This window comes from Petromyzon marinus, chromosome 9, assembly GCF_048934315.1.
Source record: "Petromyzon marinus isolate PM22_M1 ecotype Great Lakes invasive population chromosome 9, UKy_Petmar_22M1.pri1.0, whole genome shotgun sequence".
NCBI classification, from domain to species: domain Eukaryota; kingdom Metazoa; phylum Chordata; class Hyperoartia; order Petromyzontiformes; family Petromyzontidae; genus Petromyzon; species Petromyzon marinus.
This window is the reverse complement of record NC_133675.1, coordinates 816633-888721: the sequence shown is the minus strand read 5'-3', so window position 1 is coordinate 888721 and position 72089 is coordinate 816633. Positions and strand designations below refer to the sequence as shown.

Sequence of the window (72089 nt, the reverse complement as noted above, 5' to 3'; positions counted from 1 at the left end):
CCCACACACTCGTTCAGCCAAACCCTCACCATCCAAATCACTCGTTCACCCTTCCACACCGTCCCACTCAGTCGTTCATTCTCCCACTCACGTTCCCACTCACCCTCTTACTCACTCGTTCACCCACCCATTCATCATCCCACTCACTCGTTCGCCCTTCCACTCACCCTTCCATCCATTCGCTCCTCCACCCACTCACTCGTCCACCCACCCACTCACTCGTTCACCCTCCCACTCACCTTCCCACTCACCCTCCCACTCACACGTTCACCCACCCACTCACCCTCCCCTTCACTCTTTCACCTTCGCACACACTCGTTCCCCCAAACACTCACCCTTCAAATATCTCGTTCTCACTCCCACTCACCCTTGCACTCATTCGTTCACCCTCCCACTCACCCTCCTACTCACTCGTCCACCCACCCACTCACTCGTTCACCCTCCGAATCAAGCTCCCACTCACAGGTTCACCCTCCCACTCATCCTCCCACTCACTCGTTCACCCTCCCATTCACGCTCCCACTCACCCTTCCATCCATTCGTTCCCCAACCCACTCACTCGTTCACCCTCCCACTCACCCTCTTACTCACTCGTCCACTCAGCCTCCAACGCACTCGTCCACCCACCCACCCACTCACCCTCCCTCTCCCTCGTTCACCCACCCATTCACCCTCCCACTCACTCGTTCACCATCCGACTCGTGCTCCCACTCACTCTTCCATCCATTCGTTCCTCCACCCACTCACTCGTTCACCTACCCACTCACCCTCCTACTCACTCGTTCACCCTCCCACACACTCGTTCACCCTCCCATTTACTCACTCGTACACCATCCAACTCACTCGTTCACGAATCCACTCACTCATCCTCCCGCTCTCGTTCACCCTCGCACACACTCGTTCACCCTCGCACACACTCGTTCACCCTCGTACACACTCGTTCACCAATACACTCACCCTTCAAATAACTCGTTCAATATCCCACTCACCCTCCCACTCACTCGTTCACCCTCCCACTCGCCCTCCTACTCACTCGTCCACCCACCCACTAACTCGTTCACCCTCCCACTCACTCGTTCACCCAAGCATACACTCGTTCACCCAAACACTCACCATACAAATAACTCGTTCACCCACCCACTCACCCTCCCACACACTCGTTCACCCTCCCAATCCCACCTACTCACTCGTACACCATCTAACTCACTCGTTCAAGAATCCACTCCCTCACCCACCCACTCACTCGTTCACTCTCTCACTCACCCTTCCATCCATTAGTTCCAGAACCCACTCACTCGTTCACCAATCCACTCACCCTCCTACTCACTTGTACACCATCCAACTCACTCGTTCACGAATCCACTCACTCTTCCTCCCACTAACTCGTTCACCCTCCCACACACTCGTTCACCCAAACACTCACCCTCCTCTCACACGTTCACCTCCCACTCACCCTCCCACTCACCCTCCCACTCACTCGTTCACCCTCCCACTCACCCTTCCACTCACCTTCCCACTCACTCGTTCACCCACCCACTCACTCGTTCACCCTCCCACTCACCCTTCCACTCACCTTCCCACTCATTCGTTCACCTACCCACTCACCCTCCCAATCACTTGTTCACCCTCCCATTCACTCCTCCACCCAACGACTTACTCGTTCACCCTCCCACTCACCCTCCCACTCACCCTTCCATCCATTCATTCCCCAGCCCACTCACTCGTTCACCCTCCCACTCAACCTCCTACTCACTCGTCCACCCCTCCACCCACCCACTCGCTCGTTCAAGAATCCACTCACTCACCCTCCCACTCACTCATTCACCCTTCCACTCACTCGTTCACCCTCCCACACCGTCCCACTCACTCGTTCACCCACCCACTTACTAGTTCACCCACCCACTCACCCTCCCACGCACTCGTTTACCCTCCCTCACACTCGTTCAGCCAAAAACGCACCCTCCCACTCACACGTTCACCCACACACTCACTCGTTCACTCTCCCACTCAACCTTCCATCCATTAGTTCCCCAACCCACTCACTCGTTCACCCATCCACTCACCCTCCTACTCACTTGTACACCATCCAACTCACTCGTTCACGAATCCACTCACTCTTCCTCCCACTAACTCGTTCACCCTCCCACACACTCGTTCACCCAAACACTCACCCTCCTCTCACACGTTCACCTCCCACTCACCCTCCCACTCACCCTCCCACTCACTCGTTCACCCTCCCACTCACCCTTCCACTCACCTTCCCACTCACTCGTTCACCCACCCACTCACTCGTTCACCCTCCCACTCACCCTTCCACTCACCTTCCCACTCACTCGTTCACCCACCCACTCACCCTCCCAATCACTTGTTCACCCTCCCATTCACTCCTCCACCCAACGACTCACTCGTTCACCCTCCCACTCACCCTCCCACTCACCCTTCCATCCATTCGTTCCTCCACCCACTCACTCGTTCACCTACCCACTCACCCTCCTACTCACTCGTTCACCCTCCCACACACTCGTTCACCCTCCCATTTACTCACTCGTACACCATCCAACTCACTCGTTCACGAATCCACTCACTCACCCTCCCACTCTCGTTCACCCTCGCACACACTCGTCCACCCTCGCACACACTCGTTCACCAATACACTCACCCTTCAAATAACTCGTTCACCATCCCACTCACCCTCCCACTCACTCGTTCACCCTCCCACTCGCCCTCCTACTCACTCGTCCACCCACCCACTCACTCGTTCACCCTAGCATACACTCGTTCACCCAAACACTCACCATTCAAATAACTCGTTCACCCACCAACTCACCCTCCCACACACTCGTTCACCCTCCCAATCCTACCTACTCACTCGTACACCATCTAACTCACTCGTTCAAGAATCCACTCCCTCACCCACCCACTCACTCGTTCACTCTCCCACTCACCCTTCCATCCATTAGTTCCCCAACCCAATCACTCGTTCACCCATCAACTCACCCTCCTACTCAATTGTACACCATCCAACTCACTCGTTCACGAATCCACTCACTCTTCCTCCCACTAACTCGTTCACCCTCCCACACACTCGTTCACCCAAACACTCACCCTCCTCTCACACGTTCACCTCCCACTCACCCTTCCACTCACCTTCCCACTCACTCGTTCACCCACCCACTCACTCGTTCACCCTCCCACTCACCCTTCCACTCACCTTCCCACTCACTCGTTCACCTACCCACTCACCCTCCCAATCACTTGTTCACCCTCCCATTCACTCCTCCACCCAACGACTTACTCGTTCACCCTCCCACTCACCCTCCCACTCACCCTTCCATCCATTCATTCCCCAACCCACTCACTCGTTCACCCTCCCACTCACCCTCCTACTCACTCGTCCACCCCTCCACCCACCCACTCGCTCGTTCAAGAATCCACTCACTCACCCTCCCACTCACTCATTCACCCTTCCACTCACTCGTTCACCCTCCCACACCGTCCCACTCACTCGTTCACCCACCCACTTACTAGTTCACCCACCCACTCACCCTCCCACGCACTCGTTTACCCTCCCACACACTCGTTCAGCCAAAAACGCACCCTCCCACTCACACGTTCACCCACACACTCACTCGTTCACCCTCCCACTCACGCTCCCACTCACTCGTTCACTCACCCTCCTACTCACTCTTCCATCCACCCTTCCACTCACTCGTTCACCCTCGCACACACTCGTTCACCCTCCCATTTACTCACTCGTACACCATCCAACTCTCTCATTCACGAATCCACTCACTCACCCTCCCACTCACTCGTTCACCATCCCACACACTCGTTCAGCCAAACCCTCACCATCCAAATCACTCGTTCACCCGTCCACACCGTCCCACTCACCCTCCCACTCACTCGTTCACCCTCCCACTCACCCTTCCACTCACCTTCCCACTCACTCGTTCACCCACCCACTCACCCTCCCAATCACTTGTTCACCCTCCCATTCACTCCTCCACCCAACGACTTACTCGTTCACCCTCCCACTCACCCTCCCACTCACCCTTCCATCCATTCATTCCCCAACCCACTCACGTGTTCACCCTCCCACTCACCCTCCTACTCACTCGTCCACCCTCCACCCACCCACTCGCTCGTTCACGAATCCACTCACTCACCCTCCCACTCACTCATTCGCCCTTACACACACTCGTTCACCCTCCCACACCGTCCCACTCACTTGTTCACCCACCCACTTACTAGTTCACTCACCCACTCACCCTCCCACTCACTCGTTTACCCTCCCACACACTCGTTCAGCCAAACACGCACCCTCCCACTCACACGTTCACCCACACACTCACTCGTTCACCCTCCCACTCACGCTCCCACTCACTCGTTCACTCACCCTCCTACTCACTCTTCCATCCACCCTCCCACTCACTCGGTCACCCTCGCACACACCCGTTCACCCTCCCATTTACTCACTCGTACACCATCCAACTCACTCATTCACGAATCCACTCACTCACACTCCCACTCACTCGTTCACCATCCCACACACTCGTTCAGCCAAACCCTCACCATCCAAATCACTCGTTCACCCTTCCACACCGTCCCACTCAGTCGTTCATTCTCCCACTCACGCTCCCACTCACCCTCTTACTCACTCGTTCACCCACCCATTCATCATCCCACTCACTCGTTCGCCCTTCCACTCACCCTTCCATCCATTCGCTCCTCCACCCACTCACTCGTCCACCCACCCACTCACTCGTTCACCCTCCCACTCACCTTCCCACTCACCCTCCCACTCACACGTTCACCCACCCACTCACCCTCCCCTTCACTCTTTCACCTTCGCACACACTCGTTCCCCCAAACACTCACCCTTCAAATATCTCGTTCTCACTCCCACTCACCCTTGCACTCATTCGTTCACCCTCCCACTCACCCTCCTACTCACTCGTCCACCCACCCACTCACTCGTTCACCCTCCGAATCAAGCTCCCACTCACAGGTTCACCCTCCCACTCACCCTCCCACTCACTCGTTCACCCTCCCATTCACGCTCCCACTCACCCTTCCATCCATTCGTTCCCCAACCCACTCACTCGTTCACCCTCCCACTCACCCTCTTACTCACTCGTCCACTCAGCCTCCAACGCACTCGTCCACCCACCCACCCACTCACCCTCCCTCTCCCTCGTTCACCCACCCATTCACCCTCCCACTCACTCGTTCACCATCCGACTCGTGCTCCCACTCACTCTTCCATCCATTCGTTCCTCCACCCACTCACTCGTTCACCTACCCACTCACCCTCCTACTCACTCGTTCACCCTCCCACACACTCGTTCACCCTCCCATTTACTCACTCGTACACCATCCAACTCACTCGTTCACGAATCCACTCACTCATCCTCCCGCTCTCGTTCACCCTCGCACACACTCGTTCACCCTCGCACACACTCGTTCACCCTCGTACACACTCGTTCACCAATACACTCACCCTTCAAATAACTCGTTCAATATCCCACTCACCCTCCCACTCACTCGTTCACCCTCCCACTCGCCCTCCTACTCACTCGTCCACCCACCCACTAACTCGTTCACCCTCCCACTCACTCGTTCACCCAAGCATACACTCGTTCACCCAAACACTCACCATACAAATAACTCGTTCACCCACCCACTCACCCTCCCACACACTCGTTCACCCTCCCAATCCCACCTACTCACTCGTACACCATCTAACTCACTCGTTCAAGAATCCACTCCCTCACCCACCCACTCACTCGTTCACTCTCTCACTCACCCTTCCATCCATTAGTTCCAGAACCCACTCACTCGTTCACCAATCCACTCACCCTCCTACTCACTTGTACACCATCCAACTCACTCGTTCACGAATCCACTCACTCTTCCTCCCACTAACTCGTTCACCCTCCCACACACTCGTTCACCCAAACACTCACCCTCCTCTCACACGTTCACCTCCCACTCACCCTCCCACTCACCCTCCCACTCACTCGTTCACCCTCCCACTCACCCTTCCACTCACCTTCCCACTCACTCGTTCACCCACCCACTCACTCGTTCACCCTCCCACTCACCCTTCCACTCACCTTCCCACTCATTCGTTCACCTACCCACTCACCCTCCCAATCACTTGTTCACCCTCCCATTCACTCCTCCACCCAACGACTTACTCGTTCACCCTCCCACTCACCCTCCCACTCACCCTTCCATCCATTCATTCCCCAGCCCACTCACTCGTTCACCCTCCCACTCAACCTCCTACTCACTCGTCCACCCCTCCACCCACCCACTCGCTCGTTCAAGAATCCACTCACTCACCCTCCCACTCACTCATTCACCCTTCCACTCACTCGTTCACCCTCCCACACCGTCCCACTCACTCGTTCACCCACCCACTTACTAGTTCACCCACCCACTCACCCTCCCACGCACTCGTTTACCCTCCCTCACACTCGTTCAGCCAAAAACGCACCCTCCCACTCACACGTTCACCCACACACTCACTCGTTCACTCTCCCACTCAACCTTCCATCCATTAGTTCCCCAACCCACTCACTCGTTCACCCATCCACTCACCCTCCTACTCACTTGTACACCATCCAACTCACTCGTTCACGAATCCACTCACTCTTCCTCCCACTAACTCGTTCACCCTCCCACACACTCGTTCACCCAAACACTCACCCTCCTCTCACACGTTCACCTCCCACTCACCCTCCCACTCACCCTCCCACTCACTCGTTCACCCTCCCACTCACCCTTCCACTCACCTTCCCACTCACTCGTTCACCCACCCACTCACTCGTTCACCCTCCCACTCACCCTTCCACTCACCTTCCCACTCACTCGTTCACCCACCCACTCACCCTCCCAATCACTTGTTCACCCTCCCATTCACTCCTCCACCCAACGACTCACTCGTTCACCCTCCCACTCACCCTCCCACTCACCCTTCCATCCATTCGTTCCTCCACCCACTCACTCGTTCACCTACCCACTCACCCTCCTACTCACTCGTTCACCCTCCCACACACTCGTTCACCCTCCCATTTACTCACTCGTACACCATCCAACTCACTCGTTCACGAATCCACTCACTCACCCTCCCACTCTCGTTCACCCTCGCACACACTCGTCCACCCCTCGCACACACTCGTTCACCAATACACTCACCCTTCAAATAACTCGTTCACCATCCCACTCACCCTCCCACTCACTCGTTCACCCTCCCACTCGCCCTCCTACTCACTCGTCCACCCACCCACTCACTCGTTCACCCTAGCATACACTCGTTCACCCAAACACTCACCATTCAAATAACTCGTTCACCCACCAACTCACCCTCCCACACACTCGTTCACCCTCCCAATCCTACCTACTCACTCGTACACCATCTAACTCACTCGTTCAAGAATCCACTCCCTCACCCACCCACTCACTCGTTCACTCTCCCACTCACCCTTCCATCCATTAGTTCCCCAACCCAATCACTCGTTCACCCATCAACTCACCCTCCTACTCAATTGTACACCATCCAACTCACTCGTTCACGAATCCACTCACTCTTCCTCCCACTAACTCGTTCACCCTCCCACACACTCGTTCACCCAAACACTCACCCTCCTCTCACACGTTCACCTCCCACTCACCCTTCCACTCACCTTCCCACTCACTCGTTCACCCACCCACTCACTCGTTCACCCTCCCACTCACCCTTCCACTCACCTTCCCACTCACTCGTTCACCTACCCACTCACCCTCCCAATCACTTGTTCACCCTCCCATTCACTCCTCCACCCAACGACTTACTCGTTCACCCTCCCACTCACCCTCCCACTCACCCTTCCATCCATTCATTCCCCAACCCACTCACTCGTTCACCCTCCCACTCACCCTCCTACTCACTCGTCCACCCCTCCACCCACCCACTCGCTCGTTCAAGAATCCACTCACTCACCCTCCCACTCACTCATTCACCCTTCCACTCACTCGTTCACCCTCCCACACCGTCCCACTCACTCGTTCACCCACCCACTTACTAGTTCACCCACCCACTCACCCTCCCACGCACTCGTTTACCCTCCCACACACTCGTTCAGCCAAAAACGCACCCTCCCACTCACACGTTCACCCACACACTCACTCGTTCACCCTCCCACTCACGCTCCCACTCACTCGTTCACTCACCCTCCTACTCACTCTTCCATCCACCCTTCCACTCACTCGTTCACCCTCGCACACACTCGTTCACCCTCCCATTTACTCACTCGTACACCATCCAACTCTCTCATTCACGAATCCACTCACTCACCCTCCCACTCACTCGTTCACCATCCCACACACTCGTTCAGCCAAACCCTCACCATCCAAATCACTCGTTCACCCGTCCACACCGTCCCACTCACCCTCCCACTCACTCGTTCACCCTCCCACTCACCCTTCCACTCACCTTCCCACTCACTCGTTCACCCACCCACTCACCCTCCCAATCACTTGTTCACCCTCCCATTCACTCCTCCACCCAACGACTTACTCGTTCACCCTCCCACTCACCCTCCCACTCACCCTTCCATCCATTCATTCCCCAACCCACTCACGTGTTCACCCTCCCACTCACCCTCCTACTCACTCGTCCACCCCTCCACCCACCCACTCGCTCGTTCACGAATCCACTCACTCACCCTCCCACTCACTCATTCGCCCTTACACACACTCGTTCACCCTCCCACACCGTCCCACTCACTTGTTCACCCACCCGCTTACTAGTTCACTCACCCACTCACCCTCCCACTCACTCGTTTACCCTCCCACACACTCGTTCAGCCAAACACGCACCCTCCCACTCACACGTTCACCCACACACTCACTCGTTCACCCTCCCACTCACGCTCCCACTCACTCGTTCACTCACCCTCCTACTCACTCTTCCATCCACCCTCCCACTCACTCGGTCACCCTCGCACACACCCGTTCACCCTCCCATTTACTCACTCGTACACCATCCAACTCACTCATTCACGAATCCACTCACTCACACTCCCACTCACTCGTTCACCATCCCACACACTCGTTCAGCCAAACCCTCACCATCCAAATCACTCGTTCACCCTTCCACACCGTCCCACTCAGTCGTTCATTCTCCCACTCACGCTCCCACTCACCCTCTTACTCACTCGTTCACCCACCCATTCATCATCCCACTCACTCGTTCGCCCTTCCACTCACCCTTCCATCCATTCGCTCCTCCACCCACTCACTCGTCCACCCACCCACTCACTCGTTCACCCTCCCACTCACCTTCCCACTCACCCTCCCACTCACACGTTCACCCACCCACTCACCCTCCCCTTCACTCTTTCACCTTCGCACACACTCGTTCCCCCAAACACTCACCCTTCAAATATCTCGTTCTCACTCCCACTCACCCTTGCACTCATTCGTTCACCCTCCCACTCACCCTCCTACTCACTCGTCCACCCACCCACTCACTCGTTCACCCTCCCAATCAAGCTCCCACTCACAGGTTCACCCTCCCACTCACCCTCCCACTCACTCGTTCACCCTCCCATTCACGCTCCCACTCACCCTTCCATCCATTCGTTCCCCAACCCACTCACTCGTTCACCCTCCCACTCACCCTCTTACTCACTCGTCCACTCAGCCTCCAACGCACTCGTCCACCCACCCACCCACTCACCCTCCCTCTCCCTCGTTCACCCACCCATTCACCCTCCCACTCACTTGTTCACCATCCGACTCGTGCTCCCACTCACTCTTCCATCCATTCGTTCCTCCACCCACTCACTCGTTCACCTACCCACTCACCCTCCTACTCACTCGTTCACCCTCCCACACACTCGTTCACCCTCCCATTTACTCACTCGTACACCATCCAACTCACTCGTTCACGAATCCACTCACTCATCCTCCCGCTCTCGTTCACCCTCGCACACACTCGTTCACCCTCGCACACACTCGTTCACCCTCGTACACACTCGTTCACCAATACACTCACCCTTCAAATAACTCGTTCAATATCCCACTCACCCTCCCACTCACTCGTTCACCCTCCCACTCGCCCTCCTACTCACTCGTCCACCCACCCACTAACTCGTTCACCCTCCCACTCACTCGTTCACCCAAGCATACACTCGTTCACCCAAACACTCACCATACAAATAACTCGTTCACCCACCCACTCACCCTCCCACACACTCGTTCACCCTCCCAATCCCACCTACTCACTCGTACACCATCTAACTCACTCGTTCAAGAATCCACTCCCTCACCCACCCACTCACTCGTTCACTCTCTCACTCACCCTTCCATCCATTAGTTCCAGAACCCACTCACTCGTTCACCAATCCACTCACCCTCCTACTCACTTGTACACCATCCAACTCACTCGTTCACGAATCCACTCACTCTTCCTCCCACTAACTCGTTCACCCTCCCACACACTCGTTCACCCAAACACTCACCCTCCTCTCACACGTTCACCTCCCACTCACCCTCCCACTCACCCTCCCACTCACTCGTTCACCCTCCCACTCACCCTTCCACCCTCCCACTCACCCTTCCACTCACCTTCCCACTCACTCGTTCACCCACCCACTCACTCGTTCACCCTCCCACTCACCCTTCCACTCACCTTCCCACTCATTCGTTCACCTACCCACTCACCCTCCCAATCACTTGTTCACCCTCCCATTCACTCCTCCACCCAACGACTTACTCGTTCACCCTCCCACTCACCCTCCCACTCACCCTTCCATCCATTCATTCCCCAGCCCACTCACTCGTTCACCCTCCCACTCAACCTCCTACTCACTCGTCCACCCCTCCACCCACCCACTCGCTCGTTCAAGAATCCACTCACTCACCCTCCCACTCACTCATTCACCCTTCCACTCACTCGTTCACCCTCCCACACCGTCCCACTCACTCGTTCACCCACCCACTTACTAGTTCACCCACCCACTCACCCTCCCACGCACTCGTTTACCCTCCCTCACACTCGTTCAGCCAAAAACGCACCCTCCCACTCACACGTTCACCCACACACTCACTCGTTCACCCTCCCACTCACGCTCCCACTCACTCGTTCACTCACCCTCCTACTCACTCTTCCATCCACCCTTCCACTCACTCGTTCACCCTCGCACACACTCGTTCACCCTCCCATTTACTCACTCGTACACCATCCAACTCTCTCATTCACGAATCCACTCACTCACCCTCCCACTCACTCGTTCACCATCCCACACACTCGTTCAGCCAAACCCTCACCATCCAAATCACTCGTTCACCCGTCCACACCGTCCCACTCACCCTCCCACTCACTCGTTCACCCTCCCACTCACCCTTCCACTCACCTTCCCACTCACTCGTTCACCCACCCACTCACCCTCCCAATCACTTGTTCACCCTCCCATTCACTCCTCCACCCAACGACTTACTCGTTCACCCTCCCACTCACCCTCCCACTCACCCTTCCATCCATTCATTCCCCAACCCACTCACGTGTTCACCCTCCCACTCACCCTCCTACTCACTCGTCCACCCCTCCACCCACCCACTCGCTCGTTCACGAATCCACTCACTCACCGTCCCACTCACTCATTCGCCCTTACACACACTCGTTCACCCTCCCACACCGTCCCACTCACTTGTTCACCCACCCACTTACTAGTTCACTCACCCACTCACCCTCCCACTCACTCGTTTACCCTCCCACACACTCGTTCAGCCAAACACGCACCCTCCCACTCACACGTTCACCCACACACTCACTCGTTCACCCTCCCACTCACGCTCCCACTCACTCGTTCACTCACCCTCCTACTCACTCTTCCATCCACCCTCCCACTCACTCGGTCACCCTCGCACACACCCGTTCACCCTCCCATTTACTCACTCGTACACCATCCAACTCACTCATTCACGAATCCACTCACTCACACTCCCACTCACTCGTTCACCATCCCACACACTCGTTCAGCCAAACCCTCACCATCCAAATCACTCGTTCACCCTTCCACACCGTCCCACTCAGTCGTTCATTCTCCCACTCACGCTCCCACTCACCCTCTTACTCACTCGTTCACCCACCCATTCATCATCCCACTCACTCGTTCGCCCTTCCACTCACCCTTCCATCCATTCGCTCCTCCACCCACTCACTCGTCCACCCACCCACTCATTCGTTCACCCTCCCACTCACCTTCCCACTCACCCTCCCACTCACACGTTCACCCACCCACTCACCCTCCCCTTCACTCTTTCACCTTCGCACACACTCGTTCCCCCAAACACTCACCCTTCAAATATCTCGTTCTCACTCCCACTCACCCTTGCACTCATTCGTTCACCCTCCCACTCACCCTCCTACTCACTCGTCCACCCACCCACTCACTCGTTCACCCTCCCAATCAAGCTCCCACTCACAGGTTCACCCTCCCACTCACCCTCCCACTCACTCGTTCACCCTCCCATTCACGCTCCCACTCACCCTTCCATCCATTCGTTCCCCAACCCACTCACTCGTTCACCCTCCCACTCACCCTCTTACTCACTCGTCCACTCAGCCTCCAACGCACTCGTCCACCCACCCACCCACTCACCCTCCCTCTCCCTCGTTCACCCACCCATTCACCCTCCCACTCACTCGTTCACCATCCGACTCGTGCTCCCACTCACTCTTCCATCCATTCGTTCCTCCACCCACTCACTCGTTCACCTACCCACTCACCCTCCTACTCACTCGTTCACCCTCCCACACACTCGTTCACCCTCCCATTTACTCACTCGTACACCATCCAACTCACTCGTTCACGAATCCACTCACTCATCCTCCCGCTCTCGTTCACCCTCGCACACACTCGTTCACCCTCGCACACACTCGTTCACCCTCGTACACACTCGTTCACCAATACACTCACCCTTCAAATAACTCGTTCAATATCCCACTCACCCTCCCACTCACTCGTTCACCCTCCCACTCGCCCTCCTACTCACTCGTCCACCCACCCACTAACTCGTTCACCCTCCCACTCACTCGTTCACCCAAGCATACACTCGTTCACCCAAACACTCACCATACAAATAACTCGTTCACCCACCCACTCACCCTCCCACACACTCGTTCACCCTCCCAATCCCACCTATTCACTCGTACACCATCTAACTCACTCGTTCAAGAATCCACTCCCTCACCCACCCACTCACTCGTTCACTCTCTCACTCACCCTTCCATCCATTAGTTCCAGAACCCACTCACTCGTTCACCAATCCACTCACCCTCCTACTCACTTGTACACCATCCAACTCACTCGTTCACGAATCCACTCACTCTTCCCCCCACTAACTCGTTCACCCTCCCACACACTCGTTCACCCAAACACTCACCCTCCTCTCACACGTTCACCTCCCACTCACCCTCCCACTCACCCTCCCACTCACTCGTTCACCCTCCCACTCACCCTTCCACTCACCTTCCCACTCACTCGTTCACCCACCCACTCACTCGTTCACCCTCCCACTCACCCTTCCACTCACCTTCCCACTCATTCGTTCACCTACCCACTCACCCTCCCAATCACTTGTTCACCCTCCCATTCACTCCTCCACCCAACGACTTACTCGTTCACCCTCCCACTCACCCTCCCACTCACCCTTCCATCCATTCATTCCCCAGCCCACTCACTCGTTCACCCTCCCACTCAACCTCCTACTCACTCGTCCACCCCTCCACCCACCCACTCGCTCGTTCAAGAATCCACTCACTCACCCTCCCACTCACTCATTCACCCTTCCACTCACTCGTTCACCCTCCCACACCGTCCCACTCACTCGTTCACCCACCCACTTACTAGTTCACCCACCCACTCACCCTCCCACGCACTCGTTTACCCTCCCACACACTCGTTCAGCCAAAAACGCACCCTCCCACTCACACGTTCACCCACACACTCACTCGTTCACCCTCCCACTCACGCTCCCACTCACTCGTTCACTCACCCTCCTACTCACTCTTCCATCCACCCTTCCACTCACTCGTTCACCCTCGCACACACTCGTTCACCCTCCCATTTACTCACTTGTACACCATCCAACTCTCTCATTCACGAATCCACTCACTCAACCTCCCACTCACTCGTTCACCATCCCACACACTCGTTCAGCCAAACCCTCACCATCCAAATCACTCGTTCACCCGTCCACACCGTCCCACTCACCCTCCCACTCCCTCGTTCACCCTTCCACTCACCCTTCCACTCACCTTCCCACTCACTCGCTCACCCACCCACACACTCGTTCACCCTCCCGCTCACCCTTCCACTCACCTTCCCACTCACTCGTTCACCCACCCACTCACCCTCCCAATCACTTGTTCACCCTCCCATTCACTCCTCCACCCAACGACTTACTCGTTCACCCTCCCACTCACCCTCCCACTCACCCTTCCATCCATTCATTCCCCAACCCACTCACTCGTTCACCCTCCCACTCACCCTCCTACTCACTCGTCCACCCCTCCACCCACCCACTCGCTCGTTCACGAATCCACTCACTCACCCTCCCACTCACTCATTCACCCTTCCACACACTCGTTCACCCTCCCACACCGTCCCACTCACTCGTTTACCCTCCCACACACTCGTTCAGCCAAACACGCACCCTCTCACTCACACGTTCACCCACACACTCACTCGTTCACCCTCCCACTCACGCTCCCACTCACTCGTTCACTCACCCTCCTACACACTCTTCCATCCACCCTCCCACTCACTCGGTCACCCTCGCACACACCCGTTCACCCTCCCATTTACTCACTCGTACACCATCCAACTCACTCATTCACGAATCCACTCACTCACACTCCCACTCACTCGTTCACCATCCCACACACTCGTTCTGCCAAACCCTCACCATCCAAATCACTCGTTCACCCTTCCACACCGTCCCACTCAGTCGTTCATTCTCCCACTCACGCTCCCACTCACCCTCTTACTCACTTGTTCACCCACCCATTCATCATCCCACTCACTCGTTCGCCCTTCCACTCACCCTTCCATCCATTCGCTCCTCCACCCACTCACTCGTCCACCCACCCACTCACTCGTTCACCCTCCCACTCACCCTCCCACTCACCCTCCCACTCACACGTTCACCCACCCACTCACCCTCCCCTTCACTCTTTCACTCTCGCACACACTCGTTCCCCCAAACACTCACCCTTCAAATATCTCGTTCTCCCTCCCACTCACCCTTGCACTCATTCGTTCACCCTCCCACTCACCCTCCTACTCACTCGTCCACCCACCCACTCACTCGTTCACCCTCCCAATCAAGCTCCCACTCACAGGTTCACCCTCCCACTCACCCTCCCATTCACTCGTTCAACCTCCCATTCACGCTCCCACTCACCCTTCCATCCATTCGTTACCCAACCCACTCACTCGTTCACCCTCCCACTCACCCTCTTACTCACTCGTCCACTCAGCCTCCAACGCACTCGTCCACCCACCCACCCACTCACCCTCCCGCTCCCTCGTTCACCCACACATTCACCCTCCCACTCACTCGTTCACCATCCGACTCGCGCTCCCACTCGCCCTTCCATCCATTCGTTACTCCACCCACTCACTCGTTCACCTACCCACTCACCCTCCTACTCACTCGTTCACCCTCCCACACACTCGTTCACCAATACACTCACCCTTCAAATAACTCGTTCACCATCCCACTCACCCTCCCACTCACTCGTTCACCCTCCCACTCGTCCTCCTACTCACTCATCCACCCACCCACTCACTCGTTCACCCTGCCACTCACTCGTTCACCCTAGCATACACTCGTTCACCCAAACACTCACCATTCAAATAACTCGTTCACCCACCCACTCACCCTCCCACACACTCGTTCACCCTCCCAATCCCACCTACTCACTCGTACACCATCTAACTCACTCGTTAAAGAATCCACTCCCTCACCCACCCACTCACTGGTTCACTTTCCCACTCACCCTTCCATCCATTAGTTCCCCAACCCACTCACTCGTTCACCCATCCACTCACCGTCCTACTCACTTGTACACCATCCAACTCACTCGTTCACGAATTCACTCACTCTTCCTCCCACTAACTCGTTCACCCTCCCACTCACTCGTTCACCCTCCCACTCACCCTTCCACTCACCTTCCCACTCACTCGTTCACCCACCCACTCACTCGTTCACCCTCCCACTCACCCTTCCACTCACCTTCCCACTCATTCGTTCACCTACCCACTCACCCTCCCAATCACTTGTTCACCCTCCCATTCACTCCTCCACCCAACGACTTACTCGTTCACCCTCCCACTCACCCTCCCACTCACCCTTCCATCCATTCATTCCCCAGCCCACTCACTCGTTCACCCTCCCACTCAACCTCCTACTCACTCGTCCACCCCTCCACCCACCCACTCGCTCGTTCAAGAATCCACTCACTCACCCTCCCACTCACTCATTCACCCTTCCACTCACTCGTTCACCCTCCCACACCGTCCCACTCACTCGTTCACCCACCCACTTACTAGTTCACCCACCCACTCACCCTCCCACGCACTCGTTTACCCTCCCACACACTCGTTCAGCCAAAAACGCACCCTCCCACTCACACGTTCACCCACACACTCACTCGTTCACCCTCCCACTCACGCTCCCACTCACTCGTTCACTCACCCTCCTACTCACTCTTCCATCCACCCTTCCACTCACTCGTTCACCCTCGCACACACTCGTTCACCCTCCCATTTACTCACTTGTACACCATCCAACTCTCTCATTCACGAATCCACTCACTCAACCTCCCACTCACTCGTTCACCATCCCACACACTCGTTCAGCCAAACCCTCACCATCCAAATCACTCGTTCACCCGTCCACACCGTCCCACTCACCCTCCCACTCCCTCGTTCACCCTCCCACTCACCCTTCCACTCACCTTCCCACTCACTCGCTCACCCACCCACACACTCGTTCACCCTCCCGCTCACCCTTCCACTCACCTTCCCACTCACTCGTTCACCCACCCACTCACCCTCCCAATCACTTGTTCACCCTCCCATTCACTCCTCCACCCAACGACTTACTCGTTCACCCTCCCACTCACCCTCCCACTCACCCTTCCATCCATTCATTCCCCAACCCACTCACTCGTTCACCCTCCCACTCACCCTCCTACTCACTCGTCCACCCCTCCACCCACCCACTCGCTCGTTCACGAATCCACTCACTCACCCTCCCACTCACTCATTCACCCTTCCACACACTCGTTCACCCTCCCACACCGTCCCACTCACTCGTTTACCCTCCCACACACTCGTTCAGCCAAACACGCACCCTCTCACTCACACGTTCACCCACACACTCACTCGTTCACCCTCCCACTCACGCTCCCACTCACTCGTTCACTCACCCTCCTACACACTCTTCCATCCACCCTCCCACTCACTCGGTCACCCTCGCACACACCCGTTCACCCTCCCATTTACTCACTCGTACACCATCCAACTCACTCATTCACGAATCCACTCACTCACACTCCCACTCACTCGTTCACCATCCCACACACTCGTTCAGCCAAACCCTCACCATCCAAATCACTCGTTCACCCTTCCACACCGTCCCACTCAGTCGTTCATTCTCCCACTCACGCTCCCACTCACCCTCTTACTCACTCGTTCACCCACCCATTCATCATCCCACTCACTCGTTCGCCCTTCCACTCACCCTTCCATCCATTCGCTCCTCCACCCACTCACTCGTCCACCCACCCACTCACTCGTTCACCCTCCCTCTCACCCTCCCACTCACCCTCCCACTCACACGTTCACCCACCCACTCACCCTCCCCTTCACTCTTTCACTCTCGCACACACTCGTTCCCCCAAACACTCACCCTTCAAATATCTCGTTCTCCCTCCCACTCACCCTTGCACTCATTCGTTCACCCTCCCACTCACCCTCCTACTCACTCGTCCACCCACCCACTCACTCGTTCACCCTCCCAATCAAGCTCCCACTCACAGGTTCACCCTCCCACTCACCCTCCCATTCACTCGTTCAACCTCCCATTCACGCTCCCACTCACCCTTCCATCCATTCGTTACCCAACCCACTCACTCGTTCACCCTCCCACTCACCCTCTTACTCACTCGTCCACTCAGCCTCCAACGCACTCGTCCACCCACCCACCCACTCACCCTCCCGCTCCCTCGTTCACCCACACATTCACCCTCCCACTCACTCGTTCACCATCCGACTCGCGCTCCCACTCGCCCTTCCATCCATTCGTTACTCCACCCACTCACTCGTTCACCTACCCACTCACCCTCCTACTCACTCGTTCACCCTCCCACACACTCGTTCACCAATACACTCACCCTTCAAATAACTCGTTCACCATCCCACTCACCCTCCCACTCACTCGTTCACCCTCCCACTCGTCCTCCTACTCACTCATCCACCCACCCACTCACTCGTTCACCCTGCCACTCACTCGTTCACCCTAGCATACACTCGTTCACCCAAACACTCACCATTCAAATAACTCGTTCACCCACCCACTCACCCTCCCACGCACTCGTTCACCCTCCCAATCCCACCTACTCACTCGTACACCATCTAACTCACTCGTTAAAGAATCCACTCCCTCACCCACCCACTCACTGGTTCACTTTCCCACTCACCCTTCCATCCATTAGTTCCCCAACCCACTCACTCGTTCACCCATCCACTCACCCTCCTACTCACTTGTACACCATCCAACTCACTCGTTCACGAATTCACTCACTCTTCCTCCCACTAACTCGTTCACCCTCCCACAAACTCGTTCACCCAAACACTCACCCTCCTCTCACACGTTCAAATCCCACTCACCCTCCCACTCACCCTCCCACTCACTCGTTCACCCTCCCACTCACTCTCCTACTCACTCGTCCACCCTCCCACTCACTCGTTCACCCTCCCACTCACCCTCCCACTCACCTTCCCACACACTCGTTCACCCTCCCAAACCCACCTAATCACTCGTACACCATCCAAGTCACTCGATCACGAATCCACTCACACACCCTCCCACTCACTCGTTCACCCTCCCACACAATCGTTCAGCCAAACACTCACACTCGCACTCACACGTTCACCCACCCACTCACCCTCCAAATCACTCGTTCACCCTCCCACACCGTCCCACTCACTCGTTCACCCACCCACTCACCCTCCAAATCACTCGTTCACCCTCCCACACCCTCCCACTCACACGTTCACCCTCCCAAACCCACCTACTCACTTGTACACCATCTAACTCACTCGTTCACGAATCCACCCACTCACTCTCCCACTCACTCGTTCACCCGCCCACACACTCGTTCAGCCAAACACTCACCCTCCCACTCACAGGTTCACGCTCCCACTCACCCTCCCACTCACTCGTTCACCCTCCCATTCACGCTCCCACTCACCCTTCCATCCATTCGTTCCCCAACCCACTCACTCGTTCACCCTCCCACTCACCCTTTTACTCACTCGTCCACTCTGCCTCCAACGCACTCGTCCACCCACCCACCCACTCACCCTCCCTCTCCCTCGTTCACCCACCCATTCACCCGCCCACTCACTTGTTCACCCACCCACTCACCCTCCGATTCACCATCCCATTAATTCCTTCTCCAACCCACTCACACGTTCACCCTCCCACTCACCCTCCCATTCACTTGTTCACCCTCCCACTCACGCTCCCACTCACCCTTCCATCCATTCGTTCCCAACCCACTCACTCATTCACCCTCCCACTCACCCTCCTAGTCACTCGTCCACTCACCCTCCTACTCACTCGTCCATCCACCCACCCACTCACTCGTTCACCCACCCATTCACCCTCCTATTCACTCGTTCACCCTCCCACACACTCGTTCACCTTCCCATTTACTCACTCGTACACCAACTAACTCACTCGTTCACGAATCCACTCACTCCCCCTCCCACTCACTCGTTCACCCTCCCACACACTCGTTCAGCCAAACCATCACCCTACAAATCACTCGTTCACCCTTCCACACCGTCCTACTCACTCATTCACCCACCCACTTACTAGTTCACCCACCCACTCACCCTCCCATTCACACGTTCACCTCCCACTCACCCTCCCACTCACCTTCCCACTCACTCGTTCACCCATCCACTCACCCTCCCACACATTCGTTCACCCACACACTCACCCTCCCACTCCCTCACCCTTCCATCCAATCGTTCCTACACCAACTCACGTGTTCACCCTCCCACTCACCTTCCACTCACTCGTTCACCCACCCACTCACCCTTCCACTTATACTCCTACCCTCTCACCTTGCCGCTCAGTCGTTCACCCACCAACTCACCCTCCCATTCACCCACCCACTCACCCTCCCATTCACCCTCCCACTTACCCTCCCACTCACTCGTTCACCCACTCACTCACCCTTCCACCCATTCGTTCGCCCTCCCACTCACCCTCCCACTCACCTTCCCACTCACTTGTTCACCCACCCAATCACCCTCCCACTCACTCGTTCACACACCCACTCACCCTCCCACTCACCTTCCTACTCACTCATTTGCAATAACAACATCAACCGTCATTCGCCACTAAGTGGCGAATGGCGCTGGCACGAGGTCATGTGACAGACCCAGGTTCCACGCGTCGACTGACTGAGTTGAGCGCCTGATGCACCACCAGTGCCCCCTACTGTGTTAACTTGCTGTGCTTTAGACACCCGGCGCTCCGCTCGTTGTTGTGATCGTCGCCACTCTGCCCTCCGTTGTTGTTGGAGGGCGATTGCCTCTAACTGCCAGTAGCGTGCTTCACGAGCTTCCTCCACAGAGGCCGATCTTGAAGTCCACTCATCTCCACATCCTCCTGTGTCATATCACTCCATCTCTTCCCTAGCCTGTCCCGCGTCCATTTAGCCCTCTCGATCCGGCCATTCGAAAGCTGTTTAGGCATGTGGTGGCTGGGCATGTGGGCTACATGACCCAGCCAATGCATCCTTGCCTGCCGGAGGAGCTCACCAATGAGACTTTGTCCAGATCTTTCAAGGATTTGTGAGCTCCTCACAATCCAGCCTGGTTACACACAGGATGAATCGTAGACAGGCCAGTCTAAATGTTTCTCTCCGGCGAAGATGTTCCATTAGGGGGCTCCACGTTTCGCAAGCGTTGAGAAGGGAGGAAATGACTGTGGCTGTAATGACCTGAAGCTTCGTGCGGAGCGACAGACCAGGTAGCTTCCACACAGCGTTATGCAACCGATGAACTCTCCACTCTCTCCACAACTGCCCCAACATCAATTGGGAGCTGTGCGGGTGGAGTGTCCGATGGTACAAAATACCCAGGCAGGTGCTTAGTTTTGGTGGAGCTGATGGGAAGGCCCCACCTCTTAGTGGAAAGCTCCAGGTTCAGCAGCAGGGCTTCTAACTCCTCCTCTGAGTTAGCAGCAATTCCCAGATCATCGTCATACATAACATGGTTGAGCAATAGACCTCCTTTGCCAGTGTAGTGGAGTAGGAAGGTGCGTAGTGCAAACAGTGTGATTGCATGGAAACAAAGACAGTACGGCTTATGTTGGGTCAGCCTGTTGCGAAGGCAAAGTCATTACGGGTTATGTTGGGTCAGCCTGTAGCGAAGGAAAATACAATATAGGTTATGTTTGGACAATTAAGCTGGGGGAGCCAAGGACGGCTGTGATTGGTTGGTGTTGTTGTCAAGGCTTGAAGTCTGGCGAGGTAACAGTTGCACGGGCACGCGGAGTGCCGTTGGGACGCGGGTTAATTAATTGGGGTGTAATGAGAGCGGGGATAAGGTCGGGAGTTGCAGTCGGGAGTGGGGAGTTGGAGTTGGGGGCTGGACGAGGCAAGACGTGGAGCAGCTGAAGAGACGAAGGGGAAGACGGAGTTCGTTGGGGAGTTGGTTGGTTGGAGAGTTTGGAGACAGAGTTGGAGACAGAGTTTGGAGACAGAGTTTGAGACAGAGTTTGGAGACAGAGTTGGAGACAGAGTTTGGAGACAGAGTTTGAGACAGAGTTTGGAGACGGAGTTGGAGACGGAGTTTGGAGACAGAGTTAGAACAGAAGAGAGCATAATGATAGCGGAGCTGACGAAGAGAAGCAGCTAGCAGTAGAGAGAGCGTGACGATAGCGGAGAGCAGAGACGAAATAGTTAGCAGTGGATAGAGGATAGCGACGGTGATAGCGGAGAGCGGAGACGAAGAAGTTAGCGGTGGAGTAAGCGCAGTGATAGTGGGGAGTGGACAGACCAAGGTGGCGAGCGAGTCGAGTGAAGCACAGCGAGCGAGCCGTGGCGACATGGAAACTGGAATATTGAGGACATGCGGAGAGTTGTAAATAAAGCGGTGTTCGAAGAAAGACAAAAGTTGTCCAAGTGAAATCGAACACTACACCAGTACCAAAATGTAATAATAGGTTTTTCCCCCTTTTTTCTGGCAACAAAACTTAAACCTTTTTACAAGGATTCATGTCTGCATTAACCAAAATACCTGCAGTCAAAATGCAAACAAAAAACATACTTTTGGCGTCATCTGGTCGAGCACCAATTGAGTCGAGGCTCAAAAGAAAGCCATCCTTTGGTGTGGACCAATCAGTTTCCATGAAAATGCATATATTATCATTGTATGTTTTTTCTTTGCATTTTGACTGCAGGTATTGTGGTTAATGCAGACATGAATCCTTGTAAAAAGGTTTCAGTTTTGTTGCCAGAAAAAAGGAGAAAAACCCTATTATAATTATTTAATGCTTTGTGAACTACGTGAAATAGACGTTAAATAATGTGGGAGCCAGAGGACATCCCTGTCACACCCCAAGGTGTACAGGGAATGGCTCCGACTCCGGCCACGTAGTTTTACCCGGGCCCCCTCACCATCATGAAGGTCCTTAATGATCGAGAGCAGAGGGTCAGGGACTCTGAAAGCACGAAGAACAACCCAGAGCTCAGACCTACTATGGTATCATAGGCCTTGTCCAGGTCAATAATGCAGATATATAGGTCTCGTTGTAGCAAACGGACAGAAAATATGGCATCTGTGCAAGACTGCCCTTTCCTGAAACCGCATTGGGGCTCCGCAAGCCTCTCCTCAGTGTGCCTAGCAAGGCGATGGTGAATAATCCTTTCCAGGAACTTTCCTGGTACACTTAGGAGTGAGCTGCCCCTGTAGTTGTTAGAGTCTGTGCAATCCCCCTTTTTAAAGAAGAGGACCACCAGGCCATCCTTCCAATCCTGCGGAACCCATCCAGTGGTCCAGACTGTTATTATGATGTAATGTAGGGCAGTCTGTGCACAGACGTTACCCTCCCTCAAGCATTTCGCTTGGGGGATCATCTTTGCCTGGTGCCTTTCCTCGTCTCAGACTCTGGATCGTCTTCAGTACTTCCTTAACAGATGGCACCTCTGCCAGGGGGTGAATTCTTCTTCCAATATATGAGGCACTGCAGTCTCAGCAGGGTCATCCACACTTTGTCCCACGATGTTTTCCATGTGGAGGGATTTCCCCTGCCCCAGGACTTCACGGCAATGCTCAGCAAATCTGCGAATCTGTTCCTGGGGGTCGGAGATTGGATCACCGTTCTTTCTCCTGATGATGGTAATAGGTATGGTGCTGCAGGTTACTTTTTCGATGGCGTTAAAGAGCGATTTGTGATCGCGGGCAATTGAGGCAGAATTCATATCCTCAGCAACCCACGACCTCGACCAAACCCTGCAGCACCTCACGGCTCTCCGAACCTCCGAGGAAAGGCTGCGGTAAGCCTTATTCTCCGACGTGGGATGCTCTAGCCGATGAGAGTTGGCCTGGCGCTTTGTCTCACTCAGCCTGAACACCTCCTCTGTCAGCCAGGGTCTCTGGGGAGGTCTGGACCGTGTACCCAAAGCAGCCATTGCAGCTGCAAGAGCCACAGTCCTAAATATCGCTGATTTCCCCTCGACATCTGGAGAAGTGGGGGACGATGACAACCCCAGCTGCAAGTGATGATGGAATTCTCGCTTGCAACTTTCATCAGCTAGCTGAGACTATGCCACTATGGGTTTAAATGGGATCCTGGGTAGTATACCCACCAACGGAGTGGAAGAATGGCAGGCGCATCTTACAGATGACAAGTCGATGGTCAGAGGGCAGATAAGCTCCACGGTAGGTCCTGGTGTCAAGGACATGGGCCCGCATCCACTGTTCCGTCACTATGTAGTCCAGCAGATGTTCTTGCTTAGTCCCGGCATGCATCCATGATGTTGTGTGGATGCGCCGATGCTGGAACAGCATGTTGCTAATAACAAGCCCATGGGCTGCACAAAAATCTAGCCACCTCCTGCCATTGTTATTGTTCTGATCTGACCCATGCCTTCCAATCACTCCAGACCAGGTGCCAGCATCATGACCAACTCGGGCATTGAAGTCACCCAACAAGATGACTCTATCCTGAAGGGCCACTTTAGCTAGCACCTATGACAGGAGGTAATAGAAGGCATCTGACTCATCGGCCTTGCCTGCATTCCCCCACGGATGTTCGTCTTTGGGGTGGGGTATAAGTAACCACGACCACCACTCCTCACCTCTGGATGATGGAAGGCGAGCCCAAAGTAGACTGGGGCTTACAGCTTCCCACACCTCAAGAAGAGCCACTTCCTGTTGTTTGACAGTCTCCTGCCCCAAGTAGAGGACTGTCCACCCCTAATAGTGGCAGGAGCCAGAGCTGGTCCACCGGACCGCCTGAATACCACAAAGATCCAGGCAAGGTGGTACCGGTCCAGCTCCCGACAGAGAAGTTGCAGCTTTTCCTCCGCAGTGAGCGTTTCAACATTCCACGTGGCCACCCGTAGTGGTTTTTTGTTGTTTCTGGAGAAGCCCCGAGGGTAAGGTTTCGGTCTCCTGGCTCCGCTAAATGGGGTTTGGCCAGGAGACAATCCCCATTCTGTCCACCTGGGCCTCCAGCACAAGCTTTTTAAGTGCATTTTTCAGTCGTGGTTTGGTGGTAATTAATTGAAGGTGGAGGGGTTACCAGCCACTCGCACCTGTCCAGAGCCCCCGTTTGGCCGCTGGTAATTAATTGAAGGTGGAGGGGTTACCAGCCACTCGCACCTGTCCAGAGCCCCCGTTTGGCCGCTGTGGTGGTTACAAACGCCATGAGGGGAATGGCCAATCTAATATTGGCCCTCCCCCTACGGCACTGCCCACCACAGCATTGCCGTCCGGCACCAACGAGGAGGTAGCGGGTTGTTTTTGCCGGATATTCACACTCAATCTCCCACTCACTTGTTCACCCTGCCAGGAACTCGTTCACTCTCCCACTCATTCGTTCACCCAAACACTCACCCTCCCACTCACACGTTCACCCACCCACTCACCCTCCCATTGACTCGGTCACCAACCCGCTCACCGTCCTACTCACCGTCCTACTCACTCATTCACTCTCAAAACTCACTCGTTCACCCACCAACTCATCCTCTCACTGACCTTCCTACTCACTCATTCACCCACCTAACCACTCACCCTCCCACATATCCTTCCACCAACTCACCTTCCCACTCACTCACCCTACCATCCATTCGTTCCTGCTGCCACTCTTTCACCCTCCCACTCACCCTCCTACTCACTCGTTTACACACCTACTCACTCGTTCACCCTCCCACACACCCACCCACTCACCCTCCTAATCTCTCGTTCACCCTCCCACTCGCTCATTCACCCTCCCACTCGCTCGTTCATCCTCCCACCCACCCACTCACCCTGCCACTCACTCATTCACCCTCTCACCCACTCACCCTCTTACTCACTCGTTCACCCTCCCATTCACACCCACTCACTCGTTCAACCACCCACCCACTCACCCTCCTACTCACTCATTCACCCTCCGACTCACTCGTTCACCCACCCACTAACCCTCCCACTCACACGATCAACCCCCACTCACTCGTTCAACCACAAACTCACCCTGCTACTCAATTGTTCACCCACCCACTCAGCCTCCCACTCACTCACTCCCACTTACTTACTCTTTAAATAATTCGTTCCCCCACCTACTCACTCGTTCCCTTCCGCTTACTCTCTCACTCAACACCCCACTCACTCGCTCACCCTCCCACACCCTCCCACTCACCCTCCTTCTCACTCTTTCACCCTGCCACCCACTTGTTTGCCCACCTACTCACCCTCCTACTCACCTTCCCACTCACTCGTTCACCGACCCGCTAACCCTCCCACTCACTCGTTAACCCACCCACTCACCCTCACATTCATCTTCCCATCCACTCACCCTCCCGCTCACTCGTTCACACACCCACTCAGCATCCCACTCAATCGTTCACCCTCCCACTCACTTGTTCCCCCTCCCAAACCCTCCAAATCACACTCCTACTCACTCGTACGCCCTCCCACTCACCCTTCCACTCGCTTGTTCACCCTCCAACTCACCTGTTAACCCACCTACTTACCCTCCAACTCACAAGTTCACTTACCCTCCCACGCACTTGTTCACTCTCCCACTTACTCGTTCACTCACTCTCCCACTCGGTGGTTCACGCTCCCACTCAACCTCCCACTGATCCTCCGACACATTCACCCTCTCACTCCATCACCCACCCACTCACCCTCCCACTCACTTGTTCACCCTCCCACTTACTCGTTCACCCAACCACTCACCCTCGCATTTCACGCTTCCACCCACTCGATCACCCTCCCGCTCACTTGTTCACCCACCAACTCACCCTCCCACTCATACGTTCAACCACCCACTCACCCTCCCACTCACTCGTTCAACCACCCAGTCACTCTCCCACTCACTCGTTCACCCACCCACTCACCCTCCTACTCACTCATTCACCCTCCCACTCACTCGTTCACCCACCCAATAACCCTCCCTCTCACTCGTTCATCCTCCCGCTCACTCGTTCACCCACCCACTCACCCTCCCACTCACACGATCACCCTCCCACTCACTCGTTCAACCACAAACTCACTCTGCTACTCAATTGTTCACCCACCGACTCAGCCTCCCACTCACTCACTCACTCCCACTTACTTACTCTTTAATTAATTCGTTCCCCCACCTACTCACTCGTTCCCTCCCACTTACTCTCTCACGCAACACCCCACTCACTCGCTCACCCTCCCACTCCCTCCCACTCACCCTCCTACTCACTCTTTCACCCTGCCATCCACTTGTTTGCCCACCTACTCACCCTCCTACTCACCTTCCCACTCACTCGTTCACCGACCCACTAGCCCTCCCACTCACTCGTTAACCCACCCACTCACCCTCACATTCATCTTCTCATCCACTCACCCTCCCGCTCACTCGTTCACACACCCACTCACCATCGCACTCAATCGTTCACCCTCCCACTCACTTGTTCACCCTCCCAAACCCTCCATATCACCCTCCCGCTCACTCGTTCACACACCCACTCACCATCCCACTCAATCGTTCACCCTTCCACTCGCTTGTTCACCCTCTCACTCACCTGTTAAATCACATACTCACCCTCCTCCTCACTCCTTCACGCTTCCACTCACTCGCTCACCCAGCCACTCACCCGCCCACTCGTTCACACACCCAATCACTCTCCCACTTACTCGTTCACTCACTTTCCCACTCAGTGGTTCACTCTCCCACTTTTCCTCCCACTCATCCTCCGACACATTCACTCTCCCACTCACTCGATCACCCACCCACTCACCTTCCCACTCACTTGTTCACCCTCCTCCCTTACTCGTTCACCCAACCACTCACCCTCCCACCCCCTTGTTCACCCAACCACTCACCCTCCCACTCACTCGTTCAATCTCCCACAATCTCCCACTCACTCGTTCACCTATCCACTAACCCACCCACTCACCATCCCACTCAATTCTTCACCCTCGCACTCACTTTTTCACCATCCCAAACCCTCCAAATCACACTCCTACTCACTCGTACGCCCTCCCACTCACCCTTCCACTCGCTTGTTCACCCTCCCACTCACCTGTTAACCCACCTACTTACCCTCCAACTCACAAGTTCACTTACCCTCCCACTCACTTGTTCACCCTCCCACTTACTCGTTCACCCAGCCACTGACGCTCCCACTCGTTCACCCACCTAATCACTCTCCCACTTACTCGTTCACTCACTCTCCCACTCGGTGGTTGACGCTCCCACTCACCCTCCCACTGATCCTCCAACACATTCACCGTACCATTCACTCCATCACCCACCCACTCACCCTCCCACTCACTTGTTCACCCTCCCACTTACTCGTTCACCTAACTACTCACCCTCCTATTTCACGCTTCCACCCACTCAATCACCCTCCCGCTCACTTGTTCACCCACCAACTCACCCTCCCACTCACACGTTCACCCACCCACTCACCCTCCCACTCACTCGTTCAACCACCCAGTCACTCTCCCACTCACTCGTTCACCCTGTTGTATATGTGGGTGTGTGAAAATTGATGAAAAATAATTAAAATAAAATGAAATTCGAAATTTGCATAATTAATCCAAAATTATGTTAATTCGTGTAATTATGCGTATAACTATGCTAATTAGAGAGGTGATCGTATTAATTTATACGAGTGGGTGTGGTTGTGTTAATGATAGCCTTTATGATAATCAGGCCCCGCCTCGTTGACGAGGTGGGGTTATCAATCAGGATAACGCAATCAATCGTGTGCAGTTACGCTAGTGTCAATTCGGCCTCGTTGTCTAACTTCGTATTATTGATCAGCATAATACAATGATTCTCGCTTTAACACTCCCCGAGTGTTCATATTTTAGGTCCCAAGTTCATATCATTCGCTTTAAAGTTTAATGAGTGTGGATTGGTGTGTTTATAGTTTAGGTTCCCGAGTTCATATCTCGTCGCAGGATACAGATTTATGCAAAATTTCCAGGAAATAATCACACGACCACTTCTGTATTAATCAATTTATTTTCTAATTAAACCTTAACTATAATATGTATGTGAACTCTCAATCTCGGAACTTCAACACGGTATCCACACGGTATCAAGACAGTATCATCCACGACTGTACGACTTCACTTTGATAACACATGGACCCCGCATAAAGCGATTGCTATTAGTGAGAGAGAGAGTCAGAACATGCAAATGCTATGCTACACAAAAGCTTATACATTATAATATGAACGATCATTATGCTTGAAATGGTCAGCACATTATCACAGGCGATTGATTAACATGCAACGGTATTCATATAAAAAGACAATCAAACACTTATTATTTCCAAAGGCATAAATGTAACAACAGATCCACCGGACAGAATATAAGATTACCGAAATGGCTTAGTGTGAGGGTATGCGGCGGAACGTGTTATCTCACGGGAGATTAATTAATTAATTCGTGAATAAGATTGTATGATCAGAAAATCGGTTTAGCACGATTCCTCCCCGGGAGCATAGCTCCGGGGCGAAGGTGCCAAGGGTTAATTCGTATTGTTGGATCGGTTGGTAACTTATGCGATTAGAAGTACAGTCCAAAACAAAATATTAAAGAGGGAAATTATGAATATACTTATAAATGTCAGACTGTTATCACACGATCGATGCTTCCACAGCCAGATGGTTCACGGACTTGAGTGTTCGCCTCTGGTTAAGTACCCATGTATGTTTGAGTGATATGAATTGTTTTGAATGGTCAGTGTTTGGAATTAATTCTTTGCGTTGCCATACGCTGAAGTTGGCATCGCTTGTAGAAGTAGCCTCGCTCCCTTTAGAGCGGTGAGGTGTGTGGGAGTTGTGCATCATACGTATCGGCGTTCCCTCCTCCACACAGCAGCCAGCCTCTGTCCACGGGGGAGAGTTGCTTGATCGCTCTCAGTTCTGCTCAGTGGACACCTCTCTCCACTGCTGGATGAGCTGCGCGATCACGCTCGTGCTGGTTCGCTGACAGCAGTTTCTCTCCGCTGTTGGATGAGCTGCATCGGCACGCTCCCTCTCTCTGGGTGGAGAACTCGAACGTGCTCGTTGCTGGTTTGCTGAAAGCAGGTTTTTCTCCACTGCTGGATGACTCAAGTCGCACGTGCTCTTGCTCTGGTTTGCAGAAGCTCTTGCTTGGTGCGTCGGTCGCTCTGCAGCTGGACTCAATGTAGAATAATCTTTCAGCAATACTCTGTCTTTCAGCTCTTGGAAATCACACTAGGTGACGCCTCACTACCCTGCGAGTCTTGCCAACGTCAGTGGGTAGCGACGGGGCCACTTTGGCTTCTGCTCGCCGCCCCCTGCTCTGCAGCTCGCCGGCTGGCGACCTGTTGCTCTCGTTCCCGATTGGAACGGCTCCTGAGCCGACCCACTGGTCGAACTCCCCGCGTTCCGACCTCCTCCGAGTCGAACTCCCCGAGTTCCGACCCCCCTGGTCGAACTCTGGTGAGCCGACCCCCCTGGTCGAACTCCCTCGAGTTGAACTCCTCCGAGTCAAACTGTCTCCCGAGAGTCGACCCACCGGTCGAACTCTGGTGAGCCGACCCCCCCCCGGGTCGAACTCTGGTGAGCCGACCCACTCCTGTCGAACTGAGGTTTCAATGTTCAGGATCCTCTTTTTATGCCCAAAAATCCCTTCACTCGGATCCTGCCCACAAGGCGGGGTTTCTTTCGATTTTTGCTGTGTCAGGATTTGTTCGTATGTATCTGCGTCCATGTGTGTCCGTACGTGTGTCAGTGTGTGTCCTTGTGCATCACCGACGGTATATTCCGTTGTCATACTCCTACCATAAAACCCACAAGTAAAACAATCAAATGTTATAAATTGTCTCGAAGGCGCCTCTCTGTCTGGGTGCACAACCTGGAGGGAGGGGCGATATTCCCTCCGACTTTCACCGACGCACAAAGAAATGGTTAAAAAGTTTTAAGTTAACATTTCATTTCATCAGAGTTCCACAGTTATGATTCTGTATTAATCCAAGGTCTGGGTCAGCTTCCCGTTGTGGTGTTTGACTCGTATTTCCCCGAGCGTATACACACTCCTACCCCACGCTGCAGGGATACAAAGACGGCCGGGATTTCCCTTTCTCTCCGACCCTGGGTTTAACATCGCCCTTTGCTTACGTTGCAGTTTTGATGTGCGCTTGCATTTCTTTTCCTCTCTACTCTTACTTTAACCCTGCTTATTATTTGCGTATGGGTGGAGGCTAGAGCATTTATGTTGACTTAGGAAAACCTGATTGTTATAGGCTTCGGGTCAAGTCGTATATAAATTATTAAAACATGGAAATACATTTCATATTAAATTAATAGACGGGTGATGGTTACATTGGCGTAGCTATTGGCAGGGTTCAATTGAAGTTGGTGTGAAGATCAATAACTTTAGCCTACCCTGTCGTTGAATTCCGATTTTAAGTTACTTTAATAGTAATGTAGAACCAATCAGCTTTTTGACTGAACTATATCTAGGCTAACGCAAACTCCCAGTGACCCTGGCTTGGTGTGTTTACGTCAGCCCCTGGCAATTCGCTGTGCTCTGCTCTCTATCTGCTCCCTCTGACCCTGGGAGGGCTCTTAATGTCAAAATCTTGTTAGTGGGTCATGGTAAAGATGACCTCCACATGCCATGCTGAGGCCTGGTTTGGTGTTTTTATTCATTATTAAAATTAAAAGAAACAATAGAAATATGTATCTATATGTATTGAAAAATTACTTGTTAATATTAAGATGGAAAGGGGGGCATATACAACAACCCACCCACCCACTCACCCTCCTACTCACTCATTCACCCTCCCACTCACTCGTTCACCCACCCAATAACCCTCCCTCTCACTCGTTCATCCTCCCGCTCACTCGTTCACCCACCCACTCACCCTCCCACTCACACGATCACCCTCCCACTCACTCTTTCAACCACAAACTCACTCTGCTACTCAATTGTTCACCCACCGACTCAGCCTCCCACTCACTCACTCACTCCCACTAACTTACTCTTTAATTAATTCGTTCCCCCACCTACTCACTCGTTCCCTCCCACTTACTCTCTCACTCAACACCCCACTCACTCGCTCACCCTCCCACTCCCTCCCACTCACCCTCCTACTCACTCTTTCACCCTGCCACCCACTTGTTTGCCCACATACTCACCCTCCTACTCACCTTCCCACTCACTCGTTCACCGACCCACTAGCCCTCCCACTCACTCGTTAACCCACCCACTCACCCTCACTTTCATCTTCTCATCCACTCACCCTCCCGCTCACTCGTTCACACACCCACTCACCATCCCACTCAATCGTTCACCCTCCCACTCACTTGTTTACCCTCCCAAACCCTCCAAATCACCCTCCCACTCACTCGTTCACCGACCCACTAACCCTCCCACTCACTCGTTAACCCACCCACTCACCCTCACATTCATCTTCCCATCCACTCACCCTCCCGCTCACTCGTTCACACACCTACTCACCATCCCACTCAATCGTTCACCCTTCCACTCGCTTGTTCACCCTCTCAATCACCTGTTAAATCACATACTCACCCTCCTCCTCACTCCTTCACGCTTCCACTCACTCGTTCAATCTCCCACAATCTCCCATTCATTCGTTCACCTATCCACTAACCCACCCACTCACCATCCCACTCAATTCTTCACCCTCCCACTCACATGTTAACCCCTCCTACTTACCCTCCCACTCGTCACTCTCCCACTTACTCGTTCACTCACTCTCCCACTCGGTGGTTCACGCTCCCACTCACCCTCCCACTCATCCTCCGACACATTCACCCTCCCACTCACTCCATCACCCACCCACTCACCCTCCCAGTCACTTGATCACCCTCCCACTTACTCGTTCAGCCAACAACTCACCCTCCTATTTCACGCTTCCACCCACTCGATCACCCTCCCACTCACTTGTTCACCCACCAACTCACCCTGCCACTCACTTGTTCACCCAATCACTCACCCTCCCACTCACTCGTTCAATCTCCCACAACCTCCCACTCACTCGTTCCCTCACCCTCCCACTCACTCGTCCACCCTGCCACACCCTCCCACTCACCGTATCACTCACTAGTTCACACACCCACTCACCCTTCCACTTACTCGTTCACCCACCCACTCACCCTCCCACTCACTCGTTCACCCTACACTCACTCTTTCACGTTCTACTTACTCGTTCACGCTACCACTCACTGATTCACCCTCCCAAACCCTCCAACCCACCTTTCTACTCACTCGTCTACCCTCCCACTGACCCTTACACTCACTTGTTCAACCTCCCACCAAACTGTTCACCAACCTACTCACCCTCCCACTCACGTGTTTACTTACCCTCCCACAGACTCGTTCACGCTCCCACTCAATTGTTCACCTTCCCACACCCTCCCACTCACTTCATCACCCTCCCACACCCTCATACTCACTCGCTCACTTTCCCACACTCACCCACCCACTCACCCTCCTACTCACTCGTTCACCCACCTACTCACCCTACCACTTACGCGTTCACCCACCAACTCATCCTCCCACTCACTCGTTCATCCACCCACTCACCTTCCTACTCACTTGTTCACCCTTCCATCCATTCGTTCCCCCACCCACTCAATCGTTCACACTCCCTCTCACTCGTTCAATCTCCTACAACTTCCCACTCACCCGCCTAGTTACTCGTTCACCCTCCTGGTCACTCGTTCACCCACCCACTCACCCTCCCACTCTGTCGTTCGAAAATTTATAAAATTATGCAAATGTATGAAATTATAAAATTAAGCAAAAATTATAAAATAATGAAACGTGTGTATTTCATGTTAATTGATGTTAATTTAGGGTAAGTGTGATGTGATCACTCGTATGTGTGATTAAACGTGTGTAAAATATCACGTGGAAAAGTAGGTATATGATCTATATGTGTGTGTTTCGGAGTATTATTAATGTGTGTCTGGCAAGAACAACCCCCTACCTCCTCGTTGGTGCCAGACGGCAACGCTTTGGTGGGTAGTGCCATGGGGGGAGGGCCTTTTTAGATTGTCCATTCCCCTCATGGCGGTTGTCACCAACTACAGCGGCCAATAGGGGGCTCTGGACGGGTGCGAGGGGCTGGTAACTTCTCCACCTTCAATTCATTACCCCAAAACAACGACTGAAATTTTTAATTAAAAAGCTTATGCCGGAGGCCCCGGGGGGACAGGCGTCTATGACGTCTCCTGACCAAACCCCATTTGGCAGAGCCAGGAGACTGAATGCTTACCCTCGGGCCTCCTCCAGAAACAACAAAAAAACCACTACGTGTGGCCACGTGGAATGTTCAAACTCCCACTGCGGAGGAGAAGCTGCAACTCCTCTGTTGGGAGCTGGTCTGGTACCGCCTGGATCTCTGTGGTATTCTGGCGGTCCGGTGGGGCAGGAAACTGCCAACACACAGGGATTGGCTCTTCTTCTGAACAAAATAATGAAGGGAGCGTGCCGGTGAGGTGTGCAAAGCTGTAAGCCCCAGGCTACATTGGGCTCGCCTTCTCATCAACCAGAAGTGAGGAGTGTTGGTCGTGGTTACTTATGCCCCCACCGAAGACGAACATCCGTGGAGGGATGCAGGCAAGGCCGATGAGTCAGATGCCTTCTATGCCCTCCTGTAAAAGGTGCAAGCTAAAGTTGCCCCTTGGAAAAGAGTAATCTTGTTGGGTGACTTCAATGCCCGAGTTGGTCATGATGCTAGCACCTGGTCTGGAGTGATTAGAAGGCATGGGACAGATCAGCTCGATAACAACGGCAGAAGGTGGCTAGATTTTTGTGCAGCCCAGGGGCTTGTAATTACCAACATGCTGTTCCGGCTTCGGCGTATCCACACAACATCATGGATGCATGCCGGGTCTAAGCAAGAACATCTGCTGCACTACATAGTCATGGAAAAGCGGATGTGGGCCCATGTCCTTGACACCAGGACTTACCGTGGAGCTGATCTGCCCACTAACCATCGGCTTGTCATCTGTAAGATGACAAGTCGATGGTCAGCCATCCCTGTGAGTGGCTGGCTGAGGTGCCATCTGTTGAGAAATTACCAAAGGCGATCCGGAGTCTGAGACCAGGAAAGGCACGGGGCAGAGCTGATCTCCCAAGCGAAATGCTGAGGGAGGGTGGCGTTTGTGCACATGGCACATGCCATATTTTCTGTCCGTCTGCTACAGCAAAGACGTAGGGAATTCCAACAAGACCTACATCTCTGCATTATTGCCCTGGTCAAGGTCTATGATACCATCAGGCCTGGGCTCTGGGTTGTTCTTCATGATTTCAGAGTTCCTGACCCTCTGCTCACGATCATTAAGGACCTTCATGATGGTGAGCGGGCCCGGGTAAAACTACATGGCCGAGAGTCGGAGCCTTTCCCTGTACACCTTGGGGTGTGACAGGGATGTCCTCTGGCTCTCACATTTTTTAGCATCTATTTCAACCACGTAGTTCGTGAAGCCTTCAACAACTGTACCGGAGGAACTTCCATCTGGTACAAATACAATGGGAGGCTGATCGATGCCCGGGTGTGGTCAAGGGATGGCTCCCTATTGGTCAACCATGTTAGGTATGCTGCTGAACTGGAGCGTGCCACTAAGCAGTGGGGCCTTACCATCAGCTCCACCAAAACGAAGCACCTGTCTGGGTATTTTGTAGCATCGGACACTCCTCCCCCACAACTCTCAATTGGTGATGAGGCAGTTGTGGAGAGAGTGGAGAGTTTCCCATGTCTGGGCAGTGTGCTCATGACCGGCTCTGGTTTGACAGCAGAGGTCTCATTTCGAGTCAGTCGAGCGGCATTATCTTTTCATCAGTTACTGTACATAACGCTGTGTGGAAGCTACCTGGTCTGTCGTCAATCCCCCTAATGGAACATCTTCGCTGGTTAGAAACATGTAGGCTGGCCTGCCTACGACCCATCCCCGGTTTATCCAGGCTGGCTTGTGCGGAGCTCACAAATCCTTGAAAGATCTGGACAAAGTCCATTGGTGAGCTCCTCCGGCAGGCAAGGCTGCGTTGGCTAGGTCATGTAGCCCGCCTGCCCAGCCACTGCGTGCCTAAACAGCTTTTGCTTGGCCGGATTAAGGGGGCTAAATGGGCGTGGCACGGGCTAGAGAAGAGATGAAGTGATGTGGTATAGGAGGATGTGGAGCTGAGTGGACTTGCCGATGACTGGATCCATCGGTGTCAAGATCGGGCTCTTTGGAGGAGGCTCGTGAAGGATGCTACTGGGCAATTGGAGGCAGTCGCCATCCAACAACAACGGAGGGCAGAGGAGCGACGCTCGCAACAAGGAGCTGAGCGCCGGGTGGCTAAAGCACAGCAATTTGGCACAGTAGTGGGCACAGATGGTGCATCAGCCAGTCTTTTTTAGAATGAATAATCAGCCAGTCATCTCAGTCAGTCGACCCCTGGCACCTGGGTCTGCCCCGCAACCTCCTGGCAGCAGGTGTTCGACACTTCACGTGGCCTCAACGTGTACATAGCCTGGCAAAGGTGTCGTGGTGACGTCACCGCCACTTAGTGGCGAATGGCGGTGTGTTAGTTTGTATTACGATCAATAGGTGTGTGTAGTTACATGTATTATTATTATTGGCTCTTTCGTTGTCTTGGGGGTGTATTATGTGTGTCGTTATTTGTAATTGATGTGTGATTGTGAGGGTGGGGCTAGGCTTCATTGTCTAGGGGCGTATTGTGTGTGTGTGATTAACCTGTGTATCTATGTGTAATGCTTACCATCGTTGTTTAGGGGTGTATTCACAATTTTGATAATACAATAATTTTCATTTTAACTTGTACTGATTATGATTCTCGCTTAAACATTTACTGATCATGATTTTGTGTATTTATGTCTGGTCTCAGGACTGAGATCTCGCCACAGGATCTTATAATTAAGATAATTACGCATGCACTTAGGAAGGAAGCACTCACGATCTTCTGTGTAAACAGCTTTTATATCCAGGAACACTCTAATGTGAACACACTTATGTAGGTGGTGATACAATCTTGATTTGAAGCTTTTGTGACTGCGGGAATGTATACTCTTTGATTATTTCGGTAAAGTCACGTAGGTAGAAATAAAATCAAACAAATCATGATGTTTCCATCGCAACAGAAGCAATCTTCATGAGGTGGAACAACCACAGCAAGAAAAATGCTGAAGTAGGCGAGAGAGCTGCCGTGGCAAGAGGTTTTATCAGTAAGAAAGGCGGGAAGGGCAAGGGGAGATAGAGAGAGGGGGGAGGGGGTGTGGAGCAGGGGAAGGGGGGCTGTGTGAGCGCTAGGGGGAGAAGCAGTGACGCTGGGGGGGAAGTAGGCGGGGCTAGAAGTGGGAAGCTGAGTGTGGGACACGGGGGGAAAGTAACTCGGAAAAATTATACTAGTGTAGAGTAGGAGTTAGTGACGTCATGTCACGCTCGCCCTCTGGTACGATGACGTCACGGATGGTGACGTCATGCACAGGGGGCGGGACGGTGACGTCATGTCCCCCTCGGGGATTTAAGCCGGAACCCGTCACGGGTTCAGGGTCGTCTGGAGAGTCTGGGAACGTCTACTGCACAGTCGGGACCCAGGGGGGGGGGGGGGAAAGAATTGGCACCAGGCTAGGGTAGCCTGCGGGTGTGCTAGGGACCTCCCCAGTACCTTTCCCCTGGGGTGTGGAGTGTAGGCACTGAGTGTGCAGTACACGGAGTCGTGTGCGGAGAAGTCTTTAATAAAACAACTGGCGTAAGCCCTTAATAAAACTGGCGTGAGCCCCTACACGAACATCTGCCTCGGAGTCATCATTTACGCCTCACCAACTGACGTCAGGAGTGGACTTTTTCAAGGCGATGCTCTTGAAAAAGCGGAACCCACTTGTTGCGTCTTCCAACGACGCAGAGGCGGCAACCCGGGACCGGACGATCCCGGGCTCCGTGGCCCCGGTTATTGCGGCCACGGCTGGTGTGTCTACAGCACCAGTGAAGGACATCGGGCGCGCTGGGGAGACGCCATTACAGGTCCTCTAGCGACCACGTGGCAGGCCGCCGCCATCTTGACCATCGCGGTGGAGAAGCGGGCGGGACCGGCCATTTTGGAGGTGTCACGTGGTGCGCAGCCTGCTGCTGAAGCAGCTGTGGCACGGGAAGGAGCCGCGAGCAGAGGACGCCGTCGTCGCTTCGGAGGGCTGGTCGGCGTGCAAGATTCTTCCCAGCGCTCCACCCTGCCGTCCTCCGCTCGTCACAGCTTGTCAGGCGAGGTGTGACGCGCCACACACCGGCCCCTGTTGACACCTCATCCATCTTGCGTGCGCCTGGTTGTGAGTTAATGTTATTTTTTATTGTTTTCCCGCCGGGATGCCGGGTGTCCAATCGCTTTTAATAATTTGCGTCTGTCCGTGGCGTTCATGTCGGGTGTCCGCATATACCATTTTTGTTCATTACGGCGTCGGGATTGTTATGTTAAGGAGCCAGTTAATGATTAATTTGGCTAGGTGGGGGGTCTCGGGCTCCGTTAAGATCCAGTGGATTGCCGGGTTTATGATTTGTTGACACTTGTTGGTTGCCGTTGCGTAGTCGCGATTGTTTTGGGTATACAGTATGGAGCTTCGCTTGTGAGTGTTGTCAACGTGTGACTGTGGAAAACTCTGTTCATCATTGTTAATGTATAGCTGTGCTGTGATTGTTAACAGTTTATAGACTGTATGAAGCATTGCTCGAGATGGTTAGCTGTATGCAGACTGCATAGACTGCATATACTGTATTACCCCATTCGGCGATTATTAGGCATTGTGTGTATTAAAAAAAAAATTGCTCCTCAAATTGGAATGCCTGAGTCCCATGGTAAATGTTGAGGGGGGTTTTGAAATGCAAGGTTCAAATTGTACGTGTTTGTGAGGGTGTGAGATTGCGATTGTGCGTGGGATGATTGCCTTGGTTTGTGGCTCTGCCGTCATTGGTATGGAGCATTTAAATTGAGATGGTGACATGCTGCCGGTGGTTGGAATTGTTGTGCTGGCTGTCAAATTTCTTGGGGCGCAGATCCTGACCAGGAGGGTCCAGGGGGTGTTGCGTGCCTAACATGTCAGTTGTGGTCCCGTCATGCTACGGCTGACGGCTTGACCTGGCGGCCCGGAGCTTGAGACCCTCCGTGGTGCATCTGGAGCTGGAGGCTCGCCCTTCCAGCCTGGAGATCGAGACACTCCGAGGCGCGTTGCAACAGAGAGCTGGTGATTCGTGGTGTTCGGGCGTTGTTGTCCAGTTGCGTTGAGACTGTATCCCTCCGTTGTTAGGGTGCATGTCGTGCAGTAAGTGAGCGCTAGACGATTCTTCCATCTTCGCTCTATCACAATCTGGTGGATGGAACGGGGGCTGGGGGTCGGGGAACCCTGCCACCCGTGTTGTGTGGGTGAAGGTGAACGTACAGTTGTACCCCGGAGATCAAACTTGATTCGTTCCAACACCGATTTGTTCCAACACCAATTAGTTCGGGTTCTGGTGCATTCCATCTCCGAGGTTCTACTGTATTTGGGTTCATCGCGGCGTTGGTTGTGCATCCAAGGCGTCTGAATTTGTGTTATTTTGTTCTTCTCCTCTCTCGCGCCGGCCGGAATCCCCTCATCTCAACTACACAGGGGGCCGGGTGTCTGTTGTGTCCGCTGAGCCGGGCCGCACGAGTTGTGATGGCGCGAGCGATGCCGTGCCTTTGTGTGCGCCTGCAGAAGCCCCGCCAGTAATTCCACCAGCGGCGCCTCACCTGGCGGATTGGCCGGCAGACTGGACACCTGCCAGCACACCGCCGATTCTGACGCCGACGCAGCACGGAAGAGCCGGCCAGCGTCACGCACATGCTCGCGGGGCAAGCGGATACGGTGATGGACAGTGGGGCCGTTTCTTCGTCCCCTGCCTTCGTCGGACACGTTCCGGTGTCCCCTGTGGGGAGTTGTCTTCCCATTCGGGTTGCCGGGCTCTGCTCTCGTAATGGTTGCAGCCGGGTCGGCTGATTTATTTCACGGGGCGGGGGGGTGATGTAGAGTAGGAGTTAGTGACGTCATGTCACGCTCGCCCTCTGGTACGATGATGTCACGGATGGTGACGTCATGCACAGGGTGCGGGACGGTGACATCATGTCCCCCTGGGGGATTTAAGCCGGAACCCGTCACGGGTTCAGGGTCGTCTGGAAAGTCCGGGAACGTGTACTGCACAGTCGGGACCTGGGGTAGGGGGAAATTGGCACCAGGCTAGGGTAGCCGTGGGTGTGCTAGGGACCTAACCAGGACCCTTCCCCTGGGAGAGAGATGGGACCCCGGGATAGGGGGAAATTGGCACCAGGCTAGGGTAGCCGCGGGTGTGCTAGGGACCTCCCCAGTACCTTTCCCCTGGGGTGTGGAGTGGCGGAGAGGTCTTTAATAAAACAACTGGCGTAAGCCCTTAATAAAACTGGCGTGAGCCCCTACACGAAGATCTGCCTTGGAGTCATCATTTACGCCTCAACACTAGTACCCGGCAGGTATGATGGAAACAACCACAACCAGTTAAAGCTTTATCTGGTTAATAGGATTCTTCCAATGATTGCTCAATTTGTATCCATCTTCTCGGTTCATGTTATGTCTATGTTTATTTATCTGGATGGCTTCATGAACAAACCTTTGCTCGTTGCCAGAAGGTTTGCAGATCACCTTGGTCTCGGAAAAAACAATATCATGTGAGCCCGTAGCATTATAAAAATGGTCAGCCACGGCAGAGGTATTGGTTCTGCCGTGTTTCAGATCTGCATTGTGTTCGCAAACATGGTCCGAGATATGTCGTTTCATTTCCCCAATGTATCTGCTACCGCAGGTACAACTCAGTTTGTACACTCCAGGATATTGCATGTCAGGGATTACCTCCTTCACATATGGGATTAGATCACGGATTTTGTATACTGTATTGAATCGGACATGGATCTTGTGTTTGTATCAGATTTTAGAAATATTTTTGGTAACACCTGTTATGTATGGTAAAGTGATGGTTTTGATTGGCTTCTAACGGGATTGATTCTCTATGATTGGAGAAACAGCTTTGCGAATAATGCCTGGTGTACGTGTTCCAGTTCAATGGCTAGGTGGTGTTGGTCGGAAATGCAGTGGACCCTATGGTGTAGTGTTTTGATGAGGGAATTCTTCTGTGCCGAGTGGTGGTGTTAATCAGGTTTCAGATAGGAATGTGTGGGTGGCTTTCCTGTGGACAGAGTGTCCCAACGAGCCATCAGGTCTCTTCTCAAACAAAACATCCAGGAATGGTAGCTTACCATCCTTCTCCACTTCCATGGTGAATTTTTTGTCCATGAAAACATTCGCTATCACTGGTGTTGAGGGGGAACCCATGGGGGTACCTTCATTTTGTTTGTAGAAAGTACCATTCCAGGTGAAGAAAGTGTTGGTAAGGCAGTGTCTAACCACAGTTGGTACATCAGGATTCAGTCCATCTTGGACCAAGTTTTCAATTAATGCTCAAGTGTCAGGTACAAGAGCCTTGGTGAACAGACTACATCAAAGCTTATTCTTAGCTCTTTCGGTAAAGTCACGTTGAAGGGAAACAATAAAATAATAAAAATATATAAAATATATATAAAATAATAAAAATTCTCACGATGTTTCGACCATAACACAAACGGTCATCATCAGGTGTTATGGTCGAAACTTCGTGATAATTTTTATTGTTTTATATATATTTTATTATTTATTGTTTCCCTTCAATGTGACTTTACCGAAAGAGCTAAGAATATGAATTACTGCAGTCACGAAAGCTTTAAATAAAAAAAATACATCAAAGCTGACAAGCAAATCATCTGGAAATAGTGAAATGCCCTTGATTAGAGAAACCAAGTGAGCTGAGTTACGTACTTCTGAGGTAATCTTGCCCGTGAATGGAAGCAAGGTCTCGGACAAGTAGGTGAGTTGATAGTGGAAACGATGGGCCGAAGTAGAGTACCTTCTTTATGGATTTTTAGAAGACCATAGAATCTGGGTGGTCTAGTAGGAGAACGTTTTAGGGAGAGCCGCTTGAATGGTTAGATTACATAAGTCGAATTGGTGATTATGTTGGTTTTGTAGCCAGGTGGTTGATAGGGTCTTTGTTGTTTTTGGTGTAACTGCCATCATTATGAAGGTCCTGGATTTTCTTCTTGTACGTGGTTTTATCCATGATGACAGTAGCATTGCCCTAGTCGGCTGCGAGGATGACTATGTCCTCTCTCTTTTTCAATTTGGCGAGTTCAGAACGCTCGTCTTTGCTGATGTTATTAATGTGGCTCTTAGCATTTTTAATGATGGTGGCATTTCATATCTTACCATGTCTGTTGTGATGTGTCCCAAGCCTTTGAGGGCTACATCTACGTTGTTCAATTATATCATCCACTGGGATGTGTTTGGGGGTGAGAGCAAAATTCAGCCCTCGAGCTTGTACCGATTTTTTGGCTATCGGAGATTGTGCTGTTACTCTGACTGATAACAGTCTTGTTAACATCTAGCTTTATAATGTGTGGATCTGGTTTATTTTTTGACAAGTTATTGAATATAGGAATAAGGTTAACCTCATATTTGGAAAACTGTTGCGGCAGAAGCAGTCATGTTATCTACAAGGTTCCAATCAGATGTGGACATTTTATCTGTCAATGTTAAGTGTGATTGTAAGAGACATTTGTCTAAATTATCAAGTTCAAGACGGAATAGTCGTATCCTCTCTGAGATTAGAGAAAGGCTAGCTCTGAATAAGATCCGTTTAAAGTTAGGAGAAGTAACAGAAGGAGATGTGGGTGTAAATGTGGTCGGTATTACCTTGTTGTCGTGGCATTTCTTCAGAAAGGTGAGAGACTCGATCATGTGAGCCTTCTTGTCTCACAGTCTGTTAAAGGCTCTAACAGACGTGTGGAAAACCTCTCCGTAGAGGTGGTTCAATCTTGATTTGAAGCTTTTTTGACTGCAGGAATCCATACTCTTTGGTTTTTCGGTAAAGTCACGTAGGTAGAAATAAAATAAAATATCTAGCTTTATAATGTGTGGATCTGGTTTATTTTTTGACAAGTTATTGAATATAGGAATAAGGTTAACCTCATATTTGGAAAACTGTTGCGGCAGAAGCAGTCATGTTATCTACAAGGTTCCAATCAGATGTGGACATTTTATCTGTCAATGTTAAGTGTGATTGTAAGAGACATTTGTCTAAATTATCAAGTTCAAGACGGAATAGTCGTATCCTCTCTGAGATTAGAGAAAGGCTAGCTCTGAATAAGATCCGTTTAAAGTTAGGAGAAGTAACAGAAGGAGATGTGGGTGTAAATGTGGTCGGTATTACCTTGTTGTCGTGGCATTTCTTCAGAAAGGTGAGAGACTCGATCATGTGAGCCTTCTTGTCTCACAGTCTGTTAAAGGCTCTAACAGACGTGTGGAAAACCTCTCCGTAGAGGTGGTTCAATCTTGATTTGAAGCTTTTTTGACTGCAGGAATCCATACTCTTTGGTTTTTCGGTAAAGTCACGTAGGTAGAAATAAAATAAAATAAATCACGACGTTTCGATCGCAACACAAGCAATCTTCATGAGGTGGAACAACCACATCAAGAAAAATGCTGAACTAGGCGAGAGAGCTGCCATGGCAAGAGGTTATATAGGTAAGAAAGGGGGGAAGGGCAAGGGGAGAGAGAGAGGGGGGGGGGGTGGAGCAGGGGAAGGGGGGCTGCATGAGCGCTAGGGGGAGAAGCAGTGAGGCTGGGGGGGAAGTAGGCGGGGCTAGAAGTGGGAAGCTGAGTGTGAGACACGTGGGGAAAGTAACTCAGAAAAATCTACTAGTACCCAGCAGGTTTGATGGAAACAACCACAACCAGTTAAGGCTTTAACTGGTTAATAACATCCTTCCAATGATTGCTCAATTTGTATCCATCTTCTCGGTTGAAGTTATGTCTATGTTTATATATCTGGATGGCTTCATGAACAAACCTTTGATAGTAGCCAGAAGGTTTGCAGAGTACCTTGGTCTCAGAAAAAAACAACATCATGAGAGCCCACAGCGTTATAACAATGGTCAGCCACGGCAGAGGTATTGGTTTTGCCTTGTTTCAGATCTGCCTTGTGTTCACGACCACTGTCCGAGATATGTAGTTTCGTTTCCCCAATGTAACAGCCACCACAGGTCCAACTCAGTTTGTAGACTCCAGGATATTGCATGTCAGGAATGACCTCCTTCACATATGGGATTAGATCACGGATTTTTAGTACGGTTTTGAATCTGACCTGGATCTTGTGTTTGTTTAAGTTTTTAGAAATCTTTTTGGTAACTCTTGCGATGTATGGTAGAGTTGATGGTTTTAAATGGCTTCTCAAGGGATTGTTTCTCCATGGTTGGAGAAACAGCTTTGCGAATAATGCGGTCCGAGTACCCATTCATTTTGAGGGCCTGGTGTACGTGTTCCAGTTCACTGGCTAGTTGGTGTTGGTCGGAAATGCAGTGGGCCCTATGGTGTAGTGTTTTGATGAGGGAATTCTTCTGTGCTTGATGGTGGTGAGAATCAGGTTTCAGATAGGATTCTGTGTGGGTGGTGATGTTGATGGTGTTAATGGTGGTGTTGGTGGTGGAGTTGGTGGTGGTGTTAGTGGTGTTGATAGTGGTGTTGGTGGTGTTGATGTTGCTCGTCGAGCTGGTGGTGATGTTACTGGTGTTCGTGGTGGTGTTGGTTTTGATGGTGATGTTGTTGGCGGTGGTGTTGGTGGTGGCGTTGTTGGTGGTGGCGTTGTTGGTGTTGCTGGTGGTAGTGATGTTGGTGGTAGTGTTGGTAGTGGTGGTGTTGTGGGTGGTGTTATTGGTGGTGTTGGTGGTGGTTCCTACGATCCATCCTGGGTTTAACCTAGCTGGATTGTGTGAGGAGCTCACAGATCCTTGAAAGATCTGGACACATTTCCACCAGTAAGCTCCTCCGGCAGGCAAGGCTGTGTTGGCTGGGTCTTGTAGCCCGCATACCCAAGCAGTTTTTTTTTTGGGCCGCATAAAGAGGGCTAAACGGGTATGACATGGGCTGTAGAGTAGATGGACTCATGAAGTACGGGAGGTTGTGGAGCTGAGTGGACTTGCAGAAGACTGGTACCAGCGGTGTAAATATCGGTATCTGTAGAGGAAGCTCGTGAAGGATGCTACTGGGCAGTTGGAGGCAGTCGCCCTCCAACAAAAACTGAGGGCAGAGGAGCGATATTCACAATGAGTGGAGCACCGGGTGGATAAAATTCAGCAAGTAGGCACCGTTAGGGGTGCAGCTGGTGTATCTACCAGTCATCTCAGTTGGCCAACCTTTGAAACCCTGGGTCTGTCCTGTGATGTCTTGTTAGCGAGCCTTCGACACTTCACGTGGTCACAAAGTGCACCTGGCCTAGCACAGGTGCCGTGGTAACATCCCCGCTAATTAGTGGCGAATGTCGGTTGTTGTTTTTTTGTTTAGTGTTTTGGGTAAGTGGTGATGATGTGAGTCTGTGTTGATGATGTAGGTTCATGGTGTGAATGTGAATCCGCGTTGTGACTTGACTCGTGTTGAGACGCGGTGCTGTCACGCCCCCTCGACTCTGTGTGATCCTCGCCTTCGTCTCCTGCTCCGCATGCAGAGACGCTTGAAGTTCTGTGCAACCTGCTCTGCAAGTTGCCACAATGGAGGTACGTGTGGCTCCTCCACTCGTGTGGTGAATTATGGATGGACGTATGCTCTCCACTTTCTGTTTACCTACCTGTCATCTATCCATATACCTGAGTGTGCATTTGCTTGCCCGCCAGAGTATCTCCCCGAGATCCTGTCTGTGTACCTGCCTGTCTACACGTGAATGTTCTACAGTACTTTTATCTATCCACCACTGAATGAGGGCCTCCATCCCTGAGACCCTGCTACCCCGCACAATCCTGTGATGTAATAATCCACCAAGCACTGATTTCGTCGCTCCATTTTTCTGGCAGCTGTCCTCTCAGGCGTGTTCCGATACTTGGCTGCATCTCCGTTATTGTTCTTAACCATTGGCCATCGTTGTTCCTCCTGGCCGTGGCACGTCCTGGCCCAGCCCCACTCCTCTTAACAGTTTGAAGGATCCAATAACCTGCGTGTGTCCTCTAAATCCACACGTGTCTCATTGTAAATCCAAGTGTGACATCTGATATTGGCCAAATATCCCAACGCTGAGAACTGACGAAATCTCGGAAGAACCATCCTGGAAGTCGAGCCCAGGATCTCAGAGATCCTGGCTCAGTGCCAGCCTCCTGCACTTTCCCCAACATATTGCTAAAGCCTATGTGGTGGACCTTTGTCTTTGTGTGTGTGTAGATTAGCCGAGCTGGAGAGGCGAGGAGTAAGGGCGAATCTTGCACCACGTGGAGTGCGCTGTCCTCAGAGGGCACCGCCTCCATCTGCATCAAATTGCAGCAAGGTAAGAACAGTCATGTGGGATATCACAGAGGGCCATGGTGAATGGTGGAACATCACGATGGCCATGTTACATGGGGAAGTCACAGTGGCTCCGCTGCGGCGGCACCACAGTCTCTGTGGCTGTGTGCAAGTATTCGTCTCTAAGTGTCTGTCTGAGTGTCTCTGTGTATCTGAGTGTCTGTACTTGTGACTGTTTATGTGTGTGATGATGATGCTGTTTAAGACAGTGTATACATGCACATATGTATGTTGTTCTTGTGATCATTGTGCAGCTATGGATGTTCATGGGACCCTGGAATACTTGGCTCCGAAACTGTTGCAGGGCTATAGCTTGGCCTGTGGAAAGGATATGTGGGCACTGGGCTGCACGGTGGCGGAGTTGGCGACGGGCAGGGAATTTTTTTGGTCCGACAGCCACGTGATCCCCCTCTCTTTCCTTGGAGTCGTGGGCCATGGGGGGGGGGGGGGCGGGGGGGGCAGGAGGGTGGGTGGCCACTTTGTGATCTCTGAATAATGGCCGTCGTATGTTGCGTGTGGTTGTGTGTACACGTGTGCATCTTGTATGTGTGGGGGAGCGGTAGTATAGCGGTTAGCCTGCTGTGCTAGAAACCTAGTTCGAGTCCAGCTCATGGCCAACACCAGTGACGATGATCTGAAGTGGTCCTGGGCCTCCCCTAGTTCGAGTCAGTCTCAACTGAGTACCTGGTGGAGTGTGTGAAGTACCTTGGTCAACGTGGCCCGCCACCCCTGTCTTTGTGTGTTGCTGCTTTTGCTATTCAATACTAACAGCACTTGCTCCATACAGTGTGCCGAAGCTATACGGGTGACCTTTGTCTTCATATAAACCGTGTGCAGATTCTGGGGATGCCTCCAAGGTACATGGTGGATGCAGCTCCCAACAGAACGCAGTTCTTTGGTGAGTAGAAGGGTGGGGCGAGTGACGGACCGGATTCTGTTTTAGGGAGTGGCCTCGGGCTGTTATATTTTTTTGGAGGGAGCCTCTTTGTATTTTAAATTATTTGGGTGTGTGGGTGGGTAAATTAGTATGTGGGAAAGTGGGTGGTTATGTGGGTGAGTAGGCGAATAGGTTGGTGAGTGGGTGGGTCGGTGTGTGGATAGGCGGATAGGTGAGTGATTGGGAAGGTGGAAGAGTGGATGGGTGGGTGGGTAATGTGAATGCGTGGGTTGATGGATCGGTCAGTAAGTGGGTAGGTGGGTGACGTGGTGGTTGGTGACTTGGTCTCTCCCGCTGTGCATGGCTCCTGCAGACCATCGGGGGAAGATGTTCTGCCCAGGCAAGAAAACGGTGCCGGGGTGCTTCCCACTTCACAGGGTGCTCAAAAGCGATGACCCGGAGTTTGTCGAATTCATCAGCTCCTGGCTGCTGTAAGAACCACCTACTACTCCCACCACCTCCCCACGAAGTTTGCTCCCCTCCATGTGATCGCGACTGCTCTCCACCAATCACCAGGAAGATGTGGAGCCGAGTGGACCTGCCAATAAGCGGTACCACCGGCGTGAAGTTAGCCCTCTGTGGAGGAGTGGGAGGTCTGTGCAAGACGCTGCTGGGCATCAGAGGACTGCCACTGCTACTGCTGCTTCCCCTGCTGCTGTGCGTTCCTGGACCTCTTGGGAGAAGGGAAGGAACATCAAAGCTCTCACCATGACTCTCTAACCACGTGGCTGCGTGTGTCCCCCATGTGTATCTCAACAGATGGGATCCGAATTGTCGCATGACGCCAGCGCAGGTGCTGGCTCATAGCTGGCTCGGGACCGTGGCCACCAGCACCACCACCAGCAAAGCCACCACCACCACTGCTGCTGCTGCTGGCAGTGTGAAGAGCTCTGGAGCTGCTGAGCCACGGTAAGCCACTACCTGCTTGTCTCGTGGTCAAGGAAGTCTATAGGGGCGTGCGGGGCCTGGGGCTAATCACAACATGTGGGCCTTCGAATCGTGGATAAATCCTCTTTCGATCTTAATTAGAATGATGCATGTGATGTCATTACTTGTGAGATATTCCGGTGCGATAGCCTACGTGTTAAACGTAAGTAATGTCTGACACTGTGACACCGAAGCGCAGGACCCCCCAAAGCATGGGGCCCGGTGTAGTTGCCCCCATACACCGTACCTGGGGAACGACTCTGCTCCTGTATGTGTGTTTAGTATCGATTTCTTTTTATTACTACGACTACGCTTATTTAGCCAGCACGAGCCTCACTCAGTCTCAAGACTCTTTTTCAGAGGGTCCTGCCAAGTTGTTTGCAGTACAGAACACATTTACTGCTACTGCTGCTGTGTGATCCGAATTGAGTGATTTGAAGATTAAATTTCCAACACTGGCGGGGATGTCCATCCAACACTTGTTGCACAGCGTGTGTGTGAGGCTTCCATTGCCAAACCCAAAGGAATGGAAGTGAAATTTTAATGTGCAATTTTATTGATGGACTTTGTGTTGTCTTGGTGTGGTCTGGGGCAGTTTTTTATTCAGTTTTTTTTTGCCTTGCCCAAGCTTGCTTTGAGTATTGAAAAACTGACAGGATTTGATTTATACAATTTGTATTTATATGCTTTATTTTTTTGTGTGACTTCCTTACACTTTGCACTCCTTTTGGTTTTGTTTTGTTGTTGTAATCTGCTCAACACCCACTCACCAATCACTCTCACGCCTGCCTACCCACCCACTCACTCTCACACCCACCCACCCACCACTCACTCTCACACGCACCCACCACTCACTCTCACACGCATATACCCACTCTCACACACACCACTCACACCGACCCACCCACCATTCACTCTCACGCCCACCCACCACTCTCACGAATCACTCACTCACACCCACTCACCACTAATTCACGACTCTCATGCCACCCACTAACCCTCACACTCACCCACACCCACCCACCACTCACTCTAACACTCTCCCACCCACCCATCCACTCTCACGCCCACCCACCACTCACTCTCACAACCCACCCACCACTCACTCTCACACCCACCCACTCTCACGCCCGCCTACTCGCTCACCACTCACTCACCACTCACACCCAGCCACCAAACACTCACCACTCACTCTCACACCCAGCCACCAAACACTCACCACTCATTCTCACACCCACCCACTCTCACCCACCCGCCACTCATCCTCACACACACTCAACACTCATTCTCACACCCACCCGGTGTTTGCGGTCGCGTGCGTATTTACCGAGCGCGTTTTACGCAGGGGGTTTACGTGGCGGCGATCGCATTAAGGGTTCGGCGTGGTGCGTAATTCTGGCGTGTGTGCAAGTAAGGCTGCGCTGCGCACTAACTCATTACCTGCGCCAGCGCTCGCGCAGCAGCCGCGCTATTTTTAGCGCGTGCACGTGGTGGGCAGCAGGTCCGGTTGTGCGTGCGCCCGCAGCCCCCGCAGCGTGAGTGGTGGTTTACGTGGGGGGTGGGAGGCAGAATAACGTGAGGCGGTGGAGAGCCAGCAACGAGCCATGTCCCACAGAGAGGATGCTGGTGCGGGGAGGCCGATGACTCGATCGGCGGCAGCCCGGCGTGAAGGAGAGGAGGTCCAAAGGGGAGAGGAGGAGGGGGGCATCAGCCCTCAAACACCATCTAGCCATTTCTAGCGTATATACGGTGCTAAGCCGCCATCTTGTGTGGGGAAGGCGCCCAACCACCAGGCGGCCACCCACCATTATTTCACGTGGAAGGCGTACAACCGCCATCTTACGTAGGAAAGGCGCACAAACGCCCTCTTAGGTAAGGAAGACGGCAAACCGCCATTGTGCGTGGGGAAGGTGCCCAACCGCCATTTACGTTGGGAAGATGGCCAACCGCCATCTTAGGTAGGGACTTTGCCCAACCACCATCTTCTGTGGGGAAGCCGCACAACCGCCATTTTACGTGGGGAAGGCGCCCAACCGCCATTATGCCCACCCTAGCTGGGCATTATGAACCCACCCTTCCTGACCATTATAACCCACCTTACCTGGCCATTATAACCCCACCCTACCTGGACATTATGAACCCAGACCCCCACACGGCACTGACGATCGAAGGCACCAAACCCCACGAAAAAAATCGTCTGCAACGTTTTTCACATACTGGTGACTTCATATATAATTATAACAATCATATTTACAATAATAATATACAAAACTACACACGTACAATGCTATTTTAACACACACCACGTGTTAGGGTTGTAGCCTGAGATAAGGGGGGCCCTGGGTAAGCTACTGGTGAGTGTGTGGTGGGGTGAGCGTGTGGTGAGTGCAGTGAGTGGCTGTGTCCAGTCCATGTCTGGCGGCCGCTCTTCAGTCGTCTTCCACAACTGGTCTCCACGATAGTGAGTGTGGTGAGTGGGTGTGTGTGTGTGGGGTGAGTGAGTGTGGGTGGCTGGGTGTGTGTGGGGTGACTGTGTGTGTGTGTGGGTGGTGCGGTGCTGCTGCTCGTGGTGGTGGTGGTGGTGGTTGGCACCGACTCCACCACCACCACCACCCCCCCGCTACTCTGCCGTGGGCTGCCCACCACACAGCAGCAGGCGGCGGAAGATCGAGGAGAGTGCCCTGCCCATATGGGCCAGACCCCTTTGCTTCTTTTTCTTCTTCTTCTCCTGCTGCTGTTGCACCTCCTCCTCCTCTTCCATCTGCTCATCCTCTTCTGTCTTCTCGTCCACTTCCATCTGCTCCTCCTCTTCTGTCTTCTCCTCCACTTCCATCTTCTCCTCTTCCTCTGTCTCATTCTCCTCCTCCGTCTGATCCTCGTTCTCCTCCTCCTCCACCTCCTCTGTCTCATCCTCATCCAGCGATGATGACAAGGATGATGATGATGGGGGCTTTTTCTCCGACTCAGCCCTGTGGAGAGAGAGGCAGCAGCACCACAGCAGCGCATCATCATAATCATCGTCATGCTGGTACTACAGCCAGAGGTCGCGATCGGTCCCCACGGCCAGAAGTGGACCTGGCCAACACAAATGAAAGCAGCTCAACCAAGTGGCTGATATCATCATCATCATCGTCACGTGCGGATTCATAGCGGCAGCCCAAATACTAAATTCATATAGATGCTTCGAGACCCATACTCATAGAGACCCATACAGACTCACAACGACCCATACTCAGAGACCCTGCACTGAGCATACAGAGGGAGTCTCACCGTAGATCCGCAGCTCCAAAGGCCTCGCTGGTGATGGGGGTGGCCTCGATGGTGGCGGGTGTGGCCTCGCTGGTGACGGTTGTGGCCTCGCTGGTGATGGGGGTGGCCTCGCTGGTGGTGGGGGTGGCCTCGCTGGTGGTGGGGGTGGCCTCGATGGTGGTGGGGGTGGCCTCGCTGGAGGCGGTTGTGGCCTCGCTGGTGGCGGTTGTGGCCTCGCTGGTGATGGGGGTGGCCTCGATGGTGGTGGGGGTGGCCTCGATGGTGGTGGGGGTGGCCTCGATGGTGGTGGGGGTGGCCTCGACGGTGGTGGGGGTGGCCTCGACGGTGGTGGGGGTGGCCTCGACGGTGGTGGGGGTGGCCTCGACGGTGGTGGGGGTGGCCTCGACGGTGGTGGGGGTGGCCTCGACGGTGGTGGGGGTGGCCTCGATGGTGGTGGGGGTGGCCTCGATGGTGGTGGGGGTGGCCTCGATGGTGGTGGGGGTGGCCTCGATGGTGGTGGGGGTGGCCTCGATGGTGGTGGGGGTGGCCTCGATGGTGATGGGGGTGGCCTCGATGCTGGTGGGGGTGGCCTCGATGGTGGTGGGGGTGGCCTCGATGGTGGTGGGGGTGGCCTCGATGGTGGTGGGGGTGGCCTCGATGGTGGTGGGGGTGGCCTCGATGGTGGTGGGGGTGGCCTCGATGGTGGTGGGGGTGACCTCGATGGTGGTGGGGGTGGCCTCGATGGTGGTGGGGGTGGCCTCGATGGTGGTGGGGCTAGCCTCGATGGTGGTGGGGGTGGCCTCGATGGTGGTGGGGGTGGCCTCGATGGTGGTGGGGGTGGCCTCGATGGTGGTGGTGGCCTCGATGGTGGTGGGGGTGGCCTCGATGGTGGTGGGGGTGGCCTCCATGGTGGTGGGGGTGGCCTTCATGGTGGTGGGGGTGGCCTCCATGGTGGTGGAGGTGGCCTCGATGGTGGTGGGGGTGGCCTCAATGGTGGTGGGGGTGGCCTCCATGGTGGTGGGGGTGGCCTCCATGGTGGTTGGGGTGGCCTCCATGGTGGTGGGGGTGGCCTCCATGGTGGTTGGGGTGGCCTCAATGGTAGTGGGGGTGGCCTCAATGGTGGTGGGGGTGGCCTCCATGGTGGTTGGGGTGGCCTCCATGGTGGTGGGGGTGGCCTCCATGGTGGTGGGGGTGGCCTCCATGGTAGTGGGGGTGGCCTCCATGGTAGTGGGGGTGGCCTCCATGGTGGTTGGGGTGGCCTCGATGGTGGTGGGAGTGGCCTCGATGGTGGTGGGGGTGGACTCGATGGTGGTGGGGGTGGCCTCGATGGTGGTGGGGGTAGCCTCGATGGTGGTGGTCTCGTTCTGGAGCCAGCCGTGACTCAGCGCCTGCTCCGGTGTCATGCGGAGTTCTGGATCCCACCTGGGGGGGCGGGGGGGATGGAGACAGGGGAGGTGAGGATTTGACGTTCCCATCTGTACGTGTGTGTGTGTAATGGACAGCGGTGGTGTTATGAACCCGGCAGAAACCCGAGTTAGATTCCTGCACACGGCCAACACCAGTGACAGCGATTATATTATCTGAACTGGTCCTAGGCCTCCCCTAGGTCGACTCAGCCTCAAATGAGTACCTAGTGTAAACATCGCCACTGGGGAGACAAAGGTGGCCGGACGTGGTGGTGCTAGCCACCCACCTCCTCTGTGTGTGCCACAGTGCCGGAGGCCTTCATAGGCGGTGCTGCTACTCGCTACTACTAACAGCACTTGCCCCTACAGTCGGCTTGAGGCTACACGGGCGGTATGTGTCTGTGTTCTTACTGCAGGCAGCTGCTAATGAAGGCCACAAGCTGAGCTCCACATCTCCGCAGCACCAAATGCAGGGGGACACTTGCCGGGAGTCGTTTCCTGGCCGGGCAGTGAGGCTGTCCGGCCTCGTCTGTAGGACAGAGACAGAGAGAGATATACATACACACGGAGAGGGAGATAGAGACAGAGAGATACACAGTGAGACAAAGAAAGAGGAAGAGAGACAGAGAGAGAGACACATACACAGACAGAGAGATGGAAAGAGAGACACACAGAGAGAGGCACGCACAGTGTCACCAACTACCCACCTACCCACCCATTCACCACCACACCGCTACCCCTACAACACTACCACCTCACCACCACCTCACCACCACACCACCTCCACTACCACCTCTACGCCACCACCAAAGCACGACCACCACCTCACCACCACACCACCACCACCTGACCACACCACCACTACCACCATACCACCACACCGCTACCCCTAGAACACCACCACACCACCACCATCACCACCACCAACGCCTCACCACCACTACCTCACCACTACCTCACCACAACCACACCACAACCACACCACCACCTCACCACCACACCACCACCACCTCACCACCACACCGCTACCCCTACAACACCACCTCACCACCACCACCACACCACCACTATCCATTGCCATACCACCACCTCACCAACACCACCACACCACCTCCACTACCCCATCTACACCACCATACCACCACCACCTCACCACCACAACCACCACCACCACCTCACCACCAACTCACCACCTCCACTACCACCTCTACACCACCACCACCACCTCACCACCACCACCTCACCACCACCACCTCACCACCACCACCACCACATCATCACCACCTCACCACCACACCGCTAGCGTTACACCACCACCACCTCACCACCACCACCTCACCACTACCTCACCAGCACTTCACCACCACCACACCACCATCACACCACCCTTCAACTCACCAAAGTATGCCGCTCTTTTGCGAGCTTTCTCCACCATTTCTTTTGGAGGCATGCCCAGGATCTGCGCAACCATTTCAAGACAGACACACAGAGGGACACACGCATGTTACACGAATGTTACACGCGTGTTACACACGGGGACCCATACAGAGACCCATAGAGATCCAGAGACTTATATAAAACCATAGGGACTCACAGAGACCCATATGGATCCACAGAGACCCATAGAGAGACCCATACGGACCGACAGAGACCCATACATAGACCCATAGAGGTCCAGAGACTCATATAAAACCATTGAGACTCAGAGGCCCACACTAAAACTGAATATTTCACCAGGGAAGGCCGCACTGAGCTACGTGGCTGTTTTTCATTGGCTGTACGACGAAAGACCTGAACGTGACATTATCGTTGTTGCTCAGCGCATCTAGCATCATGGGTGAGTAGGTGGGTGGGGGGAGGGTGAGTGGGTGGGTTAGTGGATAGGTAGGTGGGTGGGTGAGTGGGTAGGTAGGTGAGTGGGTGAATGGGTGGGTAGGTTGGTGGGTAAGTGGGTGGGTGAGTGGGTGAATGGGTGAGTGGATGGGTGAGTGGGTGAGTGGATGGGTGGATAGGTCGGTGGGTGTGTAGGTGGGTGGGTTACTGGGTGGGTAGGTGGGTGAGTCAGTGAGTAGGTGGGTGGGTGAGGGGGTAGGTGGGTGGGTGAGGGGGTAGGTGGGTGGGTGAGGGGGTGGGCGAGTGGGTGGGTAGGTGGATGAGTGAGTGGGTGGGTAGGTGGGTGAGTGGGTGGTTACGTGGGTGTGTAGGTAGGTGGGTGGCTGGGTAAGTAGGTGGGTGAGTGGGCAGGTAAGTAGGTAGATGGGTGGGTGGGTAAATGTGTAGGTGAGTGAGAGGATGCGTAGGTAGGTGGGTGGGTAGGTGAGTGGGTGGGTGGTTGGGTGGCTGGTTGGGTGACTGGCTGACAGGGTTGGGTGACTGAGTGACTGGCTGGGTGACTGGCTGGCTGTGGGCCAGGTCGTTGCTCGAGGCCCCCCAGGGAGGCTCCCCAGTCACCTCGATGCAGCATGCCAGGTGGTCGTCGCGGCTGAACGAGAGGAAGAGTTCCCTGTCGGTGGCCAGCTTGGCGACGGTGCAGCCCAGCGACCATGTGTCCACAGCGCAGGTCGCCGGGTAGCCGAGAAGCACCTCGGGGGCCACGTAGGCGAGGGTTCCTCCCACGTGCGAGGCTGTGCAGACGACAACAGCAGCGATGATGATGAAGATTGTAGACTAGGTACGTGTGTGTAGGTGAGTGGGTGGGTTGGGTGGCTGGGTTGGGTGGCTGGGTTGGGTGGCTGGGTTTGGTGGCTGGGGCGGTGGCTGGGTGGGTGGGGGGTGGATGGTTGGGCGGGTGAGTGGGTGGATGGCTGGCTGGGTGGATGGGTGAGTGGGTGGATGGCTGGGTGGGTGGATGGATAGATGGATGGGTGAGTGGGTGGGCAGGTGGGTGAGTGGGTGGGTGGGTGGATTCATGGGTGGGTGACTGGATGGGCAGGTCAGTGGGTGAGTGGGTAGGTGGCTGGATGGGTCGGTGGCTGGATGGGTCGGTGGGTGGGTGGGTGCATAGATGGATGGGTGGGTGGGTCAGTGGCTGGGCGGGTGGGTGGATGGCTGGGTGGGTGAGTGGGTGAGTGGGTGGGTGAGTGGGTGGGTGAGTGGGTGGATATCCGGCTGGGTGGGTGGATGGGTGGGTGGGTGGCTTGATGGCTGGGTGGGTAAATGGCTGGGTGGGTGGGTATATAGATGGATGGGTGGTTGAGTGGGTGGATGGGTGTATGGGTGGATGGGTGTGTGGGTGGGTCGCTGGATGGGGGGGGACGGTGGGTGGGTGGGTGGATGGGTGGGTGGATGGGCGGATGGGTGGGTGGATGGGCGGGTGGGTGAGTGGGTGGGTGGGTAATTGGGTGGATGGCTGGCTGGCTGGCTGGGTGAGTGGGTGGGTGGGTGAGTGGGTGGATGGCTGGCTGGGTGGATGGGTGAGTAGGTCGCTGGATGGCTGAGTGGGTGGGTGGATGGCCGGGTGGGTGGTTGGGTGAGTGGGTGGCTGGATGGCTGGGTGGAGGGGTGGATGGGTGGGTAGATGGATGGCTGGGTGGGTGGGTGGATGGCTGGGTGGGTGGATGTATGGATAGATGGATGGGTGGGTGGGTGGGTGAGTGGGTGGGTGGGTGAGTAGGTGGGTGGGTGAGTGGGTGGGTGGGTGAGTGGGTGGCTGGGTAGCTGAATCAGTGGGTGGGTGGGTGAGTGGGTGGATGGCTCTCTGGGTGGGTGCGTGGATCGCTCGGTGAGTGGGCAGGTGAGTTGGTGGCTGGATGGCTGGGTGGGTGGGTGTCTGGATGACTGGGTGGGTGGATGGGTGGGTGAATGGCTGTGTGGGTGGGTGCATGGATGGATAGATGGATGGATAGATGGATGGGTGGGTGGGAGAGTGGGTGGGTGGGTGGGTGGATGGGTCGGTGGGTTGATGGGTTGATGGGTTGATGGGTGGATGGGTGAATGGATGTGTGGGTGGGTGGGTGAGCGGGTGGGTGGATGGGCTAGTGGGTGGATGGGTGGGTGGGTGGATGGGTGGTGGGTGAGTGGGTGGCTGGATGGCTGGGTGGGTAGATGGATGGGTGGATGGCTGGGTGGGTAGGTAGGTGCATGGATGGATATATGGATGGGTGGGTGAGTGGGTGGGTGGATGGGTCAGTGGCTGGGTGGATGAATGGGTAGGTGGGTGGATGGGTGGGTGAATGGGTGGGTGGATGGATGGGTGGGTGGATGGGTCAGTGGGTGGGTGGATGGGTGGGTGGATTGATGGGGGGGTCGGTGGGTGGCTTGATGGGTGGGGGAATGGATGGGTTGATGGCGAATGGATGTGTAGGTCGGTGGATGGGTGGGTAGATGGGTGTGTGGGGGTGTCAGTGGGTGGATAGGTGGGTGTGTGTGGGTGTCTCCACTCACTTTTGCCATCCACAAAGAAGCTTGAGGCGAAGTTCCTGACCCTGACGATGCCATCCGCGATGTTCGCCAACAGAACGTTGCTCTGGACGGGGAGTGAGCCGCAGGGAGGGAATTCACACCCAGCATGGTCAAGGCGGTGAGCGTCGTTTACGACCGAGCGTCTGTGCAGGGGGACTGCCTCCGCTCACAGACGTTCAACTTACGAAGTTTCAGAGATATGTGCAAAAAAAACAGTGACATCTACATCTGCAGAACGTGAAGAACCTGTGGCATCTACATCAACAGAACATGAACAACCTGTGGCACCTACAGAACGGGAAGAACCAGTGGGATCTACAGAGCATGAAGAACCAGTGACATCTTCATCTACATAACGTGACGGAACAGTGGCATCTATATTTACAGAACGTGAGGAACCAGTGGCATCTACATCTACAGAACGTGAAGAACCAGTGGTATCTACATCTGCAGAACGTGAAGAGCCAGTGGCATCTACATCTGCAGAACGTGAAGAACCAGTGGCATCTACATCCGCAGAACATGAGGAACTATTTGCATCTACATCTACATCTGCAGAACATGAAGAACGAGTGGCATCTACATCTGCAGAACGTGAAGAACGAGTGACATCTGCATCTGCAGAACGTAAAAACCAGTGGCATCTACATCTACAGGACGTGAAATACCAGTGCCATCTACATCTACAGGACGTTAAGACATAGTGGCATCTACATTTGCAGAACGTGAAGAACCAGTGGTATCTACATCTGCAGAACATGAAGAACACCAGTGACATCTACATCTGCAGAACATGAATAATCAGTGGCATTTACATCTGCACAGCGAGCACCAGCGCCCCAGCGTGTACAACAACCGCCATTCGCCACTAAGTGGCGGTGACGTCACCACGACGCTTGTGCCAGGCCATGTGCACCTTGAGGCTACGTGAAGTGTCGAACGCCCGCTGGCAGGAGGTCACGGGGCAGACCCAAGTGCCACGGGTCGACTGACTCAGATGACTGGCTGATGCACCACCTGTGCCCCCTACTGTGCCAACCTTCTGTGCTTTAGCCACCCGGTGCTCAGCTCGTTGTTGTGAGCGTCGCCCCTCCATCCTCCGTTGTTGTTGGAGGGCAACTGCCTCCAACTGCCCAGCAGCGTCCTTCACGAGCCTCCTCCACAGAGGCCGATCTTGACACCACTGGTACCAGTCATCGGCAAGTCCACTTAGCTCCACGTCCTTCTGTGCCACATCACTCCATCTCTTCTCTAGCCCGTGCCGTGCCCATTTAGCTCCCTCGATCCGGCCGAACAAAAGCTGTTTCGGCATGCGGTGGCTGGGCATGCAGGCTACATGACCCAGCCAACGCAGCCTTGCCTGCCGGAGGAGCTCACCGATGGAACCGTGCCCAGATCTTTCAAAGATTTGTGAGCTCCTCACACAATCCAGCAGGTTAAACCCAGGATGGATCGTAGGCAGGCTAGCCTATATGTTTCTAACCCGCAAAGATGTTCCATTAGGGGGGTCCACGTTTCGCAAGCGTAGAGAAGGGAGGGAATAACCGTGGCCGAGAAGACCTGAAGCTTAGTGCGGAGCGACAGACCAGGTAGCTTCCACACAGCGTTACGCAACCGATGAAAAGATATTGCCACTCGACTGATTCGGAGTGAGACTTCTGCTGTTAAACTGGAGCCGGTCATAAGCGCACTGCCCAGGTATGGGAAACTCTCCACTCTCTCCACAACTGCCCAATCACCGATTGAGAGTTGTGGGGGTGGAGTGTCCAATGGTACAAAATACCCAGGCAGGTGCTTAGTTTTGGTGGGGCTGATGGTAAGGCCCCATCTCTTAGTGGCACGCTCCAGTCTCAGCAGCAGCGTCTCCAACTCCTCCTCTGAATGAGCAGCTAATACCAAATCATCGGCATACATAACGTGGTTGAGCAATAGGGAGCCATCCCTTGACCGCACCCGGGCATCGATCAGCCCCTCATTATATCTGTACCAAATGGAGATTCCCCCGGTACAGCTATTGAAGGCTTAACGAACTATGTAGTCAAAATTGATGTTAAATAATGTGGGAGCCAGAGGACATCCCTGTCGCACCCCAAGGTGTACAGGTAATGGCTCTGACGCCCGGCCACGTAGTTTTACCCGGGCCGGCTCACCATCATGAAGGTCCTTAATGATCGTGAGCAGAGGGTCAGGGACTCCAAAAGCACGAAGAACAAGGTCAATAAAGCAGAGATGTAGGTCTTGTTGGAATTCCCTACACCTCTGCTGTAGCAGACGGACAGAAAATATGGCATCTGTGCAGGACCGCCCTTTCCTGAAACCACATTGGGGCTCCGCAAGCCTCTCCTCAGCGTGCCTGGCAAGGCGATGTTGAATAATCCTTGCCAGGACCTTTCCCGGCACACTGAGGAGTGAGATGCTCCTGTAGTTGTTACAGTTTTTGCGGTCCCTCTTCTGCCAATCCTACAGAACCCATCCAGTGGTCCAGACTGTTGTTATGATGTCATATAGGGCAGTCTGTGCACAAACGCCACCCTCCCTCAGCATTTCGCTTGGGAGATCATCTCTACCCGGTGCCTTTCCTGGTCTCAGACTCAGGATCACCTTCAGTACTTCCTCAACAGATGGCACCTCAGCCAGCCACTCACAGGGGGTGACTTCTTCCAATATTTGAGGCACTGCAGCCTCAGCAGGATCATCCCCACTTCGTGCCACGATGTTTTCCTGGCTGATGGATTTCCCCTCCCCCAGGACCTCACAGAAATGCTCAGCAAATCTGCAAACCTGTTCCTGGGGGTCAGAGATTGGATCACCGTTTTTTCCCCTAATGATGGTAATAGGTGTGGCGCTGCAGGTTACTTTTTTGATGGAGTTAAATAGAGATTTGTGATCGCGGGCCACTGAGGCAGACTCCATCTCCTCAGCAACCTGCGACCACCACCCATCATTGCAGCGCCTCACGGCTCTCCGAACCTCCGAGCGAAGGCTGTGGTAAGCCTCCTCATTCTCTGACGTGGGATTCTGTATCCGATGACAGTGGGCCTGTCGCTTTTTCTCAACCAACCTCAACACCTCCTCTGTCAGCCAGGGTCTCTGGGGAGGTCTGGACCACGTACCCAAAGCAGCCATTGCAGCTGCATGAGTCACAGTCCTAAACCTCGCCCATTTACCCTCGACATCAGGAGGAGTGGGGGACAATGCCAACCCCAGCCGCAAGCAATGATGAAATTCTCACTTGCAACTTTCATCAGATAACTGAGACCAGGCCACTTTAGGTTGGAATGGGGTCCTGGGTGTACACCCACCACCGGAGTGGAAGAATGGCAGGTGCATCTTACAGATGACTAGTCGATGGTCAGAGGGCAGATCAGCTCCACGGTAGGTCCTGGTGTCAAGGACATGGGCTCGCATCCGCTGGTCCGTCACTATGTAGTCCAGCAGATGTTCTTGCTTGGACCCGGCATGCATCCATGATGTTGTGTGGATGCGCCGATGCCGGAACAGCGTGTTTGTAATTACAAGCCCATGGGCTGCACAAAAATCTAGCAGCCTCCTACCGTTGTTATTGAGCTGATCTGGCCCATGCCCTCCAATCACTCCAGACCAGGTGCCAGCATCATGACCAACTCGGGTATTGAAGTCACCCAACAAGATGACTCTATCCTGAGGGGCCACTTTAGCCAGCACCTGTGGCACGAGGTCATAGAAGGCATCTGACTCATCGGCTTTGCTGCATCCCTCCACGGATGTTCGTCTTCGGAGGGGGCATAAATAACCACGAACACCACTCCTCTCCTCCGGTTGATGGGAAGGCGAGCCCAAAGTAGCCTGGGGCTTACAGCTTCCCACACCTCACCGCCACGCTCCCACGCCCCCTTCATTCTTTTGTTCAAAAGAAGAGCCACATCCTGTTGTTTGGCAGTCTGTTGCCCCGAGTAGAGGACTGTCCACCCCTCATGGTGGCAGGAGCCAGAACCGGTCCACCGGACCTCCTGAATGCCACAGAGATCCAGGCGGTACCGGTCCAGCTCCCGACAGAGGAGTGGCAGCTTCTCCTCCGCAGTGAGCGTTCGAACATTCCACGTGGCCACACGAAGTGGCTTTTCATTGTTTCTGGAGGAGCCCCGAGTGTAGAGATTCAATCTCCTGGCTCCGCCAATTGGAGTTTGGCCAGGAGACGTCATAAATGCCTGTCCCCCCGGGGCCTCCGGCACAAGCTTATTAGTTACATATTTCAGTCGTGGTTTAGTGGTAAAATTTTGAAGGTGGAGGGGTTACCAGCCCCTCGCACCCATCCAGAGCCCCCCGTTTAGCCACTGTGGTGGTCACAGACGCCATGAGGGGAGTAGCCAATCGGAATTGGCCCTCCCCCCACAGCACTGTCCACGACAGAGTTGCCCATCCGGCACTGCGAGGAGTTAGCGGGTTGTTTTGCCGTGTACTCACCCACACACACAGACACACCCACACACAGACACCCACACACTCACACACAGACACCCACACACACAGACACCCATACACACAGACACCATTACACAGCATGCACTCCACTCACGGGCTTGATGTCACCGTGTACGATGCCCCGGGACTTGGTGTGGGCCAGGAAGTGGAGGATGGCCCTAGTGTACGACCTCACCGCATCCTCGTGACTTTGCCACAGCGTCATCTGTCTGAGCACGCAATGGAGTTTCGCCCTGCCACGCGGAGAGACAGCGACCATGTCAGTCACGTCAGCGACGACGTCAGCGACGACGTCAGCGACGACGTCAGTGACATCAGCGGTTAGCGTGCTGCGCTGCGAACCTGGCGAACTGGGCTCGGTTCCCGCTCATGGCCAACACCCGCTGACGATTATCTGAACCGGTCCTGGGTCTACCCTAGGTCGACTCAGCCTCAAATGAGTACCTGGTGCGATGTGTAAACATCGCCACTGGGGAGACAAAGGCGGCCGCGCGTGGTGTTGGCCACCCACCCCCTCGTGTGCCGTGCCGGCCTTTAAAGGTGCTCGCTAACAGCACTTGCCACTACAGTCTGTTAAGGCTATATGGGGGATCTTTGATCTTTGTGTGCGTATGTTGAAATTCATTCACACCGTACGTAGCCAAGCATGCTAATGTGTGGGTCTCTATGGGTGTCTGTGTGGGTGTCTCTGTGGGTCTCTATGGGTCTCTGTGGGTCTGGGGGTCTGTGGGTCTCTGTGTGTGAATGTATGCAGAACTTCTTTTGCACCATACATAGCCAACCGTACTAATGTATGGGTATGGGTGTCTCTATGGGTCTGTATGGGTGGTGGTGTTGTGGTGGTGGTGTTTGGTGGTGGTGGTGTTTGGTGGTGGTGTTTGGTGGTGGTGGGTGCTGGTGGGTGATGGTGGATGGGTGGTGGGTGGGTGGTTATGGTGGGTGGTTGGGTGAGGGGTTGTGCTGGTGATGGTGGGTGGTTGAGTGGGTGGTGTGGTGGTGATGGTGGGTGGGTGGTGGAGGGTGAGTGGGTGAGTGGTGTGGTGGTGAGTGAGTGAGTGGGTAAGTGGTGGTGGTGAGTGAGTGGGTGAGTGGTGGTGGTGGTGGGTGAGTGGTGGTGGTGGTGATGGTGAGTTAGTCGGTGGTGGTGGTGAGTGAGTGGGTGGTGGGTGAGTGAGTGAACGAGTGAGTGGGTGAGTGAATGTTGGTGGTGAGTTAATGAGTGAGTGAGTGGTGGTAGTGGTGCTGGTGGTGTGCGTACTTCAACAGCTCCATGACAAGGCATTTGTGGCCTCGAAAGTAGAAAGTCTCCAGGACCCTGACTACGTTGTAGTCCACGTTGCTACGGTCGCTCTGGAGCTCCATGGACATTAGCAGCTCCGTTCTCTGGTGCTTTTCTTCCCTGGAGCTGCGAGCGAGTGAGCAAGTTCACAGAACGAGAGAGAGAAAGAAAGAGAGACAGATAGAGAGAAAGAGACATAAAGAAACAGAGATCAAGACAGAGAAAGACAGAGAGAGACAGACAGAGACAGAGAGTTTAGACTTTAATATATAGTGGGTCTGTGTGTGGAACACTGAGTAGTAGTAGTGGGTCTGTGTGGAACACTGAGTAGTAATAGTGGGTCTGTGTGTGGAACACTGAGTAGTAGTAGTGGGTCTGTGTGTGTAACACTGAGTAGTAGTAATGGGTCTGTGTGTGTAACACTGAGTAGTAGTAGTAGTGGGTCTGTGTGTGTAACACTGAGTAGTAGTAGTGGGTCTGTGTGTGTAACAGTGAGTAGTAGTAATGTGTCTGTGTGTGTAACACTGAGTAGTAGTAGTGGGTCTATGTGTGTAACACTGATTAGTAGTAGTGGGTCTGTGTCTGTAACACTGAGTAGTAGTAATGGGTAATGCGTAGTTGGTCTGTCGCTATCAATATTATCCACAATAGAGGTGAGTTTGGGTTATATGACGTAAATATAAATGTTGTGTCATTAAACCCGCCACACTGACACACGCCCAATTGGTTGAGGTGGTTTGTCACCTAAACACAAAACGCTTGGCCAGCTCGTTACTTGCTCAGCACTTAACCGGTTGTTGTGTTGGAAAGTGTCAAAGTCAATTGTCAGTGTTGTGGTGGGGTTCGTCTCCAACACACAACCAGTGGTGGCGGTGGTGGTGAGGGTGGTGGGGAGGTGGTGGTGGGGTGGGAGTGTCGCTGTGGAGGTGGTGGTGGGGAGGTGGTGGTTGAGCGATGGAGATTCAAGTAAAGGATGTTCAGTCATTGTTTGTTGTTGTGGTTCACAGCCAGCAGCAGTCCCATAGTGTGTCTTTGTTTATTGTTCTTGTTATTGGTGGTGTTATTGTTGTTGTTGACTGCACTGCTGCGCCAGGGCCCACTCACGTGGAGGGCGAGGCGAGGATCTTGAGAGCCACCATCGTCCGAGTCTTGTGGTCCAGACACCTCACCACCACGCTCTGCCCACCCTGCCCAATCTTCCTGTCCAGCTGGAAGCGGTAGTAGAAGTGCTCGTTCTGGACCTGCAGGGGTCACGGGAGGTCAGGGTGGGGGTCACGAGGAGGTCACATGTAGCCAACAGTGCTAATCTGTGGGTCACTGTGGGTGTCTGTGGGTGTCTCTGTGTGTCTCTATGTGTCTGGGTGTCTCTGTATGTGTGTATGTTGAACTTCTTTCGCACTGTACGTAGCCAACCGTGCTAATCTGTGGTGCTTTATGGGTATCAGTGTCTCTGTGTGGGCCTTCATGATAGTGAACAGGCCCGGGTAAAACTACGTGGCCGGGAGTCAGAGCCATTCCCTGTACACCTTGGGGTGTGACAGGGATGTCCTCTGGCTCCCACATTATTTAACATCTATTTTGACCACGTAGTTCGTGAAGCCTTCAATAGCTGTACCGGGGGAATCTCCATTTGGTACAGATATAATGGGAGGCTGATCGATGCCCGGGTGCGGTCAACGGATGGCTCCCTATTGCTCAACCACGTTATGTATGCCGATGATTTGGTAATAGCTGCTCATTCAGAGGAGGAGTTGGAGACGCTGCTGCTGAGACTGGAGTGTGCCACTAAGAGATGGGGCCTTACCATCAGCCCCACCAAAACTAAGCACCTGCCTGGGTATTTTGTACCATCGGATACTCCACCCCCACAACTCCCAATCGGTGATGGGGCAATTGTGGAGAGAGTGGAGAGTTTCCCATACCTGGGCAGTGTGCTTATGACCAGCTACAGTTTAACAGCAGAGGTCTCACTCAGAATCAGTCGGGCGGCAATATATTTTCATCGGTTGTGTAACGCTGTGTGGAAGCTACCTGGTCTGTCGCTCCGCACTAAGCTTCAGGTCTTCTCGGCCACGGTCATTCCCTCCCTTCTCTACACTTGCGAAACGTGGACCCCCCAAATGGAACATCTTCGCCGGTTAGAAACATTTAGGCTAGCCTGCCTACGATCCATCATGGGTTTAACCAGGCTGGATTGTGTGAGGAGCTCACAAATCTTTGAAAGATCTGGGCAAGGTACCATCGGTGAGCTCCTCTGGCAGGCAAGGCTGCGTTGGATGGGTCATGTAGCCCGCATGCCCAGCCAACGCATGCCGAAACAGATTTTATTCGGCCGGATCAAGGGGGCTAAACGGGCGCAGCACGGGCTAGAGAAGAGATGGAGTGATGTGGTACAGGAGGATGCGGTGTCAAGATCAGCCTCTGTGGAGGAGGCTCGTGAAGGACGCTACTGGGAAGTTGGAGGCAGCCGCCCTCCAACAACAACGGAGGGCGGAGGAGCGACGGTCACAACAATGAGCGGAGCGCCGGGTGGCTAAAGCACAGCAGGATGGCACAGTAGGGGGCACAGGTGGTGCATCAGCCAGTCATCTCAGACAGTCGTCCCGTGGCACCTGGGTCTACCCCGTGACCTCCTGGCAGCGGGCGTTCAACACTTCACGTGGCCTCAAGGTGCACCTGGCCTGGCACAAGCGTTGTGGTGACGTCACCGCCACTTAGTGGCGAATGGCGGTTGTTGTTGTTGTGTCTGTGTCTTTGTGTGTGTCTGTGAGTCTCACAAGCATGTAGTTGTTGTCGTCGTCGTCAAATTCTCCGTTCTTCACTCCCCCTCGTGAGCTTCCTTCCCCGTCCAGAGTGAAGAACCAAACTTCCTGCATGGTGGCCAGCTCCAGCTTCTGGCGCTCAGTCAAGTGAGGCTTGAAGAGACTCAGGATCGCTGCACACGTGACAACAATAACAACTTAAACTATAAACTAATTTTATTTACGCACACACCGGGTTAAACCCCCCACCGAAGTGACTGGTATCATCATCCTAATCGTCGTCATCATCGTCATCATCATTATCATCATTGTCATCATCGTCGTCGTCATCATTATCATTGTCATCATCGTCGTCATCGTCATCATCGTCGTCATCGTCATCATCATCGTCGTCATCTTCATTATCATCATCGTCATCATCATCGTTGTCATCGTCGTCATCATCGTCATCATCATCGTCGTCATCATCATCGTCGTCATCATCATCATCATCGTCAACATCGTCATCAACGTCATCGTCGTCGTCATCATCACCGTCATCATCATTGTCACCATCGTCGTCATCACCATGTGGGAGCCATTTGCTCTAAGTGCACGTTGATACAGACTTATAGAGACTCATAGAGAACCACAGAGATCCTCAGAGACCCACAAAGAACCATACTCATATAGAACCATAGAGACCCAAGGAGACCCATAGAGCCCCACAGAGATGCACAGAGACCCTCATAGACCCACAGAGACCCATACTCATATAGAACCAGAGACTCACAGAGACCCACTCATATAGACCATAGAGCCCCACAGAGATGCATAGAGACCCTCATAGACCCATACTCATATAGAACCAGAGACCCACAGAGACCCATATTCATATAGAACCATGGAGACCCACAGAGACTCACACAGAACCATACTCATATAGAACCATAGAGACCCAAGGATACCCATAGAGCTCCACAGAGACGCAGAGACCCTCAGAGACCCACTGAGACCCATATTCATATAGAACTAGAGACCCACAGAGACCCATACTTATATAGAACCATAGAGCCCCACAGAGACGCACAGAGACCCTCATAGACCCACAGAGACCCATACTCATATAGAACCATAGAGACCCACAGAGACTGCCACTCATATAGAACCAGAGACCCACAAAGACCTATACTCATATAGAACCATATAGACCCACAGAGACCGATACTCAGAGACCCACGGAGCGGTACAGGGTGCGTGTACGATTGATGAACTTCGTTCGCACTGCACGTAGCTAACCGTGCTAAGGTATGGGTCTCTGTGGGTGTCTATGGGTGTCTCTGTGGATCTATGGTTCTTTGTGGGGTGTATCTGTGTGTTTATGGGTCTCTATGGGTGTCTCTATGTGTCTTTGGAGTCTCTTTGGGTATCTCTGTGTGTCTATGGGTCTCTATGGGTGTCTCTATGTGTCTATGGGTATATCTGTGAGTCTCTATGTGTCTATAGGTGTCTCTGTGGGTCTAAGGGTCTCTATGGGTGTCTCTGTGGGTGGCTGGGTGTCTGTGGGTCTCTATGTGTGTCTCTGTGGGTCTCCGTGGTGGTCACTGCGTGGATTTGTTCCCCTTCACATTTTGAGGAATCACCATCGTCACGCTTTTATCAAAGTGTTTTTTTGCTGCTGCTGTGCATTTCCAGGCGATGACAATGATGATGATTTGATGATATCAGGCCACTTGGTTGAGCTGCTGCTATTTGAGCTGCTATCATTCTTAGACTTTGATGATTTTCCTGCTCATCTCTCTCTCTCTCTAACCTTTGGGTGATTTGCTGCGGATTAATCCGGTGCCGGAGGTGAACGCGCTCCACGTGGTGATAGACGGAGGCTGCCTCCCACTCGGTCCAGCTCGACTTGTCTACACACACACATAAACACACACACGTACAAAGACAAAGATCCCCCGTATAGCTTGTAACAGACTGTTGGGGAAAGTGCTTATAGCGAGCCCCTATGAAGCCCAGCATGGCACACGAGGGGGTAGGTGGGCAGCACCATGCCCGGCCGCCTTTGTCTCCACAGTGGCGATGTTTACACACCACACCAGGTACTCATTTGAGGCTGAGTCGACCTACGGGAGGCCCAGGACCGGTTCAAATAATCGTCACTGGTGTTGGCCATAAGCGGGAATCGAACCCGGGTTGCCAGGTTCGTGGCAGTGCGCAAACTGCTACACTACCGCTCCCCACATACACATAAATAAAAAATAAAGATCCCCCATATAGCCTTAACAGACTGTAGGGGGCAAGTGCTGTTAGCGAGCACCTATGAAGGCCGGAACGGTACACGAGGGGGTGGGTGGCCAGCACCACGCCCGACCGCCTTTTTCTCCCTAGTGGCGATGTTTACACACCGCACCAGGTACTCATTTGAGGCTGAGTCGACCTAGGGGAGGCCCGGACCGGTTCAGATAATCGTCACTGGTGTCGGCCGTGAGCGGGAATCGAACCCGGGTCGCCAGGTTCATAGCGCAGCGCGCAAACCGCTACACTATCGCTACACACATACACACACACATAGACAAAGGTGCAGTAGACTCGTCAACACACACACACAAAGACAACGGTCCCCTTGAGGCTGTAACAAAACTGTGTTCAAAGGTGTGGGTGTTTGTAAGTGTGGGTGTTCATGAGTGTGGGTGGTGTTCGTAATTGTGGGTGTTCGTAGGTGGGTAGTGTTCGTAAGTGTGGATCTTTGTAAGTGTGGGTGGTGTTCGTAAGTGTGGGTGTTCGTAGGTGGGTAGTGTTCGCAAGTGTGGATCTTTGTAAGTATGGGTGGTGTTCGTAAGTGTGGGTGTTCATAGGTGTGGGTGGTGTTCGTAAGTGAGGATGTTCGTCAGTGAGGGTGTTCGTCAGTGAGAGTGTTGGTGTGGTGTTTGTGAGGGTGTTCATCAGTGTGGGTGGTGTTTTGTAAGTCCTGGTGTGGTTCATATGTCGACCAAAAGGGGTCACGCATACCATGGCGCTAATTCTGAGAGTAGCGTTGTTGTGCTCCGTAATTATCTCGGTGTCTCTGCGTGGAGAGTGGATGGGGGGGGGACGGAGGAGAGAGTCAGTGGAGGGCGAGGTCACCGCGATCACAAGTGGACTCACATCGTCAACACGGACTCACACATTCATCACAAACTCACATCCTCACCACGAACCCGCATCCTCACTACGGACTCACACCCTCACCAATAACCCACAATACAAACCCCATTCACCAAGAACCCACAACACGGATCCACACACTCACGACGAACCCACAACACGAACCCACACACTCACCACGAACCCGCAACACGGACCCACACACTTCCCACGAACCCACAACACGGACCCATACACTTACCACGAACCCACAACACGGACCCTTACACTCACCAAGAACCCACAACACAGACAAACACACTCTTACCACGAACCCGCAATACGGACCCACACTCTCACCACGAACCCACAATACAAACCCACAATACAAACCCACACTCACCAAGAACCCACAATACGGATCCACACACTCACCACGAACCCGCAACACGGACCCACACACTCACCACGAACCCACAACACGGACCCACACACTCACCATGAACCCACAACACGGACCCACACACTCACCACGAACCCACAACACGGACCCACACACTCACCACGAACCCACAACACGGACCCACACACTCACCACGAACCCACAACATGGACCCACACACTCACGACGAACCCACAACACAGACCAACACACTCACCAGGAACCCGCAATACGGACCCACACTCTTACCACGAACCCACAACACGGACCCACACACTCACCACGAACCCACAACACGGACCCACACTCTCACCACGAACCCACAATACAAACCCACACTCACCAAGAACCCACAACACGGACCCACACACTCACCAAAAACCCACAACACAGACCAATACATTCACCACGAACCCGCAACACGGACACACACACTCACCACGAACCCACAACACGGACCCACACACTCACCACGAACTCACAACATGGACCCACACACTTCCCACGAACCCACAACACGGACCCACACACTCAACACGAACCCACAACACGGACCCACACACTCACCACGAACCCACAACACGGACCCACGCACTCACCACGAACCCACAACACGGACCCACACACTCACCACGAACCCAGAACACAGACCAACACGCTCACCAGGAACCCGCAATACGGACCCACACTCTTCCCACGAACCCACAACACGGACCCACGCACTCACCACGAACCCACAACACAGACCAACATACTCACCACGAACCTGCAACATGGGCCCACACACTCACCACGAACCCACAACACGGACTCATACACTCACCACGAACCCACAACACGGACCCACACACTCACCACGAGCCCACAACACGGACCCACACACTCACGACGAACCCACAACACGGACCCACACACTCACCACGAACCCGCAACACGGACCCACACACTTCCCACGAACCCACAACACGGACCCACACACTCACCACGAACCCACAACACGAACCCACACACTTACCACGAACCCACAACACGGACCCTTACACTCACCAAGAACCCACAACACAGACAAACACACTCTTACCACGAACCCGCAATACGGACCCACACTCTCACCACGAACCCACAATACAAACCCACAATACAAACCCACACTCACCAAGAACCCACAATACGGATCCACACACTCACCAAGAACCCACAACACAGACCAATACATTCACCACGAACCCGCAACACGGACCCACACACTCACCACGAACCCACAACACGGACCCACACACTCACCATGAACCCACAACACGGACCCACACACTCACCACGAACCCACAACACGGACCCACACACTCACCACGAACCCACAACACGGACCCACACACTCACCACGAACCCACAACATGGACCCACACACTCACCACGAACCCACAACACAGAACAACACACTCACCAGGAACCCGCAATACGGACCCACACTCTTACCATGAACCCACAACACGGACCCACACACTCACCACGAACCCACAACACGGACCCACACTCTCACCACGAACCCACAATACAAACCCACACTCACCAAGAACCCACAACACGGACCCACACACTCACCAAAAACCCACAACACAGACCAAAACATTCACCACGAACCCGCAACACGGACACACACACTCACCACGAACCCACAACACGGACCCACACACTCACCACGAACCCACAACATGGACCCACACACTTCCCACGAACCCACAACACGGACCCACACACTCAACACGAACCCACAACACGGACCCACACACTCACCACGAACCCACAACACGGACCCACGCACTCACCACGAACCCACAACACGGACCCACACACTCACCACGAACCCACAACACAGACCAACACACTCACCAGGAACCCGCAATACGGACCCACACTCTTCCCACGAACCCACAACACGGACCCACGCACTCACCACGAACCCACAACACAGACCAACATACTCACCACGAACCTGCAACATGGGCCCACACACTCACCACGAACCCACAACACGGACCCACACACTCACCATGAACCCACAATACAAACCCACACTCACCAAGAACCCACAACACGGATCCACCCACTCACCAAGAACCCACAACACAGACCAATACATTCACCACGAACCCACAACACGGACCCACACACTCACCACGAACCCACAACACGGACCCACACACTAGACCACGAACCCACAACACGGACCCACACACTCTTACCACGAACCCACAACACGGACCCACACACTCACCACGAACCCACAACACGGACCCACACACTCACCACGAACCCACAACACGGACCCACACACTCACCACGAACCCACAACACGGACCCACACACTCACCACGAACCCACAACATGGACCCACACACTCACCACGAACCCACAACACGGACCCACACACTCACCACGAACCCACAACACGGACCCACACACTCACCACGAACCCACAACACGGACCCACACACTCACCACGAACCCACAACATGGACCCACACACTCACCACGAACCCAGAACACGGACCCACACACTCACCACGAACCCACAACACGAACCCACACACTCACCACGAACCCACAACACGGACCCACACACTCACCACGAACCCACAACACGGACCCACACTCTCA

The 72089-nt window shown here is 53.8% G+C and overlaps 1 protein-coding gene across 1 annotated transcript; it reads right to left on the bottom strand.

Annotated features, from left to right (window-relative positions):
* Positions 1–51289: 51289 nt before the first annotated feature.
* LOC142924135 (dual specificity tyrosine-phosphorylation-regulated kinase 3-like) lies at positions 51290–64458 on the bottom strand. The gene is made up of 9 exons (XM_076065780.1): positions 64227–64458; positions 63102–63248; positions 61938–62076; positions 57365–57446; positions 55433–55605; positions 54380–54440; positions 53393–53510; positions 52145–52997; positions 51290–51295 (listed from the first exon to the last, which is right to left on the bottom strand). Exons 1-9 carry the CDS (start codon positions 64259–64261, stop codon positions 51290–51292), a joined length of 1614 nt encoding a protein of 537 aa, XP_075921895.1. The 5' UTR covers positions 64262–64458.
* Positions 64459–72089: the final 7631 nt, after the last annotated feature.

Bases quoted from the DNA above. Each gene is read 5' to 3' on its own strand.
- LOC142924135 (XM_076065780.1), bottom strand. From the start codon at position 64,261: ATGGTGGCTCTCAAGATCCTCGCCTCGCCCTCCAC. The intron at 57,447-61,937 runs GTGAGTGGAGTG...CTCCCCGTCCAG, and splicing joins TACACGGTGACATCAAGCCC to AGCAACGTTCTGTTGGCGAA. The intron at 52,998-53,392 runs GTAAGAACACAG...CCGCCCCCCCAG, and splicing joins TTCATTAGCAGCTGCCTGCA to GTGGGATCCAGAACTCCGCA.